Raw genomic sequence first — 72,089 nt, 5'->3', positions numbered from 1 at the left:
AGACAAGTACGACCAAAACCCACGGTGCATCACGCACGCAAATCGCACTTTGTATCTAAAGATTTATATTCGTGCAGTCATGTTTTTGTGCGCGTTGACGCTGTTAGAAGGCCCCTGGAACAGCCATACGAGGGCCCATGTCGCGTATTGCGGAGAATATCCGATCGCACCTTCCTTATCGAGTTACGAGGAAAGGACCAGGTCGTTTCGGTGGAACGGTTGAAACCGGCATTTATAGAAATATTAGAAGTTTCAACGCAACCCTTAAGGACCTATTCGAGGGTGTTGTCTGCTCTCCCTAACGGGTCGAGAGACTCGGAAGGGGGTAGTGTGGCGACCTCTGTTGATGGTCGACCGTCTCGCCGAAGCGTACACTTCCGATAAATTTACCGCGACATCTACTTCCGGGAAAAGCGTCGTTTTCCTGTTCCGGATGGAAGTTTTTCCATTCTCGTGGGGACGTTTGAAGCGGTAGCTTTGTGTTTTGAGAAACTTTGTATTCCGTTCGTGGGTGTTCGCATCAGAGAATTTAAATGCGTTGTTGAGCGTTCTAAGCCGTGTCAGGTGCATTAGGACCAGTTAAATGTACAGCGTAGTTACAAATTTATAATAATTGACCATTAATAAAACTCTATATGAAAAGCGGTAGTGAGCTTGTTTTCCATCAATTGATAAAGTAGGAATCTTAACTCCTAAGGAATCACTTATTCCTACACACGTATCCACCGTCGTGACATCTGACGGGTAAACGTGCAAAACAAAATAATCGACGATCAACGGTAGTCAGAAATAGTCAAAATTAGTCAAAAACGTTATCCTATGTGGGCATATACCGCCACGAGACACAACCATAGCAGGCACTCACTTACCGTACAATGAAACCAATCACACCAAAGAGCAAATGACAACAAAATATTACCAACAATTGAAACAACAGAAACAATAAGAGAAGAGTGTAAATCTAACAGAATACAGAGAATGCATCAAACTCTGAAGTGGATTCAAAATAACATTCCATAATATAAACCATAGAATAGACAATTCAAAGATGTCGGGTGACACTTCACAGAGATATAACCTTAATCCTAATTCTAATGTGTCAAAGCAAGGGATGTCAACAGGGAAGAACAGGAATATAGGAAGACTCGTTGAGAACAGGAACAGGAACAAGATTACCAATTAAGAGAGCCTGATTATCAACTAGAGAAAAGAAAAGAAAAGAAAAGAAACAAGCAAGGTAAGATAAATTGTAACAACACACAATAAAATGGGCATGAATCACAACTCAATGACATATATATTAAATTCCTACAGGAACGGCACACCATCATCCCCTAATGAGAGAGCTATACCATGACCAGAAAGAGACGACATGAATAAATTGAATTAAAGAATTAAAGAATTAAGAATATCAAAAGGATACTAAAACGTCCAAGGAAAATCCAAGGATATATAATGGGCAACAAATCGAGAAAGTGACAATAAAATAAAGTAAATAGTGGTAAACAGTGATAAGTGGCACAGCTAAATTAAATATATAAATATATTAAAGTAAAGAATAACTGTATGGAAGCAAACCCTAAATATATTAAAGTAAAGAATAATCGTATGGAAGCAAACCATAAATATATTAATACAATCTACAGTCCTTTGAATTATCATAAGTCAAAGTAAACTAAATCATATCAGTTACTTTAATTCAATTTAATTCAGAATAAATGAACAATGAGAGAATGAATGAATGAATAAAAGGATGAACAAAAAATAAAGGACTGGTCAGTGAAGTCAGCAATTAAAGAGATCAAAATGAAGTAAATAGGAAAGCGTAAAGCATAAGTAAAAGCCGTGTCCAGCATAATGTAAATAATGTAATGTAACGTAGTGTAATAAAGTAATGTAATGTAATATAATGTAATGTAAACAAATGAAGTATAATAGAATAAAGTATAATACTAATACAAAAAGCGGATTCAATAAAATATACCCGTAAAGATTAACAGAATACATTATTCCTTTACCAAAGTAACCCCTAACCGAAGTACATACAATTAAATTATAAATTATAAATGGCAATTGATGAATGATAAATGATTATGTCAACACAAACGCAAATAGGACTAATTATTGCATGACACCTCAAAATAAAGTAGGTAAACAACATATAAATCAGATCAAATGTAATGCAACCTGCTCAATTCAATTAAACACTATACTACTGTATAGTGTAAGAATAGATAAATAAATTAATCAATTAATAAATTAATAAATTAATAAGTAGAGTATTTCAAACTAATATTTAAAATAGTAAAATTACACAGAAACCGCGCACCATCAAAGCATCTGAACAGACAGAACCATTCATCCTCACAGAAAATAATTAAGATAAATCAAATCAAAATCACTAACTTCAACCGATCAGAATGAGTGAATGAGTGAATAAATGAATAACGAATAATGGAGTGAATGGATGAATGAATGAATCAAGGAAGAAAGGAAAAGGAAAAGAAAAAGAAAGAAACAACAGAATACAACAGAATACAGAATACCAGCAAGTACGAGTAAGGTAAAGTAGAATAAGCCATAGAAAAGTCAAATTTAGAGATGAGATGACAATGACAAATGGCATTTATTTACAGGAACATAACCCCAATGTGTCAGAGCCACAAGGTGTCAGAACCAAAATGCAAGGACTCGTTAAAAGGAACAAATCAAATAAAAGAGCTGAATTACAGCTCAAAGGAAGAAAGAAAAGAAAAGGAAACAAGGTAATGTAACTACAATTACAATAACATACTATAAAATAGCAAGAATAACCCTTCCTAATAACATGAATATTAAATTTACAGAAACAGCACCCCATCATGAAAGAGTTACACTATTACCAGAGAGAGACACTGTAAATAAATTGAATTAGAATTGAATTAAAATATCAAAGAATATCAAGATGCCAAATGAATATCAAGGATCAATAATGAATCAGATCAATAAGCAATAATGATATAGAATAAATAGCGATAAATAGCGATAACAGTGATAACATGGCGCAAATAAATTAAAATATATAAAATATAAATATATTAAGATAGAATATAAAATAACCGTATGGAAGCAAACCATAAATACATTAAAACAGTCACAGTATTTGTACCATCATAAGTCAGAATAAACTAAATCATAAATAAACTAAATCATAACAATCACCTTAATTCAATTCAATTCAGGATGAATAAACAATGACAGCATGAAAGAATGAACGACTGATCAATGAAATAATCAATTAAAGGTATTAAAGAAGAATGATAAATAATAAGGTAAGTAATAAGGCATAAGGTATAAAGAGAGGTGTAACCACCATGATGTAAATAATGTAATGAAATGTAATGTAATATAATGCAAAACAAAATGAAATATACTAAATAGAATACAAAATGCAAGAAGTGAATTCAATAAAATATAACCGTAAATAATTAACTGCAATACTATATTTCCTCACCAAATAGGTTATAAGTTAAATCATACATGGTAAATGATAAATGATGAATGATCATGTAAATGCAGATGCAAATAGAACTAGTTATTAAATGACATGTAAAATAAAATAACTAAAGCGACAAATAAATCAAATCAAATATAAACTGCGTAGTTTAATAGACATTATACCAAGAAATAAATAATGAATAAGTAAATAATAAATAAAGGTATTTAATGAGATTATAACAAGACCATGCACAATCAAAGCATTCGAATGGACTAAACCATTCATCATCATAGAAAGAGCAAACTAAAGTAAATAAAATAAAATAATATAATAAAATAAAATAAAATAAAATAAAATAAAATAATCATATTAACTGACTTTAATTGATCAGAATGACTGAGTAAATGAATAAATGAATAATGAATGAATAGTGAATGAATGAATGAATACTGAATGCGAGTGAAACGACTAAAGATATTAACAAATTGAGAAAATACAGAAAATGCAAAGTGTGTAACGCGTGACAAACATAACCGACATAATGTGATATAATGTAGAATAATGTAAAATAAAATAAAATAGAATAAATTAAAATAAATACAACAAGTGAATTATATTCCAATTAAATATAATCGTAAACATTATTGGCTCCGTCACCACTACTTAATAAATTATAGATTATAAATAATAAATTGTAAGTGATTATGTCCACACAAATGCGAATAGAAGTGGAAATTGACAACCGAATGATGTATAAAGATAGTAAATAAAAGCGACAAATAAATAAATCAAATCAAATGTAAGCTGCGTGATTCAATTAAACGCCATACTACTGTATAATATAAGAATAATAAGTCAGACAAGGTACTCAAATGATATTTAAAATGATAAACTGATAACAGAAACCACGCACCATAAAAGCATTTGAATAGACAAAACCACTTGTCAGCATAGAGGAAAGAATAAAATTAGAGTAAAACAAATCAAATCCTTTGACTATAATCAAAATGAATAAGCAATGAATAAAGAATGAACGAATAAATGAATAAATTATAAATGCAAGCACAACAGTTATAAAGATTAAGAAAATAAAGAAAATAAGGAAAATGGGAATAAGAAGATAAAGTGTAATGTTGTAACCAAACATAACCAACACAATGCACTGTCATGTAAAATAAAATAAATAGAATAAACACCATAAAATGAATTAAATCGATTAAATTCCACTGGAACATGACAGCACGATTATTGGCTCCATCACCACAACCCTACAAATTATAGATTATAAATTGTAAGTGATTATGTCCATACAAATGCGAATGGGAAGTAGAAATTCATAACCGAATGATTTATATAGATAATAAGTAAAAGCGACAAATAAATCAAATCAAATGTAAAGTGCGTGGTTCAATTAAACACCAAACTACTGTATGGTATAAGAATAAATAAATCAATAAATAAGATATCTAAAATGATATTTAGAATGATACCTAAATGATAAACTAATAACAGAAACCACGCACCATCAAAGCATTGAATAAACAAAATCACTACACTTATCAGAACTGAGGAAAGAAAATAAAAGTCAAATCCATTACTTTACTTTAATCAATCAAAATGGATAACAAGGAATAAATGATAAATAATAAATAATGAATGATGAATGAATGAATGATGAATGAATGAATGAATGCGAGCATAACAGTTATATAAATTAAGTAATTAAGAAAAAAATGAAAATGAGAATGAAAATGTAATGAAAAGAATAAAAGAATAAAAGGAAGGAAAGGAAAGAAATCAAATTAAAGAAGAGAAATTAAGGAATGAATTAAAAATAGCAAAGCCAACTCGCCCAACAAATAAACTACACATATCAACAATCACACATCGCACAACACCATGAAAACAAATACACTGGAACAAAGCTGAAACAAAACTAAAACATCACTGGAACAAACAAACAAAACAAAACTGAAACTGAAAACAGAAGGAAATTAAAAGAAAACACATAATGAATGAATCACATAACCCAAATTGTCCAATTTATTCATTTAAAAACATTGCACTGCTGCATCGTCGCGAATAAGGAAAATTAAATAAAATAACACAGAATGTTAAGAAAAGCATGGAATTGAATATAAATCGCGAAATAGAGATAAAATTCAACGAAACGAATAACTGAACACGTCGACATGTAAACCGTGTAAACCATAAGACACGGCGTACCATTAACAATGAAACAGTGAGAAAGGTAATTAAGCTGAGAATACGATAATGAGTGAAATTAAACGAAACTAATAAATCAATGTCAGAATGACAGAATAGCCTACGTAAACTATTAAGGTGTTGCGCGTGGATTTCAGGTGTCTAGGGATTTTTGTATAAATGTTACGTGGGTAAGGTGCCCGTGGAGCGCTAAAGCACTCTGCTCGCGGCGCGGGTTTTAATAAAGTACACTTTATTTTTAAAGGTAAAATAATAGTTTTTATTCCTTTATTATTCAGACTTTATCTTTTTATGAAGAATGTATGCAAACGGGTTGAAGCTTTGAATCGTTCTGAGCTTGGCGGTGAAGATCCTCGATCGATGTTGGCTGCCATCCCCTCCTCGCTGGATCCTGAATCCTCCCTCAGGATCATCCCTGGTCCAATGGTGGTGGGGCCCATCCCTGTCCGGAGGCGGTCCCTCTCCCTGGCTTCGGTCCACCCTTGGGCGAGCGGAAGATGGTGGTGCTCCGCCAAGACTCGAGAACGATTCTGTGCACACGTGTTAAGAGAAAGCGTGGGATCCAGAGAAAACGTAAGATAACAAAAGGTCTCGCGCTAGCGAGCCAAGGCAACCCTTAAGAGAATTTACGACCCTCTGTAAATAAACAGGATGTCGAAGAGACTTCGACAGTTTCAAGAACCAACATGATTTTCGTTACGAGTAACGAATTAGATACAGCCCGCAATAAATTAGCTCTTTAGAAATTTCAAGTGTGACAGTCTTATTTCTCCGGATTTCCAACTCTCTCCCAGCACGATCACCCGTGTTGAAAGTTTTACAGTATCTTATCTTTTGTCTGTACATTCCTTTGAATTTTGGCTCCTAATTTATGAGCATTGATATAACATTATGCAGACATGCTGCAGTCATACTCTTATGGCATCGTCGCCATATTACATTTCATTCAGTGCTAGTGATTACAAGCTTGCGGCTAAATTCACACGATATCACACACATACATACAAGCGAGGTTCGCAACAAAGGTGATGCTAGCGTCGAAAACTTTACCGACAGTCCCTAGAAAAATCCCTAGACGCGAGTTTTCAAATTACGTCCTCATTTCTAAACAGAACGTACAAAAATTTGAGGGACATGTTCAGGAGGCTCTAAAGAATATTTGTCTGGTCCTTATATTATCAAAATCGTCAAAAACTTATAAAACATTAAAATTGCTGTCTGTCAACGGTCAAGAAAATGGCGGATCGAACTCACCTGCATTGATTTATTCGTAATAGAAACATTTCTGCCAATAGTTTGTCCAAATAGGGACCAGACTGATATTCTTTGGCGCGGATATAATAAAACGAGCACCCAAGGGATGATGTACAAGTCTCCAGGAAGAAGTAATTTGAAAACTACGATTTCGTTGATTGTTCACTCGCGAAAGACGTCAAAAAGGTAAAGCAGACCACAAATTTAGTTCCTCGTTTTTTCTGTAGGGCGCAGTTTGTTCGTTTTCTGTGCTCGACCGCGCACTCATTCGCAGCTCGTTTATGTGAATATGTGTGCGTCGACCGAACCGTCGACGACAATACAATGTATCGTGGAGAATGGGAAGTTCGAGTCTCGAAGAGGCGATGAACTCCGACGCGTAAATTTTTTTTTCACGCATCGTTCTATCGACTAGGATAGCGATTTTCAACCCATGTGTCACAAGACGTACTATCATTATTTTTTGTTGCTATTATTATTCTTTTTTTTAGTGAAACTAAAGAACAAATACGTCCTTCCCGATTTAAATGATTTTTTGATATGTTATAAAAATTGATATTCTGAACAATTTGGTGAAATACTGATTACTTATGAAAAGCACCCCAAAAATAAATCTGTTGCCAGAGTTATTAAAATTTTTTTAGACAGATAAGTTAGTAAGTTTTTTCAGCATAGAATGTGATATTATGCTGGTGTTACGTCGAGAGCGAGTTAGGGCGCGCGGCGTACAAAATATAAAAGAAAAAAAAAAGAAAGAATGAAAATTTATTGAATTAGAAAATTTGATGATTGATACGGATCAGGACGGTATTTTCGCTGCCACCAGTCCCGATCGCGCTCGACGATGTTAGGTCGTTAACGATCGGAACAATTAAAAAGAATCGTTTAATTTTTATAATAAGATTCAGAAGTTGTTGTATTGAGTTCGTCAATGCTCTAGTCCCATACGGGCCCCTCGTGTGAATTCGTGCAGGAAGGTAGACGTATTAATAAGGAAATGTTAGGGGTGTTTGAATGCAAATGATTAAAAATTTAAATATGGGTAAGATGTGTATAATTGTAAGAAAAATAATTACAACAAAAATAGTTATTTTACAATGTGTACGAGCTGTATGAAATATATGAATAGAGAATTAGAAAATAACAGGTTAGAATGAATATTAGATCAATGTAGTTACTTGAAATGAAGCTTTAACAGAAAATTGACAAAACTGTTGACTTTAAAAAAATCGCGATTCGAACTTCGGTGTTTTATCTCATATTGACGATCAGAAAAGGAAACGGTCCCAGTGGGATACTTCCAAGACTAACAGTCTCGTGGGCCGTTTTCGCGCGCGTGTAAACGGAAAATTTTAATAATTATTTTGTTACCTCGAACTTTGCGCTAAGAACGGTACGATCTAGTGGGATACTTCCACAACTAGCAGTCTCGTAGATCGCCGTTTTGCCCTCACTCGACAGCAGATTCGTCGTGTTAACAAAGATATAGAATGTGCAACTCACCAATTCGATGTAATATAAATATATAATATTGCAATGGGTTTCGTATACGAAAAAGCTGTGGTGATGGTCTAGAAATCTGGAAAATCGAAGAGAGAATGAGAACTGAATGCACACGCACTACGCGTTCGCGTTTGAGCCTTTCGTTACGGTGTTACGGATTACGAAATACGATTGACAGAAAACAATGCGGCGCGGAAAAGGAATATAATTAATTATCGGACGATTTAAAATGAAAGAAAAAAATAGATAATTGAAAAGTGTGAAAAGATTTTACGTATCCGTATGAGTCTTTGACACGATAACCGCGAATTGAAACTCTCCCGACACTCTGCCTCGTTACACGGAGGAACTTTGCCGAGCAATCAGATTTCGCGATACCGTAGACAACTCTGTCTCTACGCGGACACGGGCTCCCCGTCACACACCTTGCGATTCTTCGACGAAGAGTGATTTGCCTCAGTCAAGCGATCGTATCTCAGGGTTCGACCCGCGATCATGGGCCCAAAGTGGGGACATCATTTGGCAAATCGGGGTACGTGTCGAAGGGGAGAGCCCGCGCGTATTGGTTTCGTCTAGGCGCGTTTCCCGAGTTCTCATTCCTCCCTGACCCTCCTCTGACTCTGTCTAATAGTTGACCATCTCTCTCTTTTACCCCTACAGCGCTTCATGAATTTAGTGCGTCGCAATTTCTATGTCTTCTAGAATCTTCCAAATGCTTTAATTTAATCTTATTCGCTTTCAATTAATTAACGAAGTCGGTACAAACGAATCTCTGGTGTCGATTAACATTTTATTTATGTCAATTACTATAATATTCGCGTAATAATAGTATTAGGGCTTTTTGATTCATTCGAGGTATTTTTATAATCGATGTTTGTTTTATTACACGCGTTTCCCGGCTTCCGTGACAAAGAGATTGATGTTTTAATTTCAATTAGTTTCGTGAACATTTTATTCGCGTTTTCATAAGTTCACGCATATCGAATAATATACATATATCCGTTAACATGTTCTTGGAATTCGTTCCAGAACATTGCTTGGCAGTTTTTGTTGCCTATTTGTGACAATACGCGTTTACGATCCCCGTCGACCGTTGTCTCGAACGTTCCTAAACGTTCGTCGACGTTTTCAAACTCTCAGTGGTTGTCACGCAAACCTCGCTTTTCATTCCATTCAGATCATTCTATAACATTTCAAACAAATCACTCTCATCCTTTATGACACTCATTCTCCCATGGAAGGAACGGCTGACGCATGCTTTACAGGTATGAGAGGTATCCGCTTGTAAAATGGGGCGAAAATCGCGTTTTCTTTATTCTGCGCAGTTAAGCTGGGATTCCTCCATGTGCGTCGCACTGCTTAACCGCGCGGTGAAGGATGTTTATGATACCTCTCCTTGACCTCAACGGTTTCGAATTTCGGTACATTTTCAAACGTAGTTCCAACGGCAATCGTCCCAAGGAAGATTAGTTTATATTATTTGAAAGAGCCAAATATAGCCTTCTTTGTGTTCCTCGCCTGGGATACTTCCAAGTGCGTCGCACTGCCGAGGCACACAAATTAGGTATACTGGAAAGTAGCTATTGAAATGAAATAAAAGAGTAAAAAGGAAAAGAAAGGTCAATTTAAATCTCAAACTCCTTTCTCGTGTTCTCGTGTGGAATACCTTCACGTGCATACGCACCCGACGAAGAAGCACGAGATCGGAGGAGCGCGAACAGAAACGGAAAATTTAGAAAAATCAGGCCCTTCCTTGCATCCCTCACGTGGAATACTTTCAAGTGCTACGCACCCGATGAGGAACGCAAGGTCGGGTTGGTGAAAATCCAGCCCGGACGTAACAATACCCCCCCCCCTTAGAACCATTGCCGTCCCCGGCAATGTGGGGGTGCGTACGCGTGGTGGTAACGCGACGCGTCCGCCCTCCCGCGTTTACGCTAAAATAGGCTGATACGCCCGATCGAAGAAAACCCGAAGCAATAGGGATTGTCGGACCCTCGCGAATCGATTAGCGCCCGTTTCGCCCACCCACAAGCTCAACACAGCGGATCTTCCTTCTCGGCGTACTATTTCGGTAGCGCCTACAACGGTTTGTTGCGTCACCCCCTGGCAACCTTCGACGTTAAGGCGCGTAAGAGCCGGGCAACCCCTTACCACTTGGCACACATCTTCATCGGTTATTCCAGAGGAGTCCCTACACTGGACCTCCTGCAAGGTCCTTATTGACCCTAGGGGTTGAATGCCTACCGAAGGGTGCAGATTGCACAAATGTATTTCCCTCAGTTTATGTATCGTCGTCAGTTCTTCCAGGGCGAACTGCCCGCGTATATTAGAGCAACCTGACAGATCCAATCGCTCAAGTTCTTTCAAGTGTTCCCCAATTTGGACTAGTAGGGAATTCGACACCCAACCGCAGAAACGCAAATGCAGGGTATGGAGACGAGTGAACGCCTCCGCTAACGAAGTTCCCGCATTCGCTGGTCCTATGTTCAGCTCTACGTACGGTGCTTGTAGGTCTTCCGGCACCTCAATATCCTCTAGCTCCGGATCTAACATAATAGGATCGAAACTTATTCCAATGATCCTTAGGTCCTCCAAGGTGGTGTGGAGAGCCTGATTTGCAACAAGCTGATGCAATGGCTCTTCTGATGTCAGTCCGTCGCAGTGGGAGAGCTCGAGAGCGGCGAGAGCGCTTAATCGACTTAATGCGCCTGCTAACGGCGTCGGAAGCACCGACGGACACTGGCAGAGCCGCAAGGTCCTGAGTGCCGGGGTCACCTGAAGCAACGACTTCCCCCGGAACTCCGTTGCTTTCGCCTCGAAATCCAGGAGCTGCGTCGCCGCTCCAAGCAACCCCGTCAACTCCGGATCCAAGCGTCCATGACAGGGTCCCAAAGAAATCCTTCGCAAGTTCGCGGCTATCGGAATTAAGTCGCGTATCGCGGGAGGACGGATCGTTGCTCCGGATAAATCGACGTTAGTTAAGAAGGGGCAACCCCTTACAGCGATAGCAAGTGCCTGGGGGCTAAGGTTGCCAGTCACCGCTCGATCGAATAGGCGTAGGCTGTCGATATAGGGGCCCATCCTTTTGATAGCCCAATAGAAGGTGTCGGTCGTCATTCGCCTACCAAATTGATATTCGGGCCAGCGCCAATCCTGCAGGTCAAAATCGTGGATGGTCGAATACGAGGCGAGAGCTCCTGCTCTCCAACCCCGGCACACACACTCCATGCGTGCACGATCCTTGAACTGGAGGAAGCGAGCGATGCGGGTTACGACCTCCGTCGGCAACGGAGGGGAGTAAGGGCGCTCCCAACCCGGAAACGGATCTGGCCGCGGCCTTGGCTGCAGCAAGTTCGCTTCGTGCCATGGATCTGCCTCCTTCACCGTCAGTTTCCGCTTATGCAGCGTCGGGCAGGTATCCTTAGCCCATCGGATGGCCGCCATAGCTTCCTCGCAGGATGGGAAGGTCACAAACGCCATCGTCCCGGTCGGCTTACGGATAATAACCGCATGCTCCGGATGATAGTCCTTGAAAATCCTCATCAGCAGGTTTTTTCGCGTAAACGGGGCCAAGTTGGCCACGAAAACGCGCCTTCCCTGGTTTTCCTCCTTCCTGGCTCGATATGTCGTCATCGTGATCGGCTATAAAGGACGCAAGATACATAGATAATATTCGCGAAATTAACATGAAGGAGACGAAAAATCATTAACGCTGGTATATTGATTATTCGAGCCGCTCCTGTAAAGAAATTGTACAAAATAAATCGCAATGCATCAGTCGACCCTTCCACGGAGTCTTGGTTGTCCCTTCGTCGAATCATCTGGTTCTAAATTTCGAGCAGAAAGCCGACTGTGCATAGTTTCAAGTCTTTCCTGTCTTCCAGAATTTTAATTTATCTAAATGCCTAGAAAAAAAGTTGCCCATTTTATCCTTTAACACAACGTTATTCTTTGGTGTAATTTCTATTATCTCGTAGGGACCGTGGTACCGTTTGCCAAACTTCCCTACCCTTGGCTCAACCAGGACGTATGCCATGTCCCCAACTTGACCTTTGAATGGATGCGCTCTTGCATCATAATATGATTTCGATTTGATCTTTGCTCGATGTAAGTTACTTCCTGCGATTTCCTGCATTTCGCTCAAACGGTCATTTAAGTCGCGTATATATCCGTCGTAAGTCGGAAGGTCGTCATTTGCAGAAAACGCTGTAGGGCATCGTGCACGCTTTCCATAAATTAATTCGAAAGGTGTAAATTTCGTACCCTCGTGCACGGAAGTATTATATGCAAAAATCGCGAAAGGAACTAACCTGTCCCAATCGTCGAAATTGCCAAGATAGTGGGTAATATAATCTACCAGTACCGCATGGCTACGTTCTAGGGCACCATTAGTTTGAGGTCGATAACCGGAAGTGGTTATGTGTTGAATGCCAAACATTCTCGCCATGGTAGAAAATACTTTGTTCAGGAAACTGGTACCTCTGTCAGATAAAATGACTTTTGGTGTACCGAATTGTAGAATAAGATGAGTTACCAATGCGTGAGCTATGGTATCTGCCCTAATATTAGGCACCGGAACTGCTATACAAAATTTTGTGAGGCTGTCTTGCATTGTGAGGATGTGCCTGTTTCCATCAGGCGTAGTTGGAAGAGGCCCGACAGTGTCTATCGCTACCTTCGCGAACGGTTCTACAGGTGTATCGGTAATAACCATGGGTTCACGCGTTTTATTTCTCGAAATCTTTTGCGTTTGACAACTCGTGCATTGTCGTATGTACTCTTCTATTTGAGCCCGCATATTCGGCCAGTAGAATCTTTCGCGTACTCGTTGATAAGTTTTCGTCACTCCCTTATGTCCGCCTACGAGACTCTCGTGCATTTCCGCGATGATTTCGTTTCGAATTTCGCTGGGTGGTAATTGCACGCGCCCGTAGCAAAGGGTGATCTTCACGTCGGAATCTTTAAAAATCTTTCTTAATATTCCGGGTAACATGTCCTGCGGTAATGCATCGGTAAGATCGTCGAATCGCGAAATCCGGAAGGTATTCAAGTTCAATTCGGATAACTTTAATTTGAGCTTCCGTATGGCTGACTCCAATGTCGCGACCGAAGGATTGTCACTAGAGTTCTTCTGTAATACGATGCTAAAAATTTTATTTTTACCACGGTCTGTTACTATTATACTGCCCGGTTTCAATTCCGATTTTCTTAGCGTTTCGAGGTCTATTACGCCGATATCAACGAGCAATTCGCTTACTGGTGCGAGTCGTAAATCGCTACTAAGAAAATGCACGTAATTGTCCCTGTAATAGGTCAAGTTTTCTGAAGCAAAGGTTACTGTTTTTGGAACTTCTATTTTTCGAGGCGGATCCGAGTATAGATCCTCTGAATCCATGAATATATTCGTGGAGGAAGCGTGTGGTAACACGTCGGTTTGCACTAAAGTGTTTTCATCCTGAATCTGAGGGTTCGGTTTTGAGATTGTTTTATTTTGTGGTGTTGATACGGCTATTGGCGGTAAGGATGGAGGAGTAGCAGGTAATTGTGATTGGTGTTGAGGTCTGTATATTATAGTGTCCTGTGTAACGTCCTGCGTCCGTTGCGTTAAGTCGTCTAGGTGTTTACGTAAGTCGTCAACGTCAGTCTCTGCGTCTGAATTTTTAGCGACTTGCGTAGATAGATTTTCTTTGTCGGGTGAAAAGTCAAAGAATTCATGATCGCTATCTGAGTAAGGTGTTTTAAAAAGTTCTTTATCAGAGTCGACATTGGCAAGGTCCGGCTCGAGTCCTGAGGTCGGGGGTACTCCCAGTGCTCTCGGGCATGACCCCAAGCTCGGTAGGACGCTCCTACGACGAACGAAAATCGGTGGTTCGGACGCATCTGAATCGACGTCGGATGTATCACTGTCTGAAGCTACGTCTGTTGAAGTATCTGAAGTAATTGTAATGGCAGGTTTCGGTAATGAGAGAGGTGTAGTGGATGAAGGTTGAGCCATTGGTTTGTCTGAAGATCTGAGCCGAGTTCGAGTGGAGATGGCTTCCGGATCATGAGTAGGTGGAGGTCTCGGTTTTGTTTTTGATCCTAGCGGTCTTCCTACCCTTCGTTTGACAATCGCAGGCTCTAATTCGGAACCGGATGTTTCAGGTGAATCCGTAACCGGTAAAACGACTTTGGGCTTCGTAGCACGACGCGCGTTGTTTGATTTGACAAGCGCATTCGTACGTAAGAATCTCTTAATCGTCTTGATAACCGAAAGCGGTTCACGCTTTCCTATACGAGGAACAACCTGAGGGGATTTTTCCAAGCCAACCGGGCTCGCAGGCTGCTCCTCATCTGAAGAGGAATCTAGCGAGAAATCGTCTGAAGTGTTTAGTTCATCTGCGACAACGGGGTTTCGCGACAGGGCATCAGCGTTAGTATTGAATTTCCCTGGTTTGTGCGCGAAGTCATATTCGTAATCCCGTAATTTCAATCTCCAACGTACTAAACGTTGACCGGGATCCTTAATTGAATTTATCCACCTCAACGGCTCGTGGTCACTCACTAATTTAAATTTCCTACCGTAAAGATACGGTCGAAAATGTAATACCGCGTATAAAACGGCTAAACATTCCTTTTCGGTAGTAAAATAATTCCGTTCCGGTTTAGTTAAAGTGCGAGAAAGGTATGCTACCGGTAAATCATGGCCACCTTTCTCTTGACTCAAAACGGCTCCTATTGCAAAATCTGAAGCGTCTGTGGTTAATGTGAATGGTTTATCAAAATTCGGATATTGTAAAATCGGCGCGCGACACAGTGCTTTTCTTAACGCGGCGAAACTCTTTTTCTGTTCCTTTCCCCAAATAAAAGGTACGTTCTTCTTCAACAGATCGGAAAGAGGTTTTGACTTTTCCGCAAAATTCTCGATGAAGCGTCTATAATAACCCGCCAAGCCTAGGAATTGTCTAATATTTTTCGCGTTCTTTGGCCGCGGAAAATTTTTAACGGCAACGATCTTTTTAGGATCAGGTCGGACTCCACGTTTACTAATAACATGTCCTAAGTACGCGACTTCGGTCTTAAGAAATTCGCACTTATCGGGTTGCAAAGTTAATCCGGCTTCGGCTAGACGTGTGAATAAACGTCGAACTTTCTTTCCGTGTTGTTCTAAATTTTTCGCATAAACGACTATATCGTCCAAGTATACGAAAACCTCGATACCTTGTAACCCGCGCAAAACCTGGTCCATAAGCCGTTGGAATGTGGCTGGCGCGTTTTTCAAACCTTCGGGCATACGAATGTATTCGTAATGCCCATTTGGTGTACTGAAGGCTGTTTTATGGCGATCCTTGGGATCCATTTCGATCTGCTGAAACCCGCTAGCTAAATCGAAAACAGAAAAGTACTGTGCGTCTCCGATGTGATCTAATATTTCTGTAATGTTCGGTAAAGGATATGCGTCACCTATTGTCTTCTCATTTAGTTTACGAAAATCTATTACCATTCTCCAACGTGGGTTTCCCTTCGAATCTGGTTTCTTGGGTACTATCCACAGAGGAGAGTTGTAGGGTGAATTTGAAGGAGTAATAATGTCGTTTGATAATTTAGTCAGGATCTGTCGTTCTATTTCTTGTTTGTGTATAGGCGGGAATCTGTATTGTCGAGTGTTTAGTGGTATGTCGTCTATTGTCGGTATATTATGTTTTATGTAGTTAGTAGCCTGTAATTTATCGGATGGAAGATGAAAACGTTCAGGAAATTCCTCAACTAGCATTTCTACATGCTCGCGCTCTTCATCGTTTAAATGGTCTAGACGCAGTTTACTTAAAATTTCGGTAACTCTATCAGTCGCTACATTAGGTTTGCTATCGGTATCGGAATCGTCTTGTTCTTCCGGAAAGCAATGATAATCGAAAGGTATCAGTTCCTGTGCAGGTACTGTAAGTTCAAGGTCTTGGTTGAGCGAGTTTATTGCTAATACATGGCACACGCCCTGGTTGTTAACCGAAACAGCAGCTTCGCCGACATACAGGCCGTCAATTGTCGTTAAACGCGGCAAATAACCTTCTTTTAATTTATCATTAACGACATCGATCGCGATAGGTTGTCTTGTACGAGCCTTTATAAGATATGTACGCGGTTCTAGTTTACGCCTTTCGCGATAATCTAGTGAACGTTGATCGACGAATCTAATTGGACGAACCGGGTCTGTGCTCGTGACTAATGTATTGTTCGCGAACGAAATTTCGGCTTGCTCCTGGCGAAGATATTCCTGCCCTAAGATTCCGTTAGTGTTTAGTGGAAAATCTGAGCGTATAACGTGAAAACGAACTGGTTTTCCCTGTAAATGGATTGTCGCGGTCCCGATTGTTCTGTCTTTTTGTGGGGTAATTCCCGTTATTATCGTAGCCTCATGCGTAGCTATTGGAACGTTGATAAGCAACGTATCTAATTTTATCAGATTGATTTCTGCACCGGTATCTATCAAGAAATGCGCCTCTTTCGTTCGAAAATCTTTAGATGACAATTTTACTATCGGAGTGTCGCGTTTCGTTTCTATTGCGAGTACGGTCTCTACTGGAATTTCACCTGTGGACGACGCTCCGGAGATTGACGGCTCGTCGTCGCGTCGGTACGACGAGTCGTGTTCAAGTTTAAAGACCCTCTTACTTCCGGTGACGGTGACCTTCGGCCCGATGGTCCGGCCGTCGGCTCGCGCGGAGGTGGTGTACGCGGTCTCGAATCACGCATTCCTACAGGTGAATTTTCTCGTCTATCGTCTGCTTGCATGCTCGATCTCGTATGCATGCGCTGAGGATGCGCGCAACACGGGCACGTTCGTTCCTCTGCGGTCAACTCTCTCCTGTGCAATATCCGAACAGGACTCGGTGTTCTATCTCGCGAATACGAGATGTTACGCGACGTTTCCGGCGCTCGTATCGGCGAGCTGTATCTAGGATACGCGTAGCTTCGATTTCTATCCGGGCCGTCATAGTAACGAGATCGGTAATCATAATCATCACTACGTTCATGGGATGGACGGTAGTAATCATACAATGTGGACGGTCCATCTTTTAAGCGCGTTTCTTCTCTTAAAGCGATATCTAGCGCGTCTACTAACCTTTTCGGGTCTCGCGCTCGCGCGGCTCGGCCTATTTCGTCCGGTAATCCGCGAAGAAATGCATTAAGTGCGGTAGCCGTTACGGGTTCCATAATATCAGCTGCTCGGCCTTTATATTCGATCTTAATAAAATCTTCTATCCCGACCAATAAAGCTCGAATACGGTCGTAGAACGCGTAGACGGATTCGTCTCGATACATACGAACGGTGGCGATTTTAAAGTAGTAATCGTTGTACGTTCTATCCGATGTAAAACGACGTTTTAAGTGTTTCACCAGTTCTGAAACGGTCTCGAATTTTAATCCGTGGACGCTATCGCGAGCTTCTCCTCTTAATTTAGAGACTACAAGTCGTACAAAACCACGCATTGCTGATATCGGGAGACTTTCCGCGTTAAATTCTACTTCAGCAAGAAAATCCCTTAATCGGATATTTTTCCCGTCAAAAACCGGCACATGTTGAACGGCCTGCTGAACGGCGAAACTTTCTATTACCGAAGCTGTGAAAATTGACTCGTTACCCTCCCCGGTATTAGTTCCTTCTAATAAACTAGAAATACCCGTACTTCTACTAGGACCTGCAATAGCCGTGCTTTTGGCAGGGCCCACCTCTTTAGAATTCGGCATTTTTGTAAAAATATATCAGAAAAATATACAAAAGAAATATACACAAAAATATTTATATGAAAATAACACAAAAATCAATATGACATATAATATTCAATTTACGTGATAACTGCTCACTAATCAGACGAATATATAGTTAATAAATATAATTAATGATAAATCGACAAAAATTGAGTTGATAAATCCAAAAATCAGTAATTTTGAAAATGAATCTCTAACAGAAAACACCAAGTAGAAAAACAGAAACAGAAAAATAGATAAATAAATAAATAAATAAATATAAATAAATATAAATAAATATAAATAAATAGATAAATGTGACAAAATACGGTTAATCAGAAATATTAGTATCGGATCAGATTCAATTATAAATTCAATAATGAGCAATTATCACACATAACACACATAAATGAAATACACAATATATAAATTGTAACACACAAAATATAACACCGTAAATATATAAATTTATAGGCTCAATGCGTAGTGAAGTGTGGCAAAAGGGGTATCTATATCAGTTTTCCCGTAATTACCGCACTCGAAGTTCGAATCAGTCAGAAATAACTTTGAAAAATATTGACACTTTGAAAATTCAAACACCTAATTGCACAAATTCCAACGAACGAGCATTGAAAAGTATCCCACCGCTGCCACCAAAAATTTTGTTACGTCGAGAGCGAGTTACGGCGCGCGACGTACAAAATATAAAAGGAAAAAAAAAAAAAAGAAAGAATGAAAATTTATTGAATTAGAAAATTTGATGATTGATACGGATCAGGACGGTATTTTCGCTGCCACCAGTCCCGATCGTGCTCGACGATGTTAGGTCGTTAACGATCGGAACAATTAAAAAGAATCGTTTAATTTTTATAATAAGATTCAGAAGTTGTTGTATTGAGTTCGTCAATGCTCTAGTCCCATACGGGCCCCTCGTGTGAATTCGTGCAGGAAGGTAGACGTATTAATAAGGAAATGTTAGGGGGTGTTTGAATGCAAATGATTAAAAATTTAAATATGGGTAAGATGTGTATAATTGTAAGAAAAATAATTACAACAAAAATAGTTATTTTACAATGTGTACGAGCTGTATGAAATATATGAATAGAGAATTAGAAAATAACAGGTTAGAATGAATATTAGATCAATGTAGTTACTTGAAATGAAGCTTTAACAGAAGATTGACAAAACTGTTGACTTTAAAAATTATCGCGATTCGAACTTCGGTGTTTTATCTCATATTGACGATCAGAAAAGGAAACGGTCCCAGTGGGATACTTCCAAGACTAACAGTCTCGTGGGCCGTTTTCGCGCGCGTGTAAACGGAAAATTTTAATAATTACTTTTGTTACCTCGAACTTTGCGCTAAGAACGGTACGATCCAGTGGGATACTTCCACAACTAGCAGTCTCGTAGATCGCCGTTTTGCCCTCACTCGACAGCAGATTCGTCGTGTTAACAAAGATATAGAATGTGCAACTCACCAATTCGATGTAATATAAATATATAATATTGCAATGGGTTTCGTATACGAAAAAGCTGTGGTGATGGTCTAGAAATCTGGAAAATCGAAGAGAGAATGAGAACTGAATGCACACGCACTACGCGTTCGCGTTCGAGCCTTTCGTTACGGTGTTACGGATTACGAAATACGATTGACAGAAAACAATGCGGCGCGGAAAAGGAATATAATTAATTATCGGACGATTTAAAATGAAAGAAAAAAAAATAGATAATTGAAAAGTGTGAAAAGATTTTACGTATCCGTATGAGTCTTTGACACGATAACCGCGAATTGAAACTCTCCCGACACTCTGCCTCGTTACACGGAGGAACTTTGCCGAGCAATCAGATTTCGCGATACCGTAGACAACTCTGTCTCTACGCGGACACGGGCTCCCCGTCACACACCTTGCGATTCTTCGACGAAGAGTGATTTGCCTCAGTCAAGCGATCGTATCTCAGGGTTCGACCCGCGATCATGGGCCCAAAGTGGGGACATCATTTGGCAAATCGGGGTACGTGTCGAAGGGGAGAGCCCGCGCGTATTGGTTTCGTCTAGGCGCGTTTCCCGAGTTCTCATCCCTCCCTGACCTTCCTCTGACTCTGTCTAATAGTTGACCATCTCTCTCTTTTACCCCTACAGCGCTTCATGAATTTAGTGCGTCGCAATTTCTATGTCTTCTAGAATCTTCCAAATGCTTTAATTTAATCTTATTCGCTTTCAATTAATTAACGAAGTCGGTACAAACGAATCTCTGGTGTCGATTAACATTTTATTTATGTCAATTACTATAATATTCGCGTAATAATAGTATTAGGGCTTTTTGATTCATTCGAGGTATTTTTATAATCGATGTTTGTTTTATTACACGCGTTTCCCGGCTTCCGTGACAAAGAGATTGATGTTTTAATTTCAATTAGTTTCGTGAACATTTTATTCGCGTTTTCATAAGTTCACGCATATCGAATAATATACATATATCCGTTAACATGTTCTTGGAATTCGTTCCAGAACATTGCTTGGCAGTTTTTGTTGCCTATTTGTGACAATACGCGTTTACGATCCCCGTCGACCGTTGCCTCGAACGTTCCTAAACGTTCGTCGACGTTTTCAAACTCTCAGTGGTTGTCACGCAAACCTCGCTTTTCATTCCATTCAGATCATTCTATAACATTTCAAACAAATCACTCTCATCCTTTATGACACTCATTCTCCCATGGAAGGAACGGCTGACGCATGCTTTACAGGTATGAGAGGTATCCGCTTGTAAAATGGGGCGAAAATCGCGTTTTCTTTATTCTGCGCAGTTAAGCTGGGATTCCTCCATGTGCGTCGCACTGCTTAACCGCGCGGTGAAGGATGTTTATGATACCTCTCCTTGACCTCAACGGTTTCGAATTTCGGTACATTTTCAAACGTAGTTCCAACGGCAATCGTCCCAAGGAAGATTAGTTTATATTATTTGAAAGAGCCAAATATAGCCTTCTTTGTGTTCCTCGCCTGGGATACTTCCAAGTGCGTCGCACTGCCGAGGCACACAAATTAGGTATACTGGAAAGTAGCTATTGAAATGAAATAAAAGAGTAAAAAGGAAAAGAAAGGTCAATTTAAATCTCAAACTCCTTTCTCGTGTTCTCGTGTGGAATACCTTCACGTGCATACGCACCCGACGAAGAAGCACGAGATCGGAGGAGCGCGAACAGAAACGGAAAATTTAGAAAAATCAGGCCCTTCCTTGCATCCCTCACGTGGAATACTTTCAAGTGCTACGCACCCGATGAGGAACGCAAGGTCGGGCTGGTGAAAATCCAGCCCGGACGTAACACTGGACTCTCCTGATTTTGCGTTACACCAAATATTCGATAAATAGGTAACGAAAATGTGATGCTGGAAGGACAACACGGCTGGAGCGAGATCTTCAATGCTGGCGAACGTAGAAAAGGACAAATAGCGAAAGAGAGAGAGGTCCGAGAATTAAAGGGCCTGAGATAAAACATTTGAGTGAAACAATATTAATTCGACAATAACTTTTTTATTTTTATTTTTTGCTAAATGAAACTTTTACCAATGTAATTGTAAGGTTTTTCTGATCAAAATAAGACCAAACACCATATAAGTTACATTATTTTTACTTATTCAGATATAAATAAGTAAATAAATAATTATAATTCAAATTATGTCATGTTTGATCTGGTTTTTATCAGAAAAATCTCAGAAATACGTTAGTAACGTTTTCATTTTAAAAAATTCAAAAATAAAAAGAGTTTAATTTAAATTTTGATTGCGTTAGTATTGTCTCACACGTACACGGGTATTTAAACTTGCTTTTTTCCCTGTACGCTGCGTCGATTCTCGGCTGTCACCACATCAAAGGCGAGCCGAACTCGCTCGAGAAACTGTGGTTTCTCCGGCGACACGCAAAAATTAGTCTGATTCATCGTACATAATCCATATAGCTATCGTAGCATCCGTGTGTCATTTAGGTGTATGCGAAAAGTGACGTAGCATAGCATGCCGTTAGTTGGATGCGATAACTGAGGTGGCGCTGAAATCAGTTTCTGTTCGGCCTAATTTTCGATGAAACGTTGACTGTTTTACCAACGCGGAATTCCTAGTTCGGCCTCGACGCTTGCATCGCCTTAAACTCGCGATAAAAGTGCAAAACCGATGCACATAGCAACCAAAATAAAAGAAATAAAATAAATACGGTGCCGCACCGCAAATGGCATGAAATAGCATGAGATATGAAAAATGGGTATGAATAGATGGTAAAATAAATAAAATAGAATAGAATAACATGAAATGAAATGACTTGAAATAAAATGAATGAAATAAAATGAATGAAATAAAATAAAATAAACAAACTAAACTACGATAGATGATAAAACATGAAATATGAAATAAAATTGTTATGTTCTATGTTTTAGGCAAATAAATTACGACCAGTTCTATATGAAACGCGAATCTCTCCCTTTTATTTTGTAATCGTACACTCTCTCTCGTCTCGCAGCTAGCTGCCCACGCGATCGCTTCTCTCTGCTCTTCGCTATTCACTTGTCTTTTCCGCGCCACTGTTGCCAACCCTTGTTCCCTATATCCCATTTCACGTAACGCTACCGCATATAGGGTTATTCATAACAAAATATAAGGTGAATTACGAAATATGAAATATGAAATACGAATATGAAATAAATCAGACGACGAAATAGCAAATATAAATAAATTGAACAACTAAATAATTAAACAATTAAATCACCCCACGAGACGTAAATTGCGCAGATTCATTAAACACATTACATAATTATACCGTTGCGAATAATAAATAATAAATAAAATGTCAATGACACAGAATAGAAAAAGAAATAGAAATACGATGATAAAAAGGAAATAATCAGTATAACACTAGTTGCATAAATTATCAAGGCACATCACACCGCCGTACCGTAGTAAATAAAATAAAATAAAATAGATGAAACAAATAACCCAGAATAACACAGAATATGACAAAGACAAAATAGTATGAATATAAATATATAAATGTAAACGGCGAAGTAAAGGTAGAAATAAATAAAAATATAAAACACTAAAAACACTAAAAACCATGAAAAATAAAGCGAAACATCAATAAATTATGTAAGCACGCCAAAATGAAAATAATGAAGATAATAAAATACAATGAATGAATAAAGAAAAGGAAACGAAACGAAATATACCGCGAACAAACACCGGAATCGAATAATCAAATAATAATCGAAAAACGACCGTGTTAAGTAAATAATAATTAAATAAACTTTAAATAGCACGGCGGAATAACGCGCCACTCAAACACACACAACCAGATAGTAATAATCAAAGGTAAATTAATATATTAATAATAGAAATAGAAATAATGATAAATAATGATAAAATATCGAAAATTTAGAAAAATATCAAAAAATATCGATGCACTTTCACATAAATCACCTAATAAACCGTCGCAATAAACGTAAAACAAAATGAATAAAACACAATAAAAGAATAAACTAATACGTCACCGAACCGTTGACCTAATTTCACATCGTCTGTCCTCTTCTATCCAAGGCCCTGGCCGCGCGTGCAGCCGTCTGTCCTTCTTCAACTACGGCGGCCATCTTGAAAACCTGTCAATTCTTGCACGCACTTCCTTAACCAAATTAATCACAAAATCACTCAAAAAACGCGGAATTACACTACGAAACGTTCATAATTAATTAGAATTATCCTTAAATAATGTCAAATGTTTACAATTAGCACTACGAACACCGGAAACACGGCATCGAAATACCGCGTAACACGCACACCACGTTTTTAACGATTATTAATAAATTAATACAATATTTAATTGAAAAACGACACATTAGTACTTCCGAACAAACGATAAAAATGATTTTAACAAAAAACGCGAATGTCTAAGCAACTATCCACCGCGTTGCAAATCTGACCGCGGAGCGACTACAAAACACGTCCGCTCTCCTCGACGCATCGAGCGGGAATCCAACCTAACCTAACCTAACCTGACCTAACCTAACCCTAACCCTAACCTAACCCTAACCTAACCTAACCTTTTTTTTTTTTTTGCGGGGAGGGGGAAAATGCATTAGGCACACCGAGTGAATACCACCCCCGGTAGTGTGGGACTCTCGACCTAGTGTCGCCTACCCACTAAAAACCCCCTCCTCGACTTACCTGTGTATATGTATTTGTGACCAGAACAGGTCGGAACCGCGTTGTCGCATTACTTCGACCCCCCTGTTGTGTCACCCTTTTTCTGTTTTCGCCTATACGTTTCGATTAATTACTATCTTCTTCTACCTGTTCCTTAATCGGTATTTACTACTGTAATTGTTCTACTGTACCGGCAGTACTTCCCGTCCTAACAGACTGTTTCCTGTACCATCTTCATGGTGACATGATTAACCCCCGACCCCCATACACCAAAGGGGGATGCGGCCTTTCATTTACCAGGTTTCCCTAGTCTATGATTGTTTTAACCCTTTTCGATTTTTTATTACAAGGTAATCAATTATCTCTACTATTCACCCTATTTCTCCGAGCTTTGTGTTTATTCCTATATATATACTTATTTGCTAACCTCTGATTTATCCTATCTTATGTTTCTATGTTCCCAGGTTATTTCATTTATCCACCCGAGTTTACCCTCTCATACTTTATCTATGTTCCACTGATATCCCTAATTTACTCTTCCTTCCTATTGAGTTTCCTCTCTATGTATTTTGTGCTCATAGTTAAATTCTATTTTAGCAGTCAATTAGATTATGTTCTTTTATTTATTTACCAGTGAATATTGTGGATCTTTCTTTATCTTTGTCCTTGTTTAACTTTGTATACTTTACCATTTATTCCCTATTCTACACAATTTGCAGTTTCACCAAATTTCACATCTTATTTTATACTCTTTATTCCAGGTTATGGATTTACTAAATCACCTCTCATCTGTGTATATTTCAACCCCAATTTTCTGAGTCTTTCTACTACTACTACTACTACTATTACCAGCGAAATGGGTAGCAGCGTATTAAGATAAGTACCCGTATTTCTGTTATCTGCATACTTTACTGTCTGTCTGACTAACCTTTCTTTGTATATATATATAATATTTGCTTTGCTATTTCAGTATCTACTGTAATAACCCATTTCCTATCCTGAATTTTAATGCTTTCTAGGCTAAGGTTAACACCGGATACTTTCAGGTCTGTTGTTTTTCCTTTTTTACTTTATTATATATAATTCCTTCTCTTTTACCCTATTTCAACTATAATCTTTTCGTTCATTGATGCAGTTTCACCGGAATACTTGTGTTAATTTCTTTGTTCACTTTCCAGTCATCAAAAGGTCTGCTTGTGATCTTGCCAAGATACCAGTGCCGGCTACGCGGGACATGATCATGGTTAATGTGCTGCTATTTTTGTTGCTGTTGTTGGATTTCTCAACATTGTCTAGTAAGTATTTACTTGTTTATTCTTTTTCTTATCAACTATCTCCTCTAGTTTTATATTTTCATATTTTCCTGATTTCCTAAGCGTCATCTGTTTTATACTGCAGGATAGTTCGTGTTCTACCTTTACTGTCATTATTTGTATTTCCTTTATTAAAACTTATTTCAAGATTCTCTGTTTGAATGTAAATATTCCATTGGTCAATTTTTTAAATATATTTGACGCCTCACTGTACGTTTCTTTTCTGTAAAATTCCTAGAAGTTATTCTTTAAAATTTATATGTCTTTAACCGTCTTCCTTAAGTTTTCTGTTCATCGTTAAAATTTTTGTGTCCATTGTTAAAATTTAGGTCCATTGTTTTTTCAATAGAACATGTTTCTAATCCTTTGTTACATTAGGATTTCCTATTGTTTCTGGCTTCCGTTTGCACTTCCTTTCTTGGTGAAAATGCATTGTTGCTAGTCTTTTTCTCTCTATTTAATATGTTCATTGTTTGCTTTTCTTTTCCTTTATTCTTCTTTTCCTTACTAGCCTTCCTGTGTCTTTCTTCTTTCTCAGTTCTTCCCTGTTTTCCTTTTCATACTTACATTTATCTCTCATTGTCATTATTATAAAATCTCTTACTGCTACATTTTTTTGCTTGTCTTTCAGCAGAGTCCTCAGGTTCTGTTCTTTCCACCTTGTGGGATATATATTCCGTTCCAAGTCTCTTCTCTCTTGTGCCCATCTTGGACAGTGGAAGAGCGTATGGACTACCTCATCTACCGCTTCGTTACAGAACCAGCAACTGCTATTTTCCTCTTTCTTAATTTTATGTAAGTATGCTCCAAAGCATCCATGGCCCGTTAGCACTTGCATTGTGAAGTGGTCCATATTTGGAGCCCCTTCTTTCATCCATTCCTTTATATTAGGAATACTGCTATATAGCCATCTTCCCATTCATTTTGCCATTTCTCGTTCATTAGTTTTGTTTCCTCTCTCTTGATGTCTGTTATTTTTTCCTTTTTTTCTTTTCCTTCCAATTTATTTAATTCTTTTTTGCTCCTTTCAAAAATCCGAGCTCTTTTATCGGCCTCTAGGTCCCATGGCGGTACTCCGGCTATCACGCAAAGAACTTCAGTCGATACTGAGTTGTACGCTCTCAGTACTCTCCCTAATGCTATCCTTTGTACCCTGCGTATTTCGTTGACATTTATCTTGTACTGCACTGCTCTTCCCCATATTGGAGCGGCGTACATTACGACCGACTCCACCACCCTGTAAAATAGAATCCTAGCTTTCGTACCGGCTCCTCTTAGATTGGATTGTAGTATCCCCAAACATATCGCATACTTCAGCGCTCTATCCATGGTGTTCTTGATATGTTCTTTGAACACCTGGTTCGTTTCAAAAATTACCCCTAGATATTTAGCTTTTTCACTAATTTTTATCTCTTCTTTGTTTATTTTGACAGGGATGCCCTCTACGCATTTTTTTTCCAGTAAGCAGAATTGCCTCTGACTTCTGGGGTGCTAGTTTTAGGCCTTCTCCCTGGAACCAGGTTAATATATCCTTCATTGCTTCGTTTACTATTATTTCCATGGTCTCGAGGTCTTTCTCTATGATGATAATACCAACATCATCAGCGAAAGCGATAAGGTATACATCTCTTTTTATTGTCTTTTTAAGGAGCCCATCGTACACCAAGTTCCACATGAACGGTCCAATCACCGATCCCTGTGGAACTCCTCCAAACACCTGGATTCTATCGGTCCCGTCCGAGGCATTTACTATAAGCCATCTATTTGTTAGGTATGATTTAATAAGTCCCACCATTTTCGGATTGAAATTTTTCTTACACATTGCTTCAATTATGCTTCTCCATCTTAGGGTATTGAAGGCATTTTTAACGTCTAATAATATTAGTAGACAGTGTCTGCCTTCACTCTTAGCTCCATCCCAGAGTCCCATAACTTTATCCATAACGTGAACAGTGCTCCTCCCCTTCCTGAACCCATATTGGTTTCCTGATAGGCCATCCTTGTCTAGTTCCTCCAGTAGTTTGTCTTTTATAACATGTTCAAAAATTTTTGCCATATTAGACGCTATGCAAAGCGGCCTGTAGTCAGACGGGTTTATCTTCTCCCCTCCAATACTGTTTACTATTTTCTTTTTTCCCTTCGGAAGTAGGACAAGTCTCGTTTCCTTCCATTGTTCCGGCCAATACCCTATCTTCAAACAACTATTAAAAATTTGTTGAAGCCATCGTGCAGCATTTATACCTATTACTCTTGCAGCCAGTGCTGGAATACCATCCGGCCCTGGTGCTTTCTTTATCATAATCCTTTTTCCCGCCCTAATCACATCATCCATAGATATTTCTAAACCCTCCATGTTATTTTGTGATTCATATTCCTGTTCATTCAGCACATTATCCCCCTCATGCCCCGCGTCCGCCATACCTTCCTCTATCCCAGATTGTTTCATTATGAACAACCCTTTTATAACTTCTCTAGTTTGCTCTAGGTTCAGTACCACTGGCGGAGGTTCCGATTTTATTTGCCGTATCACCGCCTTGTATGGTTTGCCCCAAATATCCCGGTCCACTGAATCAATGAACTTTTCCCAGACCTCTTTTTTCGCCCTACCAATTTCTCGTTTCAGTGACTTCTTGGCTTCTTTATATTTTTCATCTATTCTCTTTGTCACCTCAACATTCCCCTTCTTTCTACTTCTGGTTAATTTTCTCCTATTTTTATTTGCTATTTTTCTTAGTTTCGCAATTTCCTCATTCCACCAGTAGACCGGTTTCCTATTTCTTGGTTTCCCTCTATTTTTTCTACTGCTTTTGCACAACTCCTCTATTTCCCTCATAAACCTCATTATATCATTTATATTTCCCTGTTCATTAAACCCCTCCTCTACCTTTTCTTGGTATTTCTCTTGGAATTTTTTTATCAGTAGTTTAGCGTCTATGTCTCTCTTAATTTCTTTATTTTTCTTTGTTCCAGGTCTAGTCGTTTGGAGGTCAACCCTATGCCAAACATATTGGTGGTCCGAGCCTGTATATGTACCTAGGACCCTACTTTCCCTCATTTTATCGTCTAATTTGCGCTGGTAATTATAATGTCTATTTTCGACCCATTTCCCCTCGTGCATGTATTTCCCCCTTCAGTAATAACTGGTATTAGTCCCGCATTTATGATTTCACTAATCACTTTTTTCCCTCTAGGGTTCCAGACGTCTCCCCCCCATAGTGGTGACTTAGCGTTCAGGTCCCCTGCCCACAGGACCCCCGCCCATTTTTTAACCATAATTATGTCTCTAATCTCTTTCAGTCTATTGTCTACTTCATTACTATCTATATTCGGTGAGATATAATTACTAATAATCAGGTACTCATTGTAGTTTATCGCGACCAACCCTATACCTTGTTTTACTAAGTTAAGTTTGGTAGCCTTCCTAATTCCTAAATCTGTTACCCAGATCGCCGCATCCCCCTTTGTATCACCGTACCAGTAGTTTATGCTCCTATTTTGTTCTGCTATTATTATTATGTCCGCTCCGGTATCCTGGACCGTTTTTTCCAGCAAGGCCTGTGCAGCCTTGCATTTATTCAAATTTATTTGTAGGATTTTGATCATGAATTTTGTTTAATCCTTTTACTCCCGTTAACCGCATCTTTGTAGACTGTACATCGTATCGATCCGGCAATATGCGTTACCGAATTCCCTGCTAGCCCTTTTGCAATACATAATCTGCACTGCGATTTTTCCGCATTGCATTCTGCCATGTTATGTCCTTCTTTTCCACATCTCCTGCATATCATTTTTTCCCCCTGTATAACTGCACATCGCGCTGCCACATGCCCTATATTATGACACTTGAAGCATCTTATAATATCGGGCATGTGTCTCACTCTGCAATTAACCCATCCGATCTTAATCTTGTTTTCTTTAATTTTTTCCAGTAGGTCTATCGGCCCCTCAATCATCCCTATCTGTGTACCCATATATGCTTTTCGTAGAGATTTACAGACTAAATCTTCCACTCTTATGCCCGTATCTCTTACTAAGGCACCTATGATTTCCTCCGCCTCCGCGGACGGGTCAATATCCAATATTTCTATTTTTATCTTAGGTACTAGTCTTCTCACTTCCGCTCCGGTTCCTAGTGCCTGCATTGCTTGCTCTCTAAACCTTGTACTGTCCGTTTTTTCATTAAATTCCACCATAAGATCTCCAGTTCTTGTTTCTCTTATGCGTTTTACGCCCTCAATATCATCCCCCATCTTTTTTTTAAGGGACTTTGTGATTTCCGAGTAGGTTTTACCCTTTCCGACCTTAATTATTATCGCCTCTCCTCTTTTTGGCGGGGGCTTGGTACTTTTTTGATTTGATTTTGTATCGTCCTCTCTTGTCTCTGTTCCTTCCCTGTTTATCTTCTCTTTTTATCTGTTCTTTTCTTTCTTCGATTTACTACACTCCAATCCGAGTCTGATGATGCCTCATCATTCGCTTCCCTGATAATTTGTACGCTTCTTATCATAGGTCCTGTTTTATTACTTACTGCGTTCGTCTTGCTTTTTTTCTTGCTTATTTCTGGTTCTGGTGGTGTTACATTCTTTCTCTTATTTAGGTTTTCATTAGTTCCTTCACCATACTTATTTAATTTACTTCTATATATGCTTGCGTTTTCCATTTGTTGTTTGCATCTCTCTTCTATTCGTCTGATTCTTTCTAGTTCCTCTGATTTTTCCTTTTGGTATACTTTTGCTGCTGCCCGAGCCAGCTCTTTCGCCTGCGCCAACTCTTTTCCCATATCTATACTGATATGCTTCATATCTGGGTTAACATTTTTCACCCTTTGTAAATAGCAGCTTACCGTTTCGTTCCTTCTTTGTACCATCTCAATTATTTGGCACATTGCCGTGAGCGACAAACCTACCCCTTCCGTTGTTTCATCGTATTTTATTCCACTTTCTTCTTTTATCTGTTTATATTCTTTTACCCCTGCTGCCTGCGACCCTTTACTCCGGTCACTTGCATCCGTAAAAACATTTTCATCATCCTCATCACCCGTGAGGTCTACGTTTGCCATTGTTATTTCATCATTTTGCCTTACTGGGCTTCTTGATAATGTTCTCACCGGTCTAAATGCTGTCATAAGCTCTCTAATTGGTTTGGGGTTTAACGCCATCCTGGTTTCCTCCATAGGTGATCTATTCTCCGTGTCTCCCATGATAATTCTCTGTATCATTTCCTTATTTGATTGTTCCTCTTTTTTCCCGCTCTTGTCCTTTTTTGTGCCATTTGTCGTATCCATATTTTCCAGTCCGGTTTGTTTTTTATTGTTTGTTTTTAATTTTAAGTTATTCATATTTGTTCCCACGATAGTGGTCGGAATTTTTGTCCGCCTGCACAGAGCCGCCTTGTACAGGTAAGCCTGAGTTACTCGGGGGGGGGGCAGCAGGTACCCCCGAGGGACCGTTCATGACTACACGATTTTGGTCCCTGTAGCCACAAGCTTCTCGGCACGGTGCCTCACACCTTCAGCTAGGACCCCTCAAAGGAAGGAGAGTTCGGTGCCTGGATCGTTGTTATTTATGTTAAATATGTTAGTACTTTTGGTGTCTATTATGCGTTTCTTTATTTTAAAACATTGTAAAGACTTGTGTTTCATAGTAATAAATTTCTATATATCTTTAATTTTCTACTCAATCTCTATGAGTTTCTTTGATTACATCTATTATCATTTTAATTGGTCGTACATGTATCCATCCCTTTTTGATTTGACACTTTATTGTTAATTTTTATTTCCTACTTCGTTCTTGTTCTTCCGTTCATGTAAATGGACCGTTATATCAATTCCGCTATATTAATTATTTCTAATGTAGGTCCAGTATTTCGTCGTACTACTGTATTATGACAGCAGCGGTGCTGCCATCCTTACGTCATATCCTCATGTATACATTCCTGCGTACTTTATCCCACCATTTGCGCATGCGTGTCTTTTCACTGGCGTATATATCGCCGGTGCCAGAGGTGCCCTCCTTTCTCTTAATTACTATTTATAAGTATTTATAGCTACTATTTTACAATATTATTTTCCTCTAGGTATTATTGTATTCGCTCCTCTAGTTTCTAATATCCTCTAGTAATTCTTAACAGTCTGTCTATCTTTTATTAATTTTTTTTCACTGTGGCAGGTACCCGTGGGCCTAGCTACTTCCCTGACTTTCACCTGCGCAACCTTTATGCGTCTACTAGGCACACTTGCGCCACCCCTTCCTTCTTTATCGTGTGCCTTCCTGTGTCAGTTGTTCGTGTTTCATCCCGTCTACTATTATTGAATTTAATAGAATTTTTGACTTACCTTGTGGCTTCTGTGTTTTTATTTTTGTAGTCTAACTTGCCCGCTGTTGTGTGTGGACTTTGTGCATCCCAGGACTCGTTGTTAGTGCATTTTTCGGGTTGTCTTCATTGTTGTGTTACGTGCTCATTTTATCTCCGCCATTACAGCTGTCGCTTTGTCGCTTGTCTTTATTTTATTAACTATTTCGTGTCTCTCAGAGTCAGCGTTTAATTTTCCACCGTTTGATCTTCGTCTTACTGTTTGATTTCATCACTTCGGGCTTTTTCGTTTGTGTACTTTCAAACTACCTTCAATTTTATGTTCCTGTTCATAACCGCCGTAACCGCCTCCGCCATTTCCCCTGTCAGTTTATCTTTATTTTATACGGAGTTTTCTGTCTATACGTGTAAATGTTTAGCCTCCCATCGTTCGTTCTTCGTCGTACTATTTAGTTTCATCGCTTCGGACTTTTTCGTTTGTGTACTTTTCAAACTACCTTCAATTTTATGTTCCTGTTCGTAACCGCCGTAACCGCCAACGCCATTACACCTGTCAGTTTTTATCTTTATATTAGACGGGGTTTCATGTTCTTCCGCGTCCGTAATTTACTTCCTTTCGTTGTTTTCGTCATATTATTTGGTTTCACCATTTCCATTTATTTTCGCATGCTTGTGTAAAGTGCCATCGTAATTTCTGAGTTCGTTTGTAGTAACCCTTCTGAAGATTCTCCCTGTTGGAGGGATAACTCGTTATTTCGGGCCTTTTCCTTGTCCGCACTGTGATTGTCTATTTAATAAATAAAATATACAGAAAAAACAAGTAGTTGCATTTTATTTTATTTCTTTCACTTTACAACTCTTTTCCCACTCCACTTACGGGAGCGACTCCACCACACGTCCGACTCCTAAGACGTCCCGCACCGAACTCAACCTAACCTAACCTAACCCAACCTAACCCTACCTGACCTAACCTAACCTAACCTAACCCAACCTAACCTAACCCTAACCTAACCTTTTTTTTTGGGGGGAGTTAATGGAAGAGGAAAATGCCTTTATGCACGCGCGGGCTACCCTCTGTTCGCACTATTCGGCTAGAGAGGACCCGGGCAGTGTGGGACTCGTATCCCCTGAAGGGGGGCCTGGCGCCCATTGGTGGGGGCAAACCCAAAGAGGCAACCCAGAAGGGGCAACCTGATAGCCCTACCCTAAAGGGTGGGCTCAAAACATAGGGTCACAGCCCGGAAGGGGCGACCCGGCGGTACCCAGAAGGGGCGTCCGCGGCCTGATACACTACCCACTAAAAACCCCTCCCCTGACGTAGGCCGCCGGAACCGTTTCATCCTTTGAGGATATCCCACATGAACACAGCGATAGCCGCAACGGCGCTTCGGCTCCCTAGCTTTCATGACGCTTTCGTCCACCCTCAATCCGCCATGCGCATATCAAGCTATAAGGGATTGAGGATCCACGCCGTTACACCTCCGATCAAGCGGTAGGACATTTCAACCTGTACGGTAAGGCACAGGATTTTTCTTCGGCCACGATCAGGACACCGGAGGAACTTCCCGCTCAACGGGTGATCGCGCCATGTGTTCACCTGCCTGGCCTTGCCAGGACAGGAGCTTCTTCTTCGACCACGGCCAGGACCGGGACATCTTGCCTCCCGTTGACCGTGCCGTGTCTTGGTCCACCTTGTAGGATGCTGAAGATGTGCATTATCCCTGATGTCATCTCTCCCACCTGACCCCTGCCGGGACAGGCCGTCCCCCCCCTCAGCAAAGCCAGGTTCCGGGGCGAGTCCATTCCCCAGTTCCCCAGTTGACTGTGCCCTGTATCTGTCACTTGCAAGACAAAATAAACATGCATAGCCGAAGAACATATTAACAAAGATAGGAAACCGAAACAGCCTGCCAGGCGACGTCCATAGACCATACAAACTCAATGTTTGAACTTTAAATTTAGCTTCGCGATTGACTTAGCAGAAATATTTAATCATGAAATAAACAATAAGTATTGGGTTGCAAAGATACTAGAATGTAGAGTGTAGAGACCTATGATTATTAATAAGAAAAATAATACCAAAATATTCAAATAGATTGATAATGAAGCAAGCAAGCGCACCCCAACTGTCGCGCCATCTGGCGAGTAAACGTACGAAATGATCGTCGAACTATCGATAATCGAAGCATTATCTTATGTAGGCATATACCACTACGGGAGCCGCCATAGCAGGAATCCATTTACCATCCAAAGAAATCAATCGTCCAAAGAGCAAATGATAACAAAATGTTACCAACAATAGGAATAATGCGTTAACATAATTTCATAAGTTTTCATATCATACTTTCAATTATAATAATAAACCAAATTATCATATTGTCACCGCGCGAAATCGATGAGTTTGAATTTTAAACAAATCCAGTCTAAATTCTCAAATGGATATCATAGAAAAGATATCGCAATGCAATATCCGAATTTTGAAAATAAAACATAATAGCAAATCCTTGATATATTTCTTAAAATTTAATACTAAAACTACAAGGACATAAGATATTATAATAAAATTACTAGAAACTATGAAACTATGATAACCAGAATACTAAAAATAAATAGACCATACTGTATGATAAGGAACATTAGCTAGACAAATAATTAAGAGAAAATTTAAATTTAAATATCCAAGACAACCCTTCGCGTTTCAATGTAAGGAATCGCTCCCAAAATCCTAATTCGTATCCATGACTGAATAAATGAAGACAACACGTCCATAAAAACCAGTCAATAACAGCTTAAATTAGCTCAAAAGGATAAAACACTAATAGTAATAAAGAGAGAGTAGGAAAGTTAGTTAGGGAATATAAAAGTGAATTATAGGCACAAGCATTGACTATAGGACAATGAAATGAGTAATGTAAAGAGTATTGGATCGAATAGTCGAAATAAGCAAAAAGTCAGTTAATTGAAGAGATAGATGGAAAGTGAATAGTAGAACACACAACAATCATACAGATTCGCCAATTGCACAAAGATTGCACTATACTCTGCCGCATTGAGTGAATAATAAACCACAATCCAGCATGAAATGTTGAGAAAACCGAGTATTTTCTTAAAGCATTCTCTTAAAGCACCGCAGCGAGCAAGCAAGCAATTATTTCCAAAATATAGCACAACGCAGCTATGCTTACTTGCTTCATTCACCATTTACCACTAATTCCACAGAGGTAGTAGTGAGATATAATATAAAACTTTATATTCCATGAAGTGGAACAAATTTATTATGAAATATGAATGAATGAAAATGAGTACAGAGCATACTCAAAGTAGAATGAAAATTAAGTTCTTTCGTGACGCAACGCAACAGAGAGTGCAGCAGCCCATACACACGAATAAGGGTGAGTAATTTACTATCAAGTAACTAATGTAATGCAATTTATCCCATTTCATCAACCTAACCCAACCTTTTTTTTTTTTTTTGTTTTATGGAAGAGGAAATGCATTTATGCACGCGCAGGCTGGTTCCCCTTTCGTCTATTCGGATAGAGGGGGCCCGGGCAGTGTGGGACTCATACCCGCCCTGAGGGGGCAGCCTGGCGCCCGTTTGGTGAAGGCAAACCCAAAGAGGCAACCCCAGAAGGGGGCAACCTGGCAACCCGACCCCGGAGGGTGGGGTTTAGCCCAAGAGAAGGTCTCAGCCCAGAAGGGGCGACCTTGAGCAGGTAGTCCTGAAGGGACAGTCCTGCGGCTGGATATACTACCCACTAAAACCTCTCCCCTAACGTGGGCCGCCAGTACCTATTCATCCTTTGGGATATATAACAGGTTACCAACGTAGCCACAACGGCGTTTTGGCAATTCAATGCATTTCGCATTATTCCGTCCTCCCGAAAAACGCCATGTAACATGGGGCATCTGCGGATCCACGCCGTTTAGGGTAACGGATATGGACGGCGTGTCTCTGCGTACTGTTTGATCTTCCTGAAACGAAATAAACCATGTAAAAACGTAAAAAACTTCATAGATAGGAATATGTGTCCTACCGTAGATTCCTTGTGCGTGGCAGTATCAACTGTAATGGAACCAAGAACTCCATCGGAGACGAGTCTGGAGTAGATTCTAGAGGCGAATTGTTGCAATTCAGCTTCCGTAAGAGTAGACTTCAAGTGTTCCGGTAAGACACGCCGTCCATATCCGTTACCCTAAACTCGGAAGGTGTCTCTGCCAAAGATCGATGGGATTCGGAGAAGGAAACGTTGAAACGCGAGCTAGAACGTCTTCGGGAACTCGCCAAGTATGCGGAGAAAACGACGCAAGGTAAATCTACGCAGACCTCTCCGACGGCCGAGTATCCGGAAGGAAGTTTCGTGAAGTTATCGAAGTTAAATTATTCCAAGGCGGCTACTTCGCCTTTGGGCAGTCCGGTGGTTCACAATGAAGCTCCTCAAGAACAACCCATAGCCGCGGGTTCTTCGACGTCGACCGGAAGTAGTTCGCAAGACGCGAAGAGTTCGGAGAGCGAGGTGCCACAGGCTCGAACCGCACGACTATCATCGTCATCCTCACCTCCAGTTTTATCACCACCGCCGCAAATTTCATCCTCCAGCACATTCTCAAGCACACCTCCACCACCGCCACCACCACCACCACCACCTCCGCCGTCTCCTTTCTTAGACCACCGTTCGCTCAATAATTCAACTTCTTCTCTGTCTCCTTCGTTTTCGATACCACCACCGCCGCCATTGCCCGCCTGTTCAACGTCCGCGCAGTCTATTCCTTCGCAACGAACTACCACTTCGCTGCCAACGATACCACCGCCTCCGCCTCCTCCACCTCCACCACCGCCACCTTTGCAACCAATGACTGGAGAAGTGCACAGAGAAACCCCTGCACCTCCGCCACCGCCGCCGCCACCGCCATCCCCTACACCATCCATCGGTAAATTAATAGCATCCATACCACCTCCTCCGCCTCCGCCGCAACCTCAGATACCGGTATTCAGTTCGGTACCACCGCCGCCACCGCCTCCTCCTCCAGCACCTCCGTCGCAACTGTCGTCGCAGTCTTCCTTCGGACTGCACAGCGGTCCACCGATTCCACCACCGCCTCCTCCACCTCCGCCACCGTCGATAGGAACGATATCCGGAGGATCATCCGCTCCGCCTCCTCCGCCACCACCTCCGACACCTTTCGGCGGAGTACCTCCACCACCATCTCCGCCACCTGGAAGCATACCTGCTGCACCACCGCCTCCTCCTCTCATTGGAATACCTGGAGCACCACCTCCGCCTCCGCCTCCGGCAGGAACCGTACCGACAGGACCTTGTCCTTTACCTATACCTCCGGTTGGAGGTTGGAACCCTGCAAGCAGAGCGTGTGAGTAACAGAACAGCGTATCGCTTGTATTGCTTCGAAGATTTCGCGATGATCAGATTGCATAATTTTTCGATTCAGGTATGAGAAAAGAACCTCTATGTCCCGAGGTACCTATGAAACCGCTCTATTGGACGAGGATCCTGGTACCAGTGGTGCCCACGGAACGTGGCTCCATCGCCGCTGTGGATTCTGCCGCTCAGGTAATTTCAAGACGTTAATTTCTTGCTAAAGTACGCGGATGATGGTTGAACTTGATTATCAGCAGGGTCCACTATGGGCGGAACTAGAGGAAGAGACAAATCTGGACATGAAAGAGTTCACCGGTCTGTTCTCCCGCCAAGTGACCGACAGAAAACCTGTAAAAAAGGCGGACGTCGCTTCGAAACCGTCTAAAGTGCAACCAGCGAAAACCCTCGACTCGAAGCGATCTAAAACCGTGGGGATACTAGAGAAGAGTTTGCACGTGGACTTTTGCGAGGTGGAGAACGCAGTTTATAATCTAGACACGAGTGTAGTTAGCTTGGAAACGCTGCAACAAATATACGAAATTGTGAGTGTATAAAATTATACGTTATAATTTTTATTATAATCACGAGACGATAATTCGATGATTGCCGATTAGAGACCAACGCAGAAGGAACTGGAAGACATAAAAGCATTCGAGGAAGCAAGCCCGGAAGTACCTCTGAATCGTCCGGAAGTCTTTCTGAAGAAGCTTTCAAGTATACATCATTTTGCGGAGAGGATAGCGTGCTTGATGTTCCAGTCAGAATTCCAAGACGCTATTTCCTCTTTATCTTCGAAATTGACAAATCCTCGTACCACCTGCGATTTTTTAAGAAACTCCAGTTCCCTGAAGAAGTTGATGGCGTTGATTCTAACCCTAGGCAATTATATGAACGGTGGAAATAGAACAAGAGGACAGGCCGATGGATTCGGCTTGGAGATTCTAGGAAAATTGAGGGACGTGAAATCGAACGTACCTGGGATAACGTTGCTCCATTATGTCGTGAAAGCGAGATTGGCTCAAGAAAAGGATCACAATTTCGAGGAACCTCTTCCGTTACCGATACCCGAACCAGCGGACATCGAGGCTGCCTCGACGATCAGTTTCGACAACATCTCGGCTGAATTAGAGAGACTGCGAAAGGAATTGCAAGGTAAGAATTATTCGAGTATCTTCTTTATCGAGATCGCTAATTCATCTGACGCTTTCTGTCATTTTTCCAGTTTGCACTGAAAAGTGCAACCTCGTTGTAGAAGCAGATCCGGAAGCTGCAGTACCGTTCAAAGAGGAGATGGATTCGTTCTTCCAGGAGGCAGCCGAGGAATTGGCCAACGAGCAAGAGGCCCTCCTTGACGCGAAGAACAAATTCAAAGCTGTGATGCAGTTTTATCAGTACAAGCCTAAAGGAAGTAACCTGGACGCAGCCGATCCGAACGCGTTTTTCATTATGTGGCTGGGTTTTTGCAAGGATTTCAAAGTACGTCGTTCGATCTCGATCAATCAGAGAATCATAATACTCGATTTAACGAATTTTCCAGGATATATGGAAAAAGGAGCAACAACGAATACGTAAGGAACGAGTACAAGAAATGCGAAAGAAGTACGAAAGTAAGAATAAAGTGGAGAAATTAAAAATAAGCGCCACGGGATTGAAGGCACGGCTCCAGAAACTTTCACGCAAATAATGATTTAAACGAGTCGCCCCTTACAAAGGACAGTCTCGGGATCGATTGTCCGTTCTGTTCGATCCGTCCTACTCTACGGCACTAACGTTCTTGTCGAATTTAAAACGGAAGTAAAGATTTCTATCGCGTAGCTACGGTTCGTTTTTGTGAATTTGTTATTTGTAAATAGGCTTGTTAAGTTTGCGAATGATTTGTAAATATATATACCACGATGAACTATTCGATAATTATAATAAACGATACTTTTTACACGAACTTTGTTTCTTTTCTTCAGTAAAAAAAAGAATATATATAGACGAAGACACTGAATATTTGGTGTCAAATGCGTGTGCGTTTGCGTATATTTTTCCACTGCAATTAGTAGCGACGATACAGAACCTTCAAGTAAAGCGAAAACAGGAGATTAACATTTAAGAATAGTTAATAGATTAATCGCATCATCGTACGAATCGTGCTATCGCGTTAATCGCAATTCTAAAAAAAACATAAAAAAGAAGGTCGGAAATGCCTTTCTGCAAAATATAGTTATCGAACAAGCCAGATGGTCAGAACTGGCCGTGAATAAATAAAAGGGCCCTACTCGTTCGTCCGAGCCACGGTTCGTTTCGGAAGGGCAGGTATTCCTTTCGTATTCGTTGTTGCTCCTTTTTCCATATATACTGCAAAATTCGTTAAATCGAGTATTATGATTCTCTGATTGATCGAGATCGAACGACGTACTTTGAAATCCTTGCAAAAACCCAGCCACATAATGAAAAACGCGTTCGGATCGGCTGCGTCCAGGTTACTACCTTTAGGCGTGTACTGATAAAACTGCATCACAGCTTTGAATTTGTTCTTCGCGTCGAGGAGGGCCTCTTGCTCGTTGGCCAATTCCTCGGCTGCCTCCTGGAAGAACGAATCCATCTCCTCTTTGAACGGTACTGCAGCTTCCGGATCTGCTTCTACAACGAGGTTGCACTTTTCAGTGCAAACTGGAAAAATGACAGAAAGCGTCAGATGAATTAGCGATCTCGATAAAGAAGATACTCGAATAATTCTTACCTTGCAATTCCTTTCGCAGTCTCTCTAATTCAGCCGAGATGTTGTCGAAACTGATCGTCGAGGCAGCCTCGATGTCCGCTGGTTCGGGTATCGGTAACGGAAGAGGTTCCTCGAAATTGTGATCCTTTTCTTGAGCCAATCTCGCTTTCACGACATAATGGAGCAACGTTATCCCAGGTACGTTCGATTTCACGTCCCTCAATTTTCCTAGAATCTCCAAGCCGAATCCATCGGCCTGTCCTCTTGTTCTATTTCCACCGTTCATATAATTGCCTAGGGTTAGAATCAACGCCATCAACTTCTTCAGGGAACAGGAGTTTCTTAAAAAATCGCAGGTGGTACGAGGATTTGTCAATTTCGAAGATAAAGAGGAAATAGCGTCTTGGAATTCTGACTGGAACATCAAGCACGCTATCCTCTCCGCAAAATGATGTATACTTGAAAGCTACTTCAGAAAGACTTCCGGACGATCCAGAGGTACTTCCGGGCTTGCTTCCTCGAATGCTTTTATGTCTTCCAGTTCCTTCTGCGTTGGTCTCTAATCGGCAATCATCGAATTATCGTCTCGTGATTATAATAAAAATTATAACGTATAATTTTATACACTCACAGTTTCGTATATTTGTTGCAGCGCTTCCAAGCTAACTACACTCGTGTCTAGATTATAAACTGCGTTCTCCACCTCGCAAAAGTCCACGTGCAAACTCTTCTCTAGTATCCCCACGGTTGTAGATCGCTTCGAGTCGAGGATTTTCGCTGGTTGCACTTTAGACGGTTTCGAAGCGACGTCCAACTTTTTTACAGGTTTTCTGTCGGTCACTTGGCGGGAGAACAGACCGGTGAACTCTTTCATGTCCAGATTTGTCTCTTCCTCTAGTTCCGCCCATAGTGGACCCTGCTGATAATCAAGTTCAACCATCATCCGCGTACTTTAGCAAGAAATTAACGTCTTGATATTACCTGAGCGGCAGAATCCACAGCGTCGATGGAGCCACGTTCCGTGGGCACCACTGGTACCAGGATCCTCGTCCAATAGAGCGGTTTCATAGGTACCTCGGGACATAGAGGTTCTTTTCTCATACCTGAATCGAAAAATTATGCAATCTGATCATCGCGAAATCTTCGAAGCAATACAAGCGATACGCTGTTCTGTTACTCACACGCTCTGCTTGCAGGGTTCCAACCTCCAACCGGAGGTATAGGTAAAGGACAAGGTCCTGTCGGCACGGTTCCTGCCGGAGGCGGAGGCGGAGGTGGTGCTCCAGGTATTCCAATGAGAGGACGAGGTGGTGGTGCAGCAGGTATGCTTCCAGGTGGCGGAGGTGGTGGTGGAGGTACTCCGCCGAAAGGTGTCGGAGGAGGTGGCGGAGGAGGCGGAGCGGATGATCCTCCGGATATCGTTCCTATCGACGGTGGCGGAGGTGGAGGAGGCGGTGGTGGAATCGGTGGACCGCTGTGCAGTCCGAAGGAAGACTGCGACGACAGTTGCGACGGAGGTGCTGGAGGAGGAGGCGGTGGCGGCGGTGGTACCGAACTGAATACCGGTATCTGAGGTTGCGGCGGAGGCGGAGGAGGTGGTATGGATGCTATTAATTTACCGATGGATGGTGTAGGGGATGGCGGTGGCGGCGGCGGTGGCGGAGGTGCAGGGGTTTCTCTGTGCACTTCTCCAGTCATTGGTTGCAAAGGTGGCGGTGGTGGAGGTGGAAGAGGCGGAGGCGGTGGTATCGTTGGCAGCGAAGTGGTGGTTCGTTGCGAAGGAATAGACTGCGCGGACGTTGAACAGGCGGGCAATGGCGGCGGTGGTGGTATCGAAATCGAAGGAGACAGAGAAGAAGTTGAATTATTGAGCGAACGGTGGTCTAAGAAAGGAGACGGCGGAGGTGGTGGTGGTGGTGGCGGTAGTGGAGGTGTGCTTGAGAATGTGCTGGAGGATGAAATTTGCGGTGGTGGTGATAAAACTGGGGGTGAGGATGACGATGATAGCCGTGCGGTTCGAGCCTGTGGCACCTCGCTCTCCGCACTCTTCGCGTCTTGCGAACTACTTCCGGTCGACGTCGAAGAACCCGCGGCTGTGGGTTGTTCTTGAGCAGCTTCATTGTGAACCACCGGACTGCCCAAAGGCGAAGTAGCCGCCTTGGAATAATTTAACTTCGAAAACTTCACGAAACTTCCTTCCGTATATTCGGCCGTCGGAGAGGTCTGCGTAGATTTACCTTGCGTCGTTTTCTCCGCATACTTGGCGAGTTCCCGAAGACGTTCTTTCTAGCGTGGCAAGGTTTCCTTCTCCGAATCCCATCGATCTTTGGCAGAGACACCTTCCGAGTTTAGGGTAACGGATATGGACGGCGTGTCTTACCGGAACACTTGAAGTCTACTCTTACGGAAGCTGAATTGCAACAATTCGCCTCTAGAATCTACTCCAGACTCGTCTCCGATGGAGTTCTTGGTTCCATTACAGTTGATACTGCCACGCACAAGGAATCTACGGTAGGACACATATTCCTATCTATGAAGTTTTTTACGTTTTTACATGGTTTATTTCGTTTCAGGAAGATCGAACAGAACGCAGAGACACGCCGTCCATATCCGTCACCCTAAACTCGTAAGGTGTCTCTGCCAAAGATCGATGGGATTCGGAGAAGGAAACGTTGAAACGCGAGCTAGAACGTCTTCGGGAACTCGCCAAGTATGCGGAGAAAACGACGCAAGGTAAATCTACGCAGACCTCTCCAACGGCCGAGTATCCGGAAGGAAGTTTCGTGAAGTTTTCGAAGTTAAATTATTCCAAGGCGGCTACTTCGCCTTTGGGCAGTCCGGTGGTTCACAATGAAGCTCCTCAAGAACAACCCATAGCCGCGGGTTCTTCGACGTCGACCGGAAGTAGTTCGCAAGACGCGAAGAGTTCGGAGAGCGAGGTGCCACAGGCTCGAACCGCACGACTATCATCGTCATCCTCACCCCCAGTTTTATCACCACCGGCGCAAATTTCATCCTCCAGCACATTCTCAAGCACACCTCCACCACCGCCACCACCACCACCACCTCCGCCGTCTCCTTTCTTAGACCACCGTTCGCTCAATAATTCAACTTCTTCTCTGTCTCCTTCGTTTTCGATACCACCACCGCCGCCATTGCCCGCCTGTTCAACGTCCGCGCAGTCTATTCCTTCGCAACGAACTACCACTTCGCTGCCAACGATACCACCGCCTCCGCCTCCTCCACCTCCACCACCGCCACCTTTGCAACCAATGACTGGAGAAGTGCACAGAGAAACCCCTGCACCTCCGCCACCGCCGCCGCCACCGCCATCCCCTACACCATCCATCGGTAAATTAATAGCATCCATACCACCTCCTCCGCCTCCGCCGCAACCTCAGATACCGGTATTCAGTTCGGTACCACCGCCGCCACCGCCTCCTCCTCCAGCACCTCCGTCGCAACTGTCGTCGCAGTCTTCCTTCGGACTGCACAGCGGTCCACCGATTCCACCACCGCCTCCTCCACCTCCGCCACCGTCGATAGGAACGATATCCGGAGGATCATCCGCTCCGCCTCCTCCGCCACCACCTCGGACACCTTTCGGCGGAGTACCTCCACCAACACCTCCGCCACCTGGAAGCATACCTGCTGCACCACCGCCTCCTCCTCTCATTGGAATACCTGGAGCACCACCTCCGCCTCCGCCTCCGGCAGGAACCGTACCGACAGGACCTTGTCCTTTACCTATACCTCCGGTTGGAGGTTGGAACCCTGCAAGCAGAGCGTGTGAGTAACAGAACAGCGTATCGCTTGTATTGCTTCGAAGATTTCGCGATGATCAGATTGCATAATTTTTCGATTCAGGTATGAGAAAAGAACCTCTATGTCCCGAGGTACCTATGAAACCGCTCTATTGGACGAGGATCCTGGTACCAGTGGTGCCCACGGAACGTGGCTCCATCGACGCTGTGGATTCTGCCGCTCAGGTAATTTCAAGACGTTAATTTCTTGCTAAAGTACGCGGATGATGGTTGAACTTGATTATCAGCAGGGTCCACTATGGGCGGAACTAGAGGAAGAGACAAATCTGGACATGAAAGAGTTCACCGGTCTGTTCTCCCGCCAAGTGACCGACAGAAAACCAGTAAAAAAGGTGGACGTCGCTTCGAAACCGTCTAAAGTGCAACCAGCGAAAATCCTCGACTCGAAGCGATCTACAACCGTGGGGATACTAGAGAAGAGTTTGCACGTGGACTTTTGCGAGGTGGAGAACGCAGTTTATAATCTAGACACGAGTGTAGTTAGCTTGGAAGCGCTGCAACAAATATACGAAATTGTGAGTGTATAAAATTATACGTTATAATTTTTATTATAATCACGAGACGATACACTTATATCATCACGGACGTTAGTTTAATAGCGCTTAACGATGGATCAGTACTAGAGAATGTAAAAATAAGAGTGTTAAAATTCTCGACTAATCGGTTCTAGGAGGCGAAGCAATACGCCGCCAGGACTGAAATATTTCCGAGCATAATTAAAGTTCGAAGTTTTGTTTTATGCAGCGAAAATGTACATTTATATCATCACGGGCGTTAGTTTAATAACGTTGAACGATGGATCGGTCGTACAGAATGTGAAAATATGATTGTTAAAATTTTTGAGTCATCAGTTCTAAGAGGCGAAGCAATACACCGCCAGGACTTTGAAATATTTCGGAGCGCAACTAAAGTTCGATTTTTTGGCTAAATGGAGTGAAAATGTACATTTATATCATCACGGACGTTAGTTTAATAGCGTTTAACGATGGATCAGTCGTACAGAATGTAAAAATAAGATTGTTAAAATTTTCGACTAATCGGTTCTAAGAGCGAAGCAATACGCCGCCAGGACCTTGAAATATTTCGGAGCGCAACTAAAGTTCGATTTTTTGGCTAAATGGAGCGAAAATGTACACTTTATATCATCACAGGACGTTAGTTTAATAGCGTTTAACGATGGATCAGTCGTACAGAATGTAAAAATAAGATTGTTAAAATATTCGACTAATCGGTTCTAAGAGTCGAAGCAATACGCCGCCAGGACTTGGAAATATTTCGGAGCGTAACTCAAGTTCGATTTTTTGGCTAAATGCAGCGAAAATGTACATTTATATCATCACGGACGTTAGTTTAATAGCGTTTAACGATGGATCAGTCGTACAGAATGTAAAAATAAGATTGTTAAAATTTTCGACTAATCGGTTCTAAGAGGCGAAGCAATACGCCGCCAGGACCTTGAAATATTTCGGAGCGCAAATAAAGTTCGATTTTTTGGCTAAATGAAGCGAAAATGTACATTTATATCATCACGGACGTTAGTTTAATAGCGATTAACGATGGATCAGTCGTACAGAATGTAAAAATAAGATTGTTAAAATTTTCGACTAATCGGTTCTAAGAGGCGAAGCAATACGCCGCCAGGACTTGAAATATTTCGGAGCGCAAATAAAGTTCGATTTTTTGGCTAAATGAAGCGAAAATGTACATTTATATCATCACGGACGTTAGTTTAATAGCGTTTAACGATGGATCAGTCGTACAGAATGTAAAAATAAGATTGTTAAAATTTTCGACTAATCGGTTCTAAGAGGCGAAGCAATACGCCGCCAGGAATGAAATATTTCGGAGCGCAAATAAAGTTCGATTTTTTGGCTAAATGGAGCGAAAATGTACATTTATATCATCACGGACGTTAGTTTAATAGCGTTTAACGATGGATCAGTCGTACAGAATGTAAAAATAAGATTGTTAAAATTTTCGACTAATCGGTTCTAAGAGGCGAAGCAATACGCCGCCAGGACTGAAATATTTCGGAGCGCAACTAAAGTTCGATTTTTTGGCTAAATGCAGCGAAAATGTACACTTATATCATCACGGACGTTAGTTTAATAGCGTTTAACGATGGATCAGTCGTACAGAATGTAAAAATAAGATTGTTAAAATTTTCGACTAATCGGTTCTAAGAGGCGAAGCAATACGCCGCCAGGACTGAAATATTTCGGAGCGCAAATAAAGTTCGATTTTTTGGCTAAATGGAGCGAAAATGTACACTTATATCATCACGGACGTTAGTTTAATAGCGTTTAACGATGGATCAGTCGTACAGAATGTAAAAATAAGATTGTTAAAATTTTCGACTAATCGGTTCTAAGAGGCGAAGCAATACGCCGCCAGGACTTGAAATATTTCGGAGCGCAAATAAAGTTCGATTTTTTGGCTAAATGAGCGAAAATGTACATTTATATCATCACGGACGTTAGTTTAATAGCGTTTAACGATGGATCAGTCGTACAGAATGTAAAAATAAGATTGTTAAAATTTTCGACTAATCGGTTCTAAGAGGCGAAGCAATACGCCGCCAGGACTTGAAATATTTCGGAGCGCAAATAAAGTTCGATTTTTTGGCTAAATGCAGCGAAAATGTACACTTATATCATCACGGACGTTAGTTTAATAGCGTTTAACGATGGATCAGTCGTACAGAATGTGAAAATAAGATTGTTAAAATTTTCGACTAATCGGTTCTAAGAGGTGAAGCAATACGCCGCCAGGAATAAATACTTCGGAGCGCAAATGAAGTACGATTTTTTGGCTAAATGAAGCGAAAATGTACATTATTTCATCACGGACGTTAGTTTAATAGCGTTTAACGATGGATCAGTCGTACAGAATGTAAAAATAAGATTGTTAAAATTTTCGACTAATCGGTTCTAAGAGGCGAAGCAATACGCCGCCAGGACTTGAAATATTTCGGAGCGCAAATGAAGTCCGATTTTTTGGCTAAATGGAGCGAAAATGTACATTTATATCATCACAGGACGTTAGTTTAATAGCGTTTAACGATGGATCAGTCGTACAGAATGTAAAAATAAGATTGTTAAAATTTTCGACTAATCGGTTCTAAGAGGCGAAGCAATACGCCGCCAGGATTGAAATATTTCGGAGCGCAAATAAAGTTCGATTTTTTGGCTAAATGAAGCGAAAATGTACATTTATATCATCACGGACGTTAGTTTAATAGCGTTTAACGATGGATCAGTCGTACAGAATGTAAAATAAGATTGTTAAAATTTTCGACTAATCGGTTCTAAGAGGCGAAGCAATACGCCGCCAGGACTTGAAATATTTCGGAGCGCAAATAAAGTTCGATTTTTTGGCTAAATGGAGCGAAAATGTACATTTATATCATCACAGGCGTTAGTTTAATAGCGTTTAACGATGGATCAGTCGTACAGAATGTAAAAATAAGATTGTTAAAATTTTCGACTAATCGGTTCTAAGAGCGAAGCAATACGCCGCCAGGAACTTGATATATTTCGGAGGGCTAAATAAAATTCGATTTTTTGGCTAAATGGAGCGAAAATGTACACTTATATCATCACGGACGTTAGTTTAATAGCGTTTAACGATGGATCAGTCGTACAGAATGTAAAAATAAGATTGTTAAAATTTTCGACTAATCGGTTCTAAGAGGCGAAGCAATACGCCGCCAGGAACTTGAAATATTTCGGAGCGTAAATAAAATTCGATTTTTTGGCTAAATGCAGCGAAAATGTACACTTATATCATCACGGACGTTAGTTTAATAGCGTTTAACGATGGATCAGTCGTACAGAATGTAAAAATAAGATTGTTAAAATTTTCGACTAATCGGTTCTAAGAGGAGAAGCAATACGCCGCCAGGAACTTGAAATATTTCGGAGCGTAAATAAAATTCGATTTTTTGGCTAAATGCAGCGAAAATGTACACTTATATCATCACGGACGTTAGTTTAATAGCGTTTAACGATGGATCAGTCGTACAGAATGTAAAAATAAGATTGTTAAAATTTTCGACTAATCGGTTCTAAGAGGCGAAGCAATACGCCGCCAGGACCTTGAAATATTTCGGAGCGCAAATAAAGTTCGATTTTTTGGCTAAATGGAGCGAAAATGTACATTATATCATCACAGGCGTTAGTTTAATAGCGTTTAACGATGGATCAGTCGTACAGAATGTAAAAATAAGATTGTTAAAATTTTCGACTAATCGGTTCTAAGAGGCGAAGCAATACGCCGCCAGGACCTTGAAATATTTCGGAGCGCAACTAAAGTTCGATTTTTTGGCTAAATGGAGCGAAAATGTACATTTATATCACCACATTGTCAGTTTAATAGCGTTTAACGATGGATCAGTCGTACAGAATGTAAAAATAAGATTGTTAAAATTTTCGACTAATCGGTTCTAAGAGCGAAGCAATACGCCGCCAGGACCTTGAAATATTTCGGAGCGCAAATAAAGTTCGATTTTTTGGCTAAATGGAGCGAAAATGTACACTTATATCATCACAGGCGTTAGTTTAATAGCGTTTAACGATGGATCAGTCGTACAGAATGTAAAAATAAGATTGTTAAAATTTTCGACTAATCGGTTCTAAGAGCGAAGCAATACGCCGCCAGGACCTTGAAATATTTCGGAGCGCAAATAAAATTCGATTTTTTGGCTAAATGCAGCGAAAATGTACACTTATATCATCACGGACGTTAGTTTAATAGCGTTTAACGATGGATCAGTCGTACAGAATGTAAAAATAAGATTGTTAAAATTTTCGACTAATCGGTTCTAAGAGCGAAGCAATACGCCGCCAGGAACTTGAAATATTTCGGAGGGCTACTAAAGTTCGATTTTTTGGCTAAATGGAGCGAAAATGTACACTTATATCATCACGGACGTTAGTTTAATAGCGTTTAACGATGGATCAGTCGTACAGAATGTAAAAATAAGATTGTTAAAATTTTCGACTAATCGGTTCTAAGAGCGAAGCAATACGCCGCCAGGACCTTGAAATATTTCGGAGCGCAAATAAAGTTCGATTTTTTGGCTAAATGAGGCGAAAATGTACATTTATATCATCACGGACGTTAGTTTAATAGCGTTTAACGATGGATCAGTCGTACAGAATGTAAAAATAAGATTGTTAAAATTTTCGACTAATCGGTTCTAAGAGGCGAAGCAATACGCCGCCAGGACGTTGAAATATTTCGGAGCGCAAATAAAGTTCGATTTTTTGGCTAAATGCAGCGAAAATGTACACTTATATCATCACGGACGTTAGTTTAATAGCGTTTAACGATGGATCAGTCGTACAGAATGTAAAAATAAGATTGTTAAAATTTTCGACTAATCGGTTCTAAGAGCGAAGCAATACGCCGCCAGGACCTTGAAATATTTCGGAGCGCAAATAAAGTTCGATTTTTTGGCTAAATGGAGCGAAAATGTACATTTATATCATCACGGACGTTAGTTTAATAGCGTTTAACGATGGATCAGTCGTACAGAATGTAAAAATAAGATTGTTAAAATTTTCGACTAATCGGTTCTAAGAGGCGAAGCAATACGCCGCCAGGACTTGAAATATTTCGGAGCGCAAATAAAGTTCGATTTTTTGGCTAAATGGAGCGAAAATGTACATTTATATCATCACAGGACGTTAGTTTAATAGCGTTTAACGATGGATCAGTCGTACAGAATGTAAAAATAAGATTGTTAAAATTTTCGACTAATCGGTTCTAAGAGGCGAAGCAATACGCCGCCAGGACTTTGAAATATTTCGGAGCGCAAATAAAGTTCGATTTTTTGGCTAAATGGAGCGAAAATGTACATTTATATCATCACGGACGTTAGTTTAATAGCGTTTAACGATGGATCAGTAGTACAGAATGTAAAAATAAGATTGTTAAAATTTTCGACTAATCGGTTCTAAGAGGCGAAGCAATACGCCGCCAGGACGTTGAAATATTTCGGAGCGCAACTAAAGTTCGATTTTTTGGCTAAATGGAGCGAAAATGTACATTTATATCATCACAGGCGTTAGTTTAATAGCGTTTAACGATGGATCAGTCGTACAGAATGTAAAAATAAGATTGTTAAAATTTTCGACTAATCGGTTCTAAGAGGCGAAGCAATACGCCGCCAGGACTTGAAATATTTCGGAGCGCAACTAAAGTTCGATTTTTTGGCTAAATGGAGCGAAAATGTACATTTATATCATCACGGACGTTAGTTTAATAGCGTTTAACGATGGATCAGTCGTACAGAATGTAAAAATAAGATTGTTAAAATTTTCGACTAATCGGTTCTAAGAGGCGAAGCAATACGCCGCCAGGACGTTGAAATATTTCGGAGCGCAAATAAAGTTCGATTTTTTGGCTAAATGGAGCGAAAATGTACATTTATATCATCACAGGCGTTAGTTTAATAGCGTTTAACGATGGATCAGTCGTACAGAATGTAAAATAAGATTGTTAAAATTTTCGACTAATCGGTTCTAAGAGGCGAAGCAATACGCCGCCAGGACTTGAAATATTTCGGAGCGCAAATAAAGTTCGATTTTTTGGCTAAATGGAGCGAAAATGTACATTTATATCATCACAGGACGTTAGTTTAATAGCGTTTAACGATGGATCAGTCGTACAGAATGTAAAAATAAGATTGTTAAAATTTTCGACTAATCGGTTCTAAGAGGCGAAGCAATACGCCGCCAGGACTGAAATATTTCGGAGCGCAAATAAAGTTCGATTTTTGGCTAAATGGAGCGAAAATGTACATTTATATCATCACGGACGTTAGTTTAATAGCGTTTAACGATGGATCAGTCGTACAGAATGTAAAATAAGATTGTTAAAATTTTCGACTAATCGGTTCTAAGAGGCGAAGCAATACGCCGCCAGGACTTGAAATATTTCGGAGCGCAACTAAAGTTCGATTTTTTGGCTAAATGAGCGAAAATGTACATTTATATCATCACGGACGTTAGTTTAATAGCGTTTAACGATGGATCAGTCGTACAGAATGTAAAAATAAGATTGTTAAAATTTTCGACTAATCGGTTCTAAGAGGCGAAGCAATACGCCGCCAGGACTGAAATATTTCGGAGCGCAAATAAAGTTCGATTTTTGGCTAATTGGAGCGAAAATGTACATTTATATCATCACAGGCGTTAGTTTAATAGCGTTTAACGATGGATCAGTCGTACAGAATGTAAAAATAAGATTGTTAAAATTTTCGACTAATCGGTTCTAAGAGGCGAAGCAATACGCCGCCAGGACTGAAATATTTCGGAGCGCAAATAAAGTTCGATTTTTTGGCTAAATGGAGCGAAAATGTACATTTATATCATCACGGACGTTAGTTTAATAGCGTTTAACGATGGATCAGTCGTACAGAATGTAAAAATAAGATTGTTAAAATTTTCGACTAATCGGTTCTAAGAGGCGAAGCAATACGCCGCCAGGACTTTGAAATATTTCGGAGCGTAAATAAAATTCGATTTTTGGCTAAATGCAGCGAAAATGTACACTTATATCATCACGGACGTTAGTTTAATAGCGTTTAACGATGGATCAGTCGTACAGAATGTAAAAATAAGATTGTTAAAATTTTCGACTAATCGGTTCTAAGAGCGAAGCAATACGCCGCCAGGACCTTGAAATATTTCGGAGCGCAACTAAAGTTCGACTTTTTGGCTGAATGGAGCGAAAATGTACATTTATATCATCACTGGCCTTTGTTTAATAGCGTTTAACCATGGATCAGTCGTACAGAATGTAAAAATAAGATTGTTAAAATTTTCGACTAATCGGTTCTAAGAGGCGAAGCAATACGCCGCCACGACGTTGAAATATTTCGGAGCGTAAATAAAATTCGATTTTTTGGCTAAATGCAGCGAAAATGTACACTTATATCATCACGGACGTTAGTTTAATAGCGTTTAACGATGGATCAGTCGTACAGAATGTAAAAATAAGATTGTTAAAATTTTCGACTAATCGGTTCTAAGAGGCGAAGCAATACGCCGCCAGGACTGAAATATTTCGGAGCGCAAATAAAGTTCGATTTTTTGGCTAAATGAAGCGAAAATGTACATTTATATCATCACGGACGTTAGTTTAATAGCGTTTAACGATGGATCAGTCGTACAGAATGTAAAATAAGATTGTTAAAATTTTCGACTAATCGGTTCTAAGAGGCGAAGCAATACGCCGCCAGGACTTGAAATATTTCGGAGCGCAAATAAAGTTCGATTTTTTGGCTAAATGAGCGAAAATGTACATTTATATCATCACGGACGTTAGTTTAATAGCGTTTAACGATGGATCAGTCGTACAGAATGTAAAAATAAGATTGTTAAAATTTTCGACTAATCGGTTCTAAGAGGCGAAGCAATACGCCGCCAGGACTTGAAATATTTCGGAGCGCAAATAAAGTTCGATTTTTTGGCTAAATGAGCGAAAATGTACATTTATATCATCACGGACGTTAGTTTAATAGCGTTTAACGATGGATCAGTCGTACAGAATGTAAAAATAAGATTGTTAAAATTTTCGACTAATCGGTTCTAAGAGGCGAAGCAATACGCCGCCAGGACTTTGAAATATTCGGAGCGCAACTAAAGTTCGATTTTTGGCTAAATGGAGCGAAAATGTACATTTATATCATCACGGACGTTAGTTTAATAGCGTTTAACGATGGATCAGTCGTACAGAATGTAAAAATAAGATTGTTAAAATTTTCGACTAATCGGTTCTAAGAGGCGAAGCAATACGCCGCCAGGACTTGAAATATTTCGGAGCGTAAATAAAAGTTCGATTTTTTGGCTAAATGATGCGAAAATGTACAATTTATATCATCACGGACGTTAGCTTAATAGCGTTTAACGATGGATCAGTCGTACAGAATGTAAAAATAAGGTTGTTAAAATTTTCGACTAATCGGTTCTAAGAGGCGAAGCAATGGGCCGCCTACGACTGAAATATTTCGGAGCGCAAATAAAGTTCGATTTTTTGGCTGAATGGAGCGAAAATGTACATTTATATCATCACGGACGTTAGTTTAATAGCGTTTAACGATGGATCAGTCGTACAGAATGTAAAAATAAGATTGTTAAAATTTCGACTAATCGGTTCTAAGAGGCGAAGCAATACGCCGCCACGAAGTTGAAATATTTCGGAGCGCAAATAAAGTTCGATTTTTTGGCTAAATGGAGCGAAAATGTACATTTATATCATCACAGGCGTTAGTTTAATAGCGTTTAACGATGGATCAGTCGTACAGAATGTAAAAATAAGATTGTTAAAAGTTTCGACTAATCGGTTCTAAGAGGCGAAGCAATACGCCGCCAGGACTTGAAATATTTCGGAGCGCAAATAAAGTTCGATTTTTTGGCTAAATGGAGCAAAAATGTACATTTATATCATCACAGGCGTTAGTTTAATAGCGTTTAACGATGGATCAGTAGTAGAGAATGCAAAAATAAGATTGGTAAAATTTTCGACTAATCGGTTCTAGATGCCAAGCAATATGCGGCCAGGACCTTGAAATATTTCGGAGCGCAACGAAAGTTCGATTTTTAGGCTAAATGGAGCGAAAATATAAATTTATATCTTCACAGGCGGTATTGTAATAGCGTTTATCGATGGATGAGTCGTACAGAATGTAAAAATAAGAGTGTTAAAATTTTCGACTAATCGGTTCTAAGAGGCGAAGCAATACGCCGACAGGACTGAAATATTTCGGAGCGCAACTAAAGTTCGATTTTTTGGCTGAATGGAGCGAAAATGTACATTTCTATCATCACAGGCGTTAGTTTAATAGCGTTTAACGATGGATCAGTCGTACAGAATGTAAAAATAAGATTGTTCAAATTTTCGACTAATCGGTTCTAATAGGCGAAGCAATACGCCGACAGGACTTGAAATATTCGGAGCGCAAATAAAGTTCGATTTTTTGGCTAAATGAGCGAAAATGTACATTTATATCATCACGGACGTTAGTTTAATAGCGTTTAACGATGGATCAGTCGTACAGAATGTAAAAATAAGATTGTTAAAATTTTCGACTAATCGGTTCTAAGAGGCGAAGCAATACGCCGCCAGGACCTTGAAATATTTCGGAGCGCAAATAAAGTTCGATTTTTTGGCTAAATGGAGCGAAAATGTACATTTATATCATCACGGACGTTAGTTTAATAGCGTTTAACGATGGATCAGTCGTACAGAATGTAAAAATAAGATTGTTAAAATTTTCGACGAATCGGTTCTAAGAGGCGAAGCAATACGCCACCAGGACGTAGAAATATTTCGGAGCGCAACTAAAGTTCGATTTTTTGGCTAAATGAGGCGAAAATGTACATTTATATCATCACGGACGTTAGTTTAATAGCGTTTAACGATGGATCAGTCGTACAGAATGTAAAAATAAGATTGTTAAAATTTTCGACTAATCGGTTCTAAGAGGCGAAGCAATACGCCGCCAGGACTGAAATATTTCGGAGCGTAAATAAAATTCGATTTTTTGGCTAAATGCAGCGAAAATGTACACTTATATCATCACGGACGTTAGTTTAATAGCGTTTAACGATGGATCAGTCGTACAGAATGTAAAAATAAGATTGTTAAAATTTTCGACTAATCGGTTCTAAGAGGCGAAGCAATACGCCGCCAGGACTTGAAATATTTCGGAGCGCAAATAAAGTTCGATTTTTTGGCTAAATGGAGCGAAAATGTACATTTATATCATCACGGACGTTAGTTTAATAGCGTTTAACGATGGATCAGTCGTACAGAATGTAAAAATAAGATTGTTAAAATTTTCGACTAATCGGTTCTAAGAGGCGAAGCAATACGCCGCCAGGACTGAAATATTTCGGAGCGCAAATAAAGTTCGATTTTTTGGCTAAATGGAGCGAAAATGGACATTTATATCATCACAGGCGTTAGTTTAATAGCGTTTAACGATGGATCAGTCGTACAGAATGTAAAAATAAGATTGTTAAAATTTTCGACTAATCGGTTCTAGGAGCGAAGCAATACGCCGCCAGGACCTTGAAATATTTCGGAGCGTAAATAAAATTCGATTTTTTGTCTAATTGGAGCGAAAATGTACATTTATATCATCACAGGTGTTAGTTTAATAGCGTTTAGCGATGGATCAGTCGTACTGAATGTAAAAATAAGAGTGTTAAAATTTTCGACTAATCGGTTATAAGAGGCGAAGCAATACGCCGCCAGGACATTGAAATATCCCGGAGCGCAACTAAAGTTCGATTTTTTGGCTAAATGGACCGAAAACGTATATTTATATCATCACAGGCGTTAGTTTAAAAGCGTTTAACGATGGATCAGTCGTACTGAATGTAAAAATAACATTGTTAAAATTTTCGAGTAATCGGTTCTACGAGGTGAAGCAATACGCCGCCAGGACTTTGAAATATTTCGGAGCGCAACTAAAGTTCGATTTTTTGGCTAAATGGAGCGAAAATGTACATTTATATCATCACGGACGTTAGTTTAATAGCGTTTAACGATGGATCAGTCGTACAGAATGTAAAAATAAGATTGTTAAAATTTTCGACTAATCGGTTCTAAGAGGCGAAGCAATACGCCGCCAGACTGAAATATTTCGGAGCGCAAATAAAGTTCGATTTTTTGGCTAAATGAAGCGAAAATGTACATTTATATCATCACGGACGTTAGTTTAATAGCGTTTAACGATGGATCAGTCGTACAGAATGTAAAATAAGATTGTTAAAATTTTCGACTAATCGGTTCTAAGAGGCGAAGCAATACGCCGCCAGGACTGAAATATTTCGGAGCGCAAATAAAGTTCGATTTTTTGGCTAAATGGAGCGAAAATGTACATTATATCATCACGGACGTTAGTTTAATAGCGTTTAACGATGGATCAGTCGTACAGAATGTAAAAATAAGATTGTTAAAATTTTCGACTAATCGGTTCTAAGAGGCGAAGCAATACGCCGCCAGGACTGAAATATTTCGGAGCGCAAATAAAGTTCGATTTTTTGGCTAAATGAAGCGAAAATGTACACTTATATCATCACGGACGTTAGTTTAATAGCGTTTAACGATGGATCAGTCGTACAGAATGTAAAAATAAGATTGTTAAAATTTTCGACTAATCGGTTCTAAGAGGCGAAGCAATACGCCGCCAGGACTTTGAAATATTTCGGAGCGCAAATAAAGTTCGATTTTTTGGCTAAATGGAGCGAAAATGTACATTATATCATCACGGACGTTAGTTTAATAGCGTTTAACGATGGATCAGTCGTACAGAATGTAAAAATAAGATTGTTAAAATTTTCGACTAATCGGTTCTAAGAGGCGAAGCAATACGCCGCCAGGACTTTGAAATATTTCGGAGCGCAAATAAAGTTCGATTTTTTGGCTAAATGGAGCGAAAATGTACATTTATATCATCACAGGCGTTAGTTTAATAGCGTTTAACGATGGATCAGTCGTACAGAATGTAAAAATAAGATTGTTAAAAGTTTCGACTAATCGGTTCTAAGAGGCGAAGCAATACGCCGCCAGGACTGAAATATTTCGGAGCGCAAATAAAGTTCGATTTTTGGCTAAATGAAGCGAAAATGTACATTTATATCATCACAGGCGTTAGTTTAATAGCGTTTAACGATGGATCAGTCGTACAGAATGTAAAAATAAGATTGTTAAAATTTTCGACTAATCGGTTCTAAGAGGCGAAGCAATACGCCGCCAGGACTGAAATATTCGGAGCGCAAATAAAGTTCGATTTTTTGGCTAAATGGAGCGAAAATGTACATTTATATCATCACAGGCGTTAGTTTAATAGCGTTTAACGATGGATCAGGCGTACAGAATGTGAAAATAAGATTGTTAAAATTTTCGACTAATCGGTTCTAAGAGCGAAGCAATACGCCGCCAGGACCTTGAAATATTTCGGAGCGCAACTAAAGTTCGATTTTTTAGCTGAATGGAGCGAAAATGTACATTTATATCATCACAGGCGTTAGTTTAATAGCGTTTAACGATGGATCAGTCGTACTGAATGTAAAAATAAGAGTGTTAAAATTTTCGACTAATCGGTTCTAAAAGCGAAGCAATACGCCGCCTGGACTGAAATATTTCGGAGCGTAAATAAATTCGAATTTTTGGTTAATGCAGCGAAAATGTACATTTATATCATCACAGGTGTTAGTTTAATAGCGTTTAAGCGATGGATCAGTCGGTACTGAATGTAAAAATAAGAGTGTTAAAATTTTCGACTATCGGTTCTAAGAGGCGAAGCAATACGCCGCCACGACTTGAAATATTTCGGAGCGTAAATAAAATTCGATTTATGGCTAAATGCAGCGAAAATGTACACTTATATCATCACGGATGTTAGTTTAATAGCGTTTAACGATGGATCAGTCGTACAGAATGTAAAAATAAGATTGTTAAAATTTTCGACTAATCGGTTCTAAGAGGCGAAGCAATACGCCGCCAGGACTGAAATATTTCGGAGCGCAAATAAAGTTCGATTTTTTGGCTAAATGGAGCGAAAATGTACATTTATATCATCACGGACGTTAGTTTAATAGCGTTTAACGATGGATCAGTCGTACAGAATGTAAAAATAAGATTGTTAAAATTTTCGACTAATCGGTTCTAAGAGGCGAAGCAATACGCCGCCAGGACGTTAAAATATTTCGGAGCGCAACTAAAGTTCGATTTTTTGGCTAAATGGAGCGAAAATGTACATTTATATCATCACGGACGTTAGTTTAATAGCGTTTAACGATGGATCAGTCGTACAGAATGTAAAAATAAGATTGTTAAAATTTTCGACTAATCGGTTCTAAGAGGCGAAGCAATACGCCGCCAGGACTGAAATATTTCGGAGCGCAAATAAAGTTCGATTTTTTGGCTAAATGGAGCGAAAATGTACATTTATATCATCACGGACGTTAGTTTAATAGCGTTTAACGATGGATCAGTCGTACAGAATGTAAAAATAAGATTGTTAAAATTTTCGACTAATCGGTTCTAAGAGGCGAAGCAATACGCCGCCAGGACCTTGAAATATTTCGGAGCGCAAATAAAGTTCGATTTTTTGGCTAAATGGAGCGAAAATGTACACTTATATCATCACGGACGTTAGTTTAATAGCGTTTAACGATGGATCAGTCGTACAGAATGTAAAAATAAGATTGTTAAAATTTTCGACTAATCGGTTCTAAGAGGCGAAGCAATACGCCGCCAGGACTGAAATATTTCGGAGCGCAAAAAAGTTCGATTTTTTGGCTAAATGGAGCGAAAATGTACACTTATATCATCACGGACGTTAGTTTAATAGCGTTTAACGATGGATCAGTCGTACAGAATGTAAAAATAAGATTGTTAAAATTTTCGACTAATCGGTTCTAAGAGGCGAAGCAATACGCCGCCAGGACATTGAAATATTTCGGAGCGCAAATAAAGTTCGATTTTTTGGCTAAATGGAGCGAAAATGTACATTTATATCATCACGGACGTTAGTTTAATAGCGTTTAACGATGGATCAGTCGTACAGAATGTAAAAATAAGATTGTTAAAATTTTCGACTAATCGGTTCTAAGAGGCGAAGCAATACGCCGCCAGGAACTTGAAATATTTCGGAGCGTAAATAAAATTCGATTTTTTGGCTAAATGCAGCGAAAATGTACACTTATATCATCACGGACGTTAGTTTAATAGCGTTTAACGATGGATCAGTCGTACAGAATGTAAAAATAAGATTGTTAAAATTTTCGACTAATCGGTTCTAAGAGGCGAAGCAATACGCCGCCAGGACTTTGAAATATTTCGGAGCGCAACTAAAGTTCGATTTTTTGGCTAATGGAGCGAAAATGTACACTTATATCATCACGGACGTTAGTTTAATAGCGTTTAACGATGGATCAGTCGTACTGAATGTAAAAATAAGAGTGTTAAAATTTTCGACTAATCGGTTCTAAGAGGCGAAGCAATACGCCGCCAGGACTGAAATATCTCGGAGCGCAAATAAAGTGCGATTTTTTGGCTAAATGGAGCGAAAATGTACATTATATCATCACGGACGTTAGTTTAATAGCGTTTAACGATGATCAGGTCGTACAGAATGTAAAAATAAGATTGTTAAAATTTTCGACTAATCGGTTCTAAGAGGCGAAGCAATACGCCGCCAGGACTGAAATATCTCGGAGCGCAAATAAAGTGCGATTTTTTGGCTAAATGGAGCGAAAATGTACATTTATATCATCACGGACGTTAGTTTAATAGCGTTTAACGATGGATCAGGAGTACAGAATGTAAAAATAAGATTGTTAAAATTTTCGACTAATCGGTTCTAGGAGCGAAGCAATACGCCGCCAGGACCTTGAAATATTTCGGAGCGCAAATAAAGTTCGATTTTTTGGCTAAATGGAGCGAAAATGTACATTTATATCATCACAGGCGTTAGTTTAATAGCGTTTAACGATGGATCAGTCGTACAGAATGTAAAAATAAGATTGTTAAAATTTTCGACTAATCGGTTCTAAGAGGCGAAGCAATACGCCGCCAGGACTGAAATATTTCGGAGCGCAAATAAAGTTCGATTTTTTGGCTAAATGGAGCGAAAATGTACATTTATATCATCACGGACGTTAGTTTAATAGCGTTTAACGATGGATCAGTCGTACAGAATGTAAAAATAAGATTGTTAAAATTTTCGACTAATCGGTTCTAAGAGGCGAAGCAATACGCCGCCAGGACTTGAAATATTTCGGAGCGCAAATAAAGTTCGATTTTTTGGCTAAATGGAGCGAAAATGTACATTTATATCATCACAGGCGTTAGTTTAATAGCGTTTAACGATGGATCAGTCGTACAGAATGTAAAAATAAGATTGTTAAAATTTTCGACTAATCGGTTCTAGGAGCGAAGCAATAGGCCGCCAGGACTTTCAAATATTTCGGAGCGCAACTAAAGCACATTTTTTTGGCCAATTGGAGCGAAAATGTACATTTATATCATCACGGACGTTAGTTTAATAGCGATTAACGATGGATCCGTCGTACAGAATGTAAAAATAAGATTGTTAAAATTTTCGACTAATCGGTTCTACGAGGCGAAGCAATACGCCGCCAGGACATTGAAATATTTCGCAGCGCAACTAAAGTTCTTTTTTTTGGCTAAATTGGAGCGAAAATGTACATTTATATCATCACAGGCGTTAGTTTAATAGCGTTTAACGATGGATCAGTCGTACAGAATGTAAAAATAAGAGTGTTAAAATTTTCGACTAATCGGTTCTAAGAGGCGAAGCAATACGCCACCAGGACTTTGAAATATTTCTGAGCGTAAATAAAATTCGATTTTTTGCTAAATGCAGCGAAAATGTACACTTATATCATCACGGACGTTAGTTTAATAGCGTTTAACGATGGATCAGTCGTACAGAATGTAAAAATAAGATTGTTAAAATTTTCGACTAATCGGTTCTAAGAGGCGAAGCAATACGCCGCCAGGACTTGAAATATTTCGGAGCGCAAATAAAGTTCGATTTTTTGGCTAAATGAGCGAAAATGTACATTTATATCATCACGGACGTTAGTTTAATAGCGTTTAACGATGGATCAGTCGTACAGAATGTAAAATAAGATTGTTAAAATTTTCGACTAATCGGTTCTAAGAGGCGAAGCAATACGCCGCCAGGACTTAAATATTTCGGAGCGCAACTAAAGTTCGATTTTTTGGCTAAATGGAGCGAAAATGTACATTTATATCATCACGGACGTTAGTTTAATAGCGTTTAACGATGGATCAGTCGTACAGAATGTAAAAATAAGATTGTTAAAATTTTCGACTAATCGGTTCTAAGAGGCGAAGCAATACGCCGCCAGGACTGAAATATTTCGGAGCGCAAATAAAGTTCGATTTTTTGGCTAAATGGAGCGAAAATGTACATTTATATCATCGCAGGCGTTAGTTTAATAGCGTTTAACGATGGATCAGTCGTACAGAATGTAAAAATAAGATTGTTAAAATTTTCGACTAATCGGTTCTAAGAGGCGAAGCAATACGCCGCCAGGACTTGAAATATTTCGGAGCGCTAAATAAAATTCGATTTTTTGGCTAAATGAGCGAAAATGTACATTATATCATCACAGGCGTTAGTTTAATAGCGTTTAACGATGGATCAGTCGTACAGAATGTAAAAATAAGATTGTTAAAATTTTCGACTAATCGGTTCTAAGAGGCGAAGCAATACGCCGCCAGGACTGAAATATTCGGAGCGCAAATAAAGTTCGATTTTTTGGCTAAATGAGGCGAAAATGTACATTTATATCATCACGGACGTTAGTTTAATAGCGTTTAACGATGGATCAGTCGTACAGAATGTAAAAATAAGATTGTTAAAATTTTCGACTAATCGGTTCTAGGAGCGAAGCAATACGCCGCCAGGACCTTGAAATATTTCGGAGCGTAAATAAAATTCGAATTTTTGTCTAATTGGAGCGAAAATGTACATTTATATCATCACAGGACTGTTAGTTTAATAGCGTTTAAGCGATGGATCAGTGGTACTGAATGTAAAAATAAGAGTGTTAAAATTTTCGACTAATCGGTTCTAAGAGGGCGAAGCAATACGCCGCCAGGACATTGAAATATTCCGGAGCGCAACTAAAGTTCGATTTTTTGGCTAAATGGAGCGAAAATGTACACTTATATCATCACGTACGTTAGTTTAATAGCGTTTAACGATGGATCAGTCGTACTGAATGTAAAAATAACATTGTTAAAATTTTCGACTAACCGGTTCTAAGAGGCGAAGCAATACGCCGCCACGACTGTGAAATATTCGGAGCCGCAACTAAAGTGCGATTTTTTGGCTAAATGGAGCGAAAATGTACATTTATATCATCACGGACGTTAGTTTAATAGCGTTTAACGATGGATCAGTCGTACAGAATGTAAAAATAAGATTGTTAAAATTTTCGACTAATCGGTTCTAAGAGGCGAAGCAATACGCCGCCAGGACTTTGAAATATTTCGGAGCGTAAATATAATTCGATTTTTTGGCTAAATGGAGCGAAAATGTACACTTATATCATCACAGGCGTTAGTTTCATAGCGTTTAACGATGGATCAGTCGTACAGAATGTAAAAATAAGATTGTTAAAATTTTCGACTAATCGGTTCTAAGAGGCGAAGCAATACGCCGCCAGGACATTGAAATATTCGGAGCGCAACTAAAGTTCGATTTTTTGGCTAAATGGAGCGAAAATGTACATTTATATCATCACGGACGTTAGTTTAATAGCGTTTAACGATGGATCAGTCGTACAGAATGTAAAAATAAGATTGTTAAAATTTTCGACTAATCGGTTCTAAGAGGCGAAGCAATACGCCGCCAGGACGTTGAAATATTTCGGAGCGCAAATAAAGTTCGATTTTTTGGCTAAATGAAGCGAAAATGTACAATTTATATCATCACGGACGTTAGTTTAATAGCGTTTAACGATGGATCAGTCGTACAGAATGTAAAAATAAGATTGTTAAAATTTTCGACTAATCGGTTCTAAGAGGCGAAGCAATACGCCCCTGGGACTGAAATATTTCGGAGCGCAAATAAAGTTCGATTTTTTGGCTAAATGGAGCGAAAATGTACATTTATATCATCACAGGCGTTAGTTTAATAGCGTTTAACGATGGATCAGTCGTACAGAATGTAAAAATAAGATTGTTAAAATTTTCGACTAATCGGTTCTAAGAGGCGAAGCAATACGCCGCCAGGACTGAAATATTTCGGAGCGCAACTAAAGTTCGATTTTTTGGCTAAATGGAGCGAAAATGTACATTTATATCATCACGGACGTTAGTTTAATAGCGTTTAACGATGGATCAGTCGTACAGAATGTAAAAATAAGATTGTTAAAATTTTCGACTAATCGGTTCTAAGAGGCGAAGCAATACGCCGCCAGGACTTTGAAATATTTCGGAGCGCAAATAAAGTTCGATTTTTTGGCTAAATGAGTCGAAAATGTACATTTATATCATCACGGACGTTAGTTTAATAGCGTTTAACGATGGATCAGTCGTACAGAATGTAAAAATAAGATTGTTAAAATTTTCGACTAATCGGTTCTAAGAGGCGAAGCAATACGCCGCCAGGACTGAAATATTTCGGAGCGCAAATAAAGTTCGATTTTTTGGCTAAATGAAGCGAAAATGTACATTTATATCATCACGGACGTTAGTTTAATAGCGTTTAACGATGGATCAGTCGTACAGAATGTAAAAATAAGATTGTTAAAATTTTCGACTAATCGGTTCTAAGAGGCGAAGCAATACGCCGCCAGGACTGAAATATTTCGGAGCGCAAATAAAGTTCGATTTTTTGGCTAAATGAAGCGAAAATGTACACTTATATCATCACGGACGTTAGTTTAATAGCGTTTAACGATGGATCAGTCGTACAGAATGTAAAAATAAGATTGTTAAAATTTTCGACTAATCGGTTCTAAGAGGCGAAGCAATACGCCGCCAGGACTTGAAATATTTCGGAGCGCAAATAAAGTTCGATTTTTTGGCTAAATGAGCGAAAATGTACATTTATATCATCAAAGGACGTTAGTTTAATAGCGTTTAACGATGGATCAGTCGTACAGAATGTAAAAATAAGATTGTTAAAATTTTCGACTAATCGGTTCTAAGAGGCGAAGCAATACGCCGCCAGGACTTTGAAATATTTCGGAGCGCAACCAAAGTTCGATTTTTGGCTAAATGCAGCGATAATGTACATTTATATTATCACGGACGTTAATCTAATAGCGTTTAACGATGGATCAGTCGTACAGAATGTAAAAATAAGATTGTTAAAATTTTCGACTAATCGGTTCTAAGAGGCGAAGCAATACGCCGCCAGGACTTTGAAATATTTCGGAGCGCAACTAAAGTTCGATTTTTTGGCTAAATGGAGCGAAAATGTACATTTATATCATCACAGGCGTTAGTTTAATAGCGTTTAACGATGGATCAGTCGTACAGAATGTAAAAATAAGATTGTTAAAATTTTCGACTAATCGGTTCTAAGAGGCGAAGCAATACGCCGCTGGTAATTTGAAATATTTCGGAGCGCAAATAAAGTTCGATTTTTTGGCTAAATGGAGCGAAAATGTACATTTATATCATCACAGGAGTTAGTTTAATAGCGTTTAACGATGGATCAGTCGTACAGAATGTAAAAATAAGATTGTTAAAATTTTCGACTAATCGGTTCTAAGAGGCGAAGCAATACGCCGCCAGGACTGGAAATATTTCGGAGCGCAAATAAAGTTCGATTTTTTGGCTAAATGGAGCGAAAATGTACATTTATATCATCACGGACGTTAGTTTAATAGCGTTTAACGATGGATCAGTCGTACAGAATGTAAAAATAAGATTGTTAAAATTTTCGACTAATCGGTTCTAAGAGGCGAAGCAATACGCCACCAGGACGTTGAAATATTTCGGAGCGCAACTAAAGTTCGATTTTTTGGCTAAATGGAGCGAAAATGTACATTTATATCATCACGGACGTTAGTTTAATAGCGTTTAACGATGGATCAGTCGTACAGAATGTAAAAATAAGATTGTTAAAATTTTCGACTAATCGGTTCTAAGAGGCGAAGCAATACGCCGCCAGGACTGAAATATTCGGAGCGCAAATAAAGTTCGATTTTTTGGCTAAATGGAGCGAAAATGTACATTTATATCATCACAGGCGTTAGTTTAATAGCGTTTAACGATGGATCAGTCGTACAGAATGTAAAAATAAGATTGTTAAAATTTTCGACTAATCGGTTCTAAGAGCGAAGCAATACGCCGCCAGGACTGAAATATTTCGGAGCGTAAATAAAATTCGATTTTTTGGCTAAATGCAGCGAAAATGTACATTTATATCATCACAGGCGTTAGTTTAATAGCGTTTAACGATGGATCAGTCGTACAGAATGTAAAAATAAGATTGTTAAAATTTTCGACTAATCGGTTCTAAGAGGCGAAGCAATACGCCGCCAGGACTTGAAATATTTCGGAGCGCAAATAAAGTTCGATTTTTTGGCTAAATGAGGCGAAAATGTACATTTATATCATCACGGACGTTAGTTTAATAGCGTTTAACGATGGATCAGTCGTACAGAATGTAAAAATAAGATTGTTAAAATTTTCGACTAATCGGTTCTAAGAGGCGAAGCAATACGCCGCCAGGACTGAAATATTTCGGAGCGCAAATAAAGTTCGATTTTTTGGCTAAATGCAGCGAAAATGTACATTTATATCATCACGGACGTTAGTTTAATAGCGTTTAACGATGGATCAGTCGTACAGAATGTAAAAATAAGATTGTTAAAATTTTCGACTAATCGGTTCTAAGAGGCGAAGCAATACGCCGCTAGGACTGAAATATTTCGGAGCGCAACTAAAGTTCGATTTTTTGGCTGAATGGAGCGAAAATGTACATTTATATCATCACAGGCGTTAGATTAATAGCGTTTAACGATGGATCAGTCGTACATAATAGTAAAAATAAGAGTGTTAAAATTTTCGACTAATCGATTCTAAGATGCGAAGCAATACGCCGTCAGGACTGAAATATTTCGGAGCGCAACTAAAGTTCGATTTTTTGGCTGAATGGAGCGAAAATGTACATTTATATCATCACGGACGTTAGTTTAATAGCGTTTAACGATGGATCAGTCGTACAGAATGTAAAAATAAGAGTGTTAAAATTTTCGACTAATCGGTTCTAAGAGGCGAAGCAATACGCCCACAGGACTGAAATATCTCGGAGCGCAAATAAAGTTCGATTTTTTGGCTAAATGGAGCGAAAATGTACATTTATATCATCACAGACGTTAGTTTAATAGCGTTTAACGATGGATCAGTAGTAGAGAATGTAAAAATAAGATTGTTAAAATTTTCGACTAATCGGTTCTAAGAGCGAAGCAATACGCCGCCACGACTTTGGAATATTTCGGAGCGTAAATAAAATTCGATTTTTTGGCTAAATGCAGCGAAAATGTACATTTATATCATCACGGACGTTAGTTTAATAGCGTTTAACGATGGATCAGTCGTACAGAATGTAAAAATAAGATTGTTAAAATTTTCGACTAATCGGTTCTAAGAGGCGAAGCAATACGCCGCCAGGACGTTGAAATATTTCGGAGCGCAAATAAAGTTCGATTTTTTGGCTAAATGGAGCGAAAATGTACATTTATATCATCACAGGCGTTAGTTTAATAGCGTTTAACGATGGATCAGTCGTACAGAATGTAAAAATAAGATTGTTAAAATTTTCGACTAATCGGTTCTAAGAGGCGAAGCAATACGCCGCCAGGACCTTGAAATATTTCGGAGCGCAAACTAAAGTTCGATTTTTTGGCTAAATGGAGCGAAAATGTACATTTATATCATCACGGACGTTAGTTTAATAGCGTTTAACGATGGATCAGTCGTACAGAATGTAAAAATAAGATTGTTAAAATTTTCGACTAATCGGTTCTAAGAGGCGAAGCAATACGCCGCCAGGAACTTGAAATATTTCGGAGCGTAAATAAATTCGATTTTTTGGCTAAATGCAGCGAAAATGTACACTTATATCATCACGGACGTTAGTTTAATAGCGTTTAACGATGGATCAGTCGTACAGAATGTAAAAATAAGATTGTTAAAATTTTCGACTAATCGGTTCTAAGAGCGAAGCAATACGCCGCCAGGACTGAAATATTTCGGAGCGCAAATAAAGTTCGATTTTTTGGCTAAATGGGGCGAAAATGTACATTTATATCATCACGGACGTTAGTTTAATAGCGTTTAACGATGGATCAGTCGTACAGAATGTAAAAATAAGATTGTTAAAATTTTCGACTAATCGGTTCTAAGAGGCGAATCAATACGCCGCCAGGACATTGAAATATCCCGGAGCGCAACTAAAGTTCCATTTTTTGTCTAATTGGAGCGAAAATGTACATTTATATAATCACAGGCGTTAGTTTAATAGCGTTTAACGATGGATCAGTAGTAGAGAATGTAAAAATAAGATTGTTAAAATTTTCGACTAATCGGTTCTAGGAGGCGAAGCAATACGCCGCCACGACTTTGAAATATTTCGGAGCGTAAATAAAATTCGTTTTTTGGCTAATTGGAGCGAAAATGTACATTTATATCATCACAGGCGTTAGTTTAATAGCGTTTAACGATTGATCGGTCGTACAGAATGTAAAAATAAGTTTGTTAAAATTTTCGACTAATCGGTTCTAGGAGCGAAGCAATACGCCGCCAGGACCTTGAAATATTTCGGAGCGTAACTCAAGTTCTCTTTTTTGTCTAATTGGAGCGAAAATGTACATTTATATCATCACAGGCGTTAGTTTAATAGCGTTTAACGATGGATCAGTAGTAGAGAATGTAAAAATAAGATTGTTAAAATTTTCGACTAATCGGTTCTAGGAGCGAAGCAATATGCGGCCAGGACCTTGAAATATTTCGAAGCGTAAATAAAATTCGATTTTTTTGTCTAATTGGAGCGAAAATGTACATTTATATCATCACAGGCGTTAGTTTAATAGCGTTTAACGATGGATCAGTCGTACAGAATGCAAAAATAAGATTGTTAAAATTTTCGAATAATCGGTTCTAAGAGGCGAAGCAATACGCCCACAGGACTGAAATATTTCGGAGCGCAAATAAAGTGCGATTTTTTGGCTAAATGGAGCGAAGATGTACATTTATATCATCACAGACGTTAGTTTAATAGCGATTAACGATGAATCAGTCGTACAGAATGTAAAAATAAGATTGTTAAAAGTTTCGACTAATCGGTTCTAGGAGCGAAGCAATACGCCGCCAGGACTGAAATATTTCGGAGCGTAAATAAAATTCGAATTTTTGTTTAATGCAGCGAAAATGTACATTTGTATCATCACAGGCGTTAGTTTAATAGCGTTTAACGATGGATCAGTCGTACTGAATGTAAAAATAAGAGTGTTAAAATTTTCGACTAATCGGTTCTAAGAGGCGAAGCAATACGCCGACAGGACTGAAATATCTCGGAGCGCAAATAAAGTGCGATTTTTTGGCTAAATGGAGCGAAAATGTACATTTATATCATCACAGGCGTTAGTTTAATAGCGTTTAACGATGGATCAGTCGTACAGAATGTAAAAATAAGATTGTTAAAATTTTCGACTAATCGGTTCTAGGAGCGAAGCAATACGCCGCCAGGACCTTGAAATATTTCGGAGCGCAACTAAAGTACATTTTTTTGGCCAATTGGAGCGAAAATGTACATTTATATCAACACAGGCGTTAGTTTAATAGCGTTTAACGATGGATCAGTAGTAGAGAATGTAAAAATAAGAGTGTTAAAATTTTCGACTAATCGGTTCTAAGAGGCGAAGCAATACGCCGACAGGACTGAAATATTTCGGAGCGCAACTAAAGTTTGATTTTTTGGCTGAATGGAGCGAAAATGTACATTTGTATCATCACGGACGTTAGTTTAATAGCGTTTAACGATGGATCAGTCGTACAGAATGTAAAAATAAGAGTGTTAAAATTCTCGACTAATCGGTTCTAAGAGGCGAAGCAATACGCCGCCAGGACATTGAAATATCCCGGAGCACAAATAAAGTTCGATTTTTTGGCTAAATAGCGCGAAAATGTACATTTATATCATCACGAGCGTTAGTTTAATAGCGTTTAACGATGGATCAGTCGTACAGAATGTGAAAATAAGATTGTTAAAATTTTCGACTAATCGGTTCCAGGAGGCGAGGCAATACGCCGCCACGACTTTGAAGTATTTCTGAGCGTAAATAAAATTCGATTTTTTGCCTATGTGGGTGGATTGGATGGTCGGATCGCTGATGCGTCCTTATCCGAAGGACTGGATTTCGAGGCGGTGTGAAAATAACGAAATCCTTTTAATAAAGGAATGGGTTTAATAAAGTAATGATTGTAACTTTATTTGTCACAATGTGCTCCGTTCTTTGGCACGTTGTCCGAACGAAGATGTACAGAATAATTTTAATAAAAATCGGTTGGAAGAATTAACTTTGACTATTTGCTCGCACTGGTAATCGATAGAAATCTGGATTTATTCTAATCGTCGTTAAACGGTTGAGCGACACGCGTGTCTCCGCGAAACCACCGCATGGTGGGGGCTGCGCATAGCCCTATAATTTAATGTTTGCGCGGTGACGTCACGGCGACTCTTGCGACGCTCTCGATAAGGTGTAACCGAACACGCCGGGCCCCGTTGAATGAACTCATTCAAGAACTTTGTTGGGCGTCAGACTCGACATTAATGTCAATCGGCAAGAAACATAATTTCGAAATGGGTCGCTTGTACGTTGAGTTCACTGTTTTAATGGTTACGACGCGAATTATCCCGTCGGTACCGGGGGTGACAATCTATTATGCGTGCTAATTCCCATTGTGCTGGTGGAGTGCATTCATTTCGCAAGAGGACAAGCTGACCGATTTTTGTGAGATTTTGCGCGACTCTCCACTTCGGACGTTGATGAAGAGTATGTAAGTATTCGGTATGCCACGCTTTCCAAAAAGTTTCCGTTATTCGTTGGATTAACTGCCAACGTGACAGTCGGTTTTCTTTTAATTGTAGTACGCTTGGTTCCGGAATTGAGGTTAAGGCCGATCCAATCAAGAAATGACCTGGTGTAAGTGCGTTATAATCATCGATGCAATCAGACATGGCGACGAGCGGACGAGAATTTAATGCGGCTTCGATACGACACAGTACTGTGGTTAATTCCTCAAAGGAGAGTGTATGAGTACCGATGGATCGGCGTAAATGGTGTTTAACACTTTTCACCGCTGCCTCCCACAACCCTCCAAAATGAGGTGCTGATGGGGGTAAAAAGTGCCAAGCGACACCATCCACGGCGAGCTTATTATGGAGATTGGTATCTCGTAGAGATTCTCGGTGAGCTTTTCTAAGTTCCTTGTTTGCTCCTTGAAAGGTCGTTCCATTGTCTGAATACATGGATTTTGGAATTCCGCGTCTGGACACAAATCTCGTATAAGCTGCTAGGAATGCGGCTGATGTATAGTCGCTTACGAGATCTAAATGGACGGCCTTTGTTGCCATACAAACAAAAACTGCAATGTAAGCTTTGTGCGATTTGTGTCCTCGTCCCGATGTAGTACGAACGTGAATCGGGCCTGCGTAGTCGACACCTGTATTTATGAATGGTCTTTCTACCGCAGTGACTCTGGATGCCGGTAAATCTCCCATGAGCTCAGACGGAACAGATGCGCGATGACGAGCGCATGGTACGCACCTATGTAAAACGGATCGTATCGTGGTGCGTGCTCGCAAGATCCAGTACTCACGTCGCAAACAGGCAAGAGTGAGTTGCGAACCTGCGTGCAGATGGATTACGTGCGTATGATTTATTATCAATGATAGTAGTGGATGGGAGCTTAGGATAATAGGTTTCTTTGTGTTTTCAGGAAATAGCGAGTGTGCAAGTCGCCCTTTCGCCCTAATAAGCCCGTCTTGGTCTAGGATAGGGTTAAGAGAAAGTAACTTGCTGGATTTTAGGAGAGTGTTTTTCGCAGACAGACTACTAAGCTCATCCGGAAATAGCTCGGATTGCATTCTTCTCAACCAAAGGAATTTTGCTCTCTGAATCTCGTCGGGTTGAAGAGGAGGCACTGCTATTAGTGACTTAATGGTGAGTTGTAATTTAATTTTATTCGTATGTCGGAAGCGAAGGTTAGAAGTAAAACGAAGTATGTAAGCCGTCACTCGAAGTAGTTTCGACCAGGATGAGTATCGCGTGGGTAAATCCCAGGGATCCGTAGTCGAAACTGCAGACAATAATTTTGGAATTTTCTCCTCCTCATGCGAATCGACTATTCTGATATTGGGTTTTGGCCAACGTTCTTCGCCTTGTTTTAACCATGAAGGTCCTGACCACCACATGGAATGGATTTTTAATTCCGATGGCGTTAGACCGCGGGTTGCACAATCAGCAGGATTGCTATTTGTTGGAACATGATGCCACTGCGCTTTCGGTAAAAGAGACTGAATTTTCGACACTCGATTGGCGACAAAAGTCTTCCAACGAGTCGGAGGTTGGCTAAGCCAGGCGAGGGTGATGCTTGAATCAGTCCAACAGTGGACATTGTGATGGATGAGCGACAAGGAATTTTCCACAAAAACGACAAGACGTGCCAACAATGCCGCTGCACATAATTCTAATCTCGGTACGCTTAATGTTTTAACGGGAGCTACTCGTGATTTTGCAACGAGAAGCGCCACGAAGACATTGTCATCTGGGAGGACGCTTTTTATATAAACCGAAGCTGCGTAGGCTTTAGTGGATGCATCGGCGAATCCGTGGATTTCCTGATGTAGCGCGATGCCATTGGCTATTTGGCGAGGAATCGTGATCTTATTTAAATCTGGTAAATGAGTGTAGTAATCTTGCCATTCTAGGAGAACCTCGTTAGGAAGAATGTCATCCCAATCATATTGTAGTGACCATAATTTTTGCATAAACACTTTCGCGGGTATAACGACTGGAGTTAACAACCCCATCGGGTCGAAAAGTTTTGCAATTTGAGAGAGAATTGTGCGTTTCGTATTGGCAAAATTCGAAGAAATGGTAGCTCGAAATTGAAAGTGATCGAGCACTGGATTCCATTCTAAGCCTAAAACTGAGCAGGTCTCCTCGATCTTAAGGAGTTTATTTTTCGCAAGACCGTGATCGCGCGGATCGATATCAATTAACAGAGTTGGATCATTACTGGCCCATTTTCGTAAACGAAAGCCGCCTTTGTTTAACAGGTTTATGGTTTGGTCGCGGATTGTTCGCAAGAGATCTTTGTCGTCTGCTCCGAAGAGACAGTCGTCGACATAAGTTTGATCCTTTAATACTGGAAGAGCTAGAGGATATTGATGACCTTCGTCCACTGCCAGCTGATTTAAAACGCGAAGAGCTTGATAAGGAGCTGATTTGGTGCCATACGTGACGGTACAGAGTTGATACTCCTCAACGGACTGTTGCGACGAGGGACGCCATAAAATGCGTTGAAAATCTGTATCTCGTGTATCAACTAAAATCTGACGGTACATTTTCTCGATG

The 72,089-nt window shown here is 40.0% G+C and overlaps 3 protein-coding genes, 1 long non-coding RNA gene and 1 pseudogene across 4 annotated transcripts; 3 read left to right on the top strand and 2 right to left on the bottom strand.

Moving 5' to 3' along the window:
* Positions 1-10,393: 10,393 nt before the first annotated feature.
* Positions 10,394-11,944, bottom strand: LOC123989010. Its single transcript, XM_046289735.1, has one exon. The coding sequence runs from the start codon at positions 11,942-11,944 to the stop codon at positions 10,394-10,396; it is 1,551 nt and encodes a 516-aa protein (XP_046145691.1).
* A 13,042-nt stretch (positions 11,945-24,986) lies between these two features.
* LOC123988963 lies at positions 24,987-27,427 on the top strand. Its single transcript, XR_006830340.1, has 4 exons — positions 24,987-25,669; positions 26,319-26,482; positions 27,121-27,207; positions 27,336-27,427. It is a non-coding gene; the product is annotated as an uncharacterized LOC123988963 (long non-coding RNA).
* An 8,744-nt stretch (positions 27,428-36,171) lies between these two features.
* LOC123989009 (formin-2-like) lies at positions 36,172-39,073 on the top strand (the record flags this gene model as incomplete). Its single annotated transcript, XM_046289734.1, has 6 exons — positions 36,172-37,369; positions 37,448-37,569; positions 37,635-37,919; positions 37,992-38,529; positions 38,600-38,853; positions 38,915-39,073. Coding segments are annotated over 6 exons (2,544 nt in total), but the record flags the coding sequence as incomplete, so codon positions are not given.
* A 533-nt stretch (positions 39,074-39,606) lies between these two features.
* On the bottom strand, positions 39,607-42,606 carry LOC123989008 (annotated as a pseudogene).
* Positions 42,607-42,616: 10 nt separating this feature from the next.
* Positions 42,617-70,485, top strand: LOC123989007 (formin-like protein 5). Its single transcript, XM_046289733.1, has 5 exons — positions 42,617-42,641; positions 42,716-43,873; positions 43,952-44,073; positions 44,139-44,423; positions 70,450-70,485. The coding sequence occupies exons 1-5, from the start codon at positions 42,617-42,619 to the stop codon at positions 70,483-70,485; spliced, it is 1,626 nt and encodes a 541-aa protein (XP_046145689.1).
* Positions 70,486-72,089: the final 1,604 nt, after the last annotated feature.

The sequence above is a fragment of the Osmia bicornis genome, unplaced genomic scaffold (assembly GCF_907164935.1).
Source record: "Osmia bicornis bicornis unplaced genomic scaffold, iOsmBic2.1, whole genome shotgun sequence".
Lineage (NCBI taxonomy): Eukaryota > Metazoa > Arthropoda > Insecta > Hymenoptera > Megachilidae > Osmia > Osmia bicornis.
This window is presented reverse-complemented; position numbering and strand designations above follow the sequence as displayed.

Bases quoted from the DNA above. Each gene is read 5' to 3' on its own strand.
- LOC123989010 (XM_046289735.1), bottom strand. From the start codon at position 11,944: ATGGCGTTTGTGACCTTCCCATCCTGCGAGGAAGCTATGGCGGCCATC.
- LOC123989007 (XM_046289733.1), top strand. From the start codon at position 42,617: ATGAAGTTTTTTACGTTTTTACATG. The intron at 43,874-43,951 runs GTGAGTAACAGA...TTTTCGATTCAG, and splicing joins GAACCCTGCAAGCAGAGCGT to GTATGAGAAAAGAACCTCTA. The intron at 44,074-44,138 runs GTAATTTCAAGA...GATTATCAGCAG, and splicing joins CTGTGGATTCTGCCGCTCAG to GGTCCACTATGGGCGGAACT.